The following is a 69,330-nucleotide window of genomic DNA, read 5'->3' on the forward strand; positions in this document are numbered from 1 at the left end:
AAAGCCACCCAGTTTGTGGCACTTCATCACAGGAGCCCCAGGAAATGAATGCACTGATTCAGCACCAAGTGCAGTAGCTGGCACTTAGAAAGTATCCCGTAAATGTACAATGTCTGCCCTCACGGAACTTTCTGGGCACTAACATATATGACATTCACTTTTCCTTACTTCTAGGGTTGTCTGCATACAAACTTTCCATGTCTTTGGGCTTTTATATCTGTAGGGAGGCTATTCGATTTTGGGCTTTTAGAAACCCCACTGTTTCCTGGCTTCATGAAGTGTCCCTGGCATGACCAGGCTTCAGATGACTTCATAGGAGTATTTTTCTTCCTGTGTTGAGGTGTCACCACTGACCAGCCATGGGAAGAACATTCAGTAGGTGCCCAGGGAGACAGCAGCTTCCCTGACAGTGTCAGGCCCCAGGTCAGAGGATGCAGGGACCTAGACTATTGAGGTCCCCTCTTTCTCTTTTCCTGTAAACAGCAAACAGCTCCAGGGCCTGCCTTAGCCTCTGTTCAGAGCTCCCTGGGGCCTTGTCGACGTTCATCTGCTCACTCTAATGTCACTAGCAGGGAACTCATGCGATTTCCACAACCTGGAAGGAAGCAGAGCAAGGTATCATAACATCCACTCCAGAGATGAGGAAACTGAGGGAGTTTGTTCCAAGTCACATAGTTCACAAACGTCAGAATCAGACCTCAAGGGTGCAAGTTACCAGTACAGTTCTCATGTCCTGGACCTCATCCTGCCCCTCCTATGCCAAGAAGGAAGGCTCCCTGGAGGAGGGGGTACTTTGGGAGGGGGAATCTCAACAGGCTGGCTGTGTGTGTGTGTTTCCAGGCTTCTGCCCGGCAGCCAGCTTGCCCTTCACCATGAATCTTAGGGCTGGAGGGCCTGAGATGAGCACCAAAGAGAGGCTGAGGCTGGGCAGTGAGGCCCGGGAGCATGAGGGCAGTTCCTACTCCGGCTCCTTTTCTATCTTCTCATCCTGGCGCTAGCGGCTGTGCTTCCTTCCTCTCAGGGCAGGAACTGCAGCTGTGCCTTGACCCTGTGTTTCAGATCCATCAGGGAAGATAAGATTCCCCATGCTCAGCACCTGACCTTCTCTTAGCCCACCTGACGCTGGTTCCTGGAAAGAAAGCACCTGGCCCCGCACCAGCCCGGATGGGCACATAAAGGGAGCCAGGTGGTACCGGGGTGCCTGAGCTGTCTCACGGTGCTCCAAAATTCGAGTCCTAGATATCTGTGTTTAATCTTTCCTCGGAGAAGAAAAACTGAGCTTCCTCTGCCCCTATTATACACCCTGCCACTTCAGCCAAAGTCCAGTATCAGAGAGCAAGGACAGTGCCTTTGACATATTTGTGCTTTCAGGCTGTGGGCACACAAATGTTTGCTGAATTGAGTCTAAGATTCTCCCTTTGGGTGGGGCTGGCTCTACCAGGGGCGTGTTTTATGTGCAGCTCAGAAAGCAAAGCCCCATTCATCTCAGCCAGGCCTACTGGGGCGGTGGGCCCGGGTGGGTTCTGAAGCCTGGGAGTGGGGAGGGCGTTCTCTGGAAAGGGGCCCAGAAGGCGCGGGCGCTCCGAGATTACAGTACCTGCGCTAACTTTTCCGCTCGGCTTCTTGCTCTTGAGCTTCTCCGGGCTAAGTCGGGTTCCCGGCAGGGGTCCCCGCCCCCCAGCCCAGCTCCCCGGCACCCGGGCCGCGACACAGCGCGGGGAGGCGGCCCAGCGCCAAGCTGGTCGGACTGGTTCTGAGCAGGAAGTCTCCCGCCCTCGCCCCGGGCAGCCGACCAGCCCCACGCCGGCCCCGGGCGTCCGTCGGTCGGTCCCGCGATCCGTCCGACGGTCCACCCAGCGCTTGCGGCCTCGCGGCCCGGCCGGCCTGGGCTGCGATCAATGCGGCTTTGTCTGGGACGCCCACACCCCAGAGGCCGCTCCCGGGTCGGCAAATCGGAGCGCGGCCGGGGCGCGCGGGGGTGAGATAAGCGGCCATGTGACCCCACCTGGGCGGGCGGGGGAGGGGCGCCAGGTGAGGCGGCGGCCGGCGGGGCGCGGGCGGCCACGCGGGGCTCCTGCAGCATGGCTGTCAGCAGGAAGGACTGGTCCGCGCTGTCCAGGTGAGCGCCCGAGGGAGCCGGGAGGGGCGCGGGGTCGGCGGGGAGCTTTTGGGTCTCCTCTCCCCGGGAACCGGCCTCCTCCCCGCCTGGGACCCTGACACCAAGGCTGGACCCTGGTCTTGCGACTCGCGGGAGACAGGATTGGGGCCAAACTCGGGGACCCTGAGGTTACAGGGTAGGTCTTCTCCCATCGGGGCCTGAGGTCCCACACAGGGTACTTGGGGGAAGGCTGGTCCCCAGTCTGGACGCCCCCTGGGGTATGGCCTCCCTGTGGAGGGTGGAAGCAGGAAGGAACGTTTTGGGGGATTGTGGAGGTGTTCAGAGTAACCTCCAAGCCTCATTCCTGAGAGAAGTCTCCCTCATTCCTGAGTGTGTCTCCGGCGGAGAGGACCCCTGGGAGGTGTCCCACAGCCCCTCTTGGGAGGCGGAGGAGCAGGGAAAGCCGTCTTGGAGGGGTCAGTGAAAAGGACTGGAGGGAAGCAGACCCATCTCCCACTAAGGAGGCTCAGAATCTCAGCATGGCATTTTGGGGTGGCATCTGGGCTGAGAACCTTAAGATAGTGTTCATCCTCATCTGTGCTGCTACAATATTTGTACACTGGTCTCCTAAAGGGTCAGGGGATGAGGCATCCTTTCCCTGCCTACTGGACATCCTATCAGGGTCCCAGAGGCCTGGGGAAGGTGGGTGTTCAGAAGGCGGCGCCCCTCATAGAGATTGGTGACCTCTACTGACTTCTCTTGGAGCGACCCTGAACCTCTGCCAAGAAGGCCCCCTGTGAGCATTTTCACCTCATTCCTCCACTGGGCGCCTCCCTCCCCCATCTTGTCCCTAAGGAAACTGAGGCTCCTGCAATAGCTCAGAGCTGGAGCCTGCTCTTTTGATCCCTTTCTAGCCAGGTAGACATTAGCGTCTTGGCCCCTCCCAGGTGGGCATTTGGGTCTTGGCCTTTCCTGAGCCAGGGCTATTTCTGCCAGGTGCAGACCAGCACCCTCCAGCCGTTTGGGTCCTGCAGGCTTTCCCCATCAAGGCATCTTTCACAGGTTTTTCCAGTGCTCTAGTATGTCCTCTACCCCGCTCCCGCCCTCCCTTAAGCGCTCCAGAACTACCTCATTGTCTCAGGCTTAGCCTCTCCATAGCAGCTCATCGCCTGGGACTGGGGGTGGGGGGCCACCTCCCCAGACCCTCAAGACCTCACAGTACTCTGAAGCACTGTGGGCAGCCCATGGGCTCTAGAGAGGGGAAAAGGTAAGCCCCACGAATGGAGGGAACTCAGTGCTCTGGAAAAGAAACCCAGGCTGCTACAGAGGAAGATCTGTGCTGAGGGTGCGGCTGAGGAGTCAAGGTCTTGGACTTTGCATGTGGGTCAGTGTGCCTGGGGGTTGATGTGGGAGTGTCTTTGCTTCTAGATGTGGGCCTACCTGTGCCTATGAATGTATGCTTGTGTGTGTGTGTGTGTGTGGTGTACTTGTGGACAAGTGTGTTTATGGCCTATGAAGAGATGAGACATCTGCGTGTGGAGTTGGTTCTTAATGTTGCTGAGTCTTGAGCTTGTCAGTCTGCATATGTTCAGTTGAACTGTTTATTGAAGACTGTGCATTGGGTTAAAAATACAAACCAGACACTCCTTCTTCAGAAGTTCATAGTCTGGTGGGATATATGTGATTTTGTGTCTGAAAGCATGCCTGGATATGCATGGGGGTGTGTGGGGGGAGGCAGCTGGGGCAGTGGAACTTTGAAAATGGGAGCGAGGTCTGGCCTAAGCTTGTCCACTGCTCAGATGGACATGGACTCATGTGGCTACAGCCAAGTTCCCACAAGATGTCCAGGGTAAGTGCCAGGGAAGCTCTGGGAAACCAGTCCTGCCACAGGGGCCCCTGGCCTGCCCTCCCTGCATGGTCCCAGCCCTCATAGAGCCCCGTGGGCAGATGCAGCTGCTGCCAACAGTCACCCTGATGAAGCACCTGGAACAGAGGACCGCTCCCGCTCCGCTCCCTGGGTGAACAAGCCTCAGCGGGCAGGCAGGAAAGGGCTGTGAGTCACTGTCAACGGAGCCTCCTGGGCTGGGGAGGACCGTGCTAGGGTGTGACAGCATGGCCCCAGGTGGGGAGGTGGATGGAGAGGTGGGTGGGTAGCTGGGGGCCAGCCTGCAGCCCATCCTTGGCATAGAGCAGAAATTCAAGTCCTCCAGCCCTGGGATGGGATGGGGGGCAGTGGTGAGCTGGCTGGCTGGGTGCCCTGGTCAGAGGCCTTGTCCTTTTCTCCCTGGACTGGCCTGGTGACCAGTGAGGCTGGGCCAGGCCTGTCTGCAGGGGGTGAGGGGTTGATCTAAGAGTGCCTGGGACTGAACAGCCAGTGGTTAATCATTTCCCTGCCTGGGCCTTGAGCCGCCCTCCTACTTCCAGTTGCTGCCCTGGGTTCTCCCGACACCTCTCTCTAGACCTTTGGGGCTGGAAGAGACCTGAGTTACCCCCCACAGTGACCATGCAGAAAGGGAGCTTAAGGCCTGCCCTGCTCAGGTTCAGGAGACTGGCCAAGGTCATGGGCATGCCCTCCCATCCCTCCTCTGTCCTCCCTTCCCTATCCCCAGCCCCCAAGATTTGCAAATTATGCTCCTTGAGCCCCAGGGTTCCACAAAATGCATCTGGGGCAGCCTTCTCACCCTCTCCCAGCTTTAAGCAGAGCAGCTGAGCCTTAATCTATTGTATAATGGGCTTCTGTCTGATTCAATTTGGGAAAATGGGTTCTACTGCTAAACATGACTTTTAACCACTTCACTTAAATCCCTGCCATCAGTTGCTGCAGAATAGATGGAAGTTAGACTTCAGGAAGAAAATTCCCAGGTGAGAGGTCAAAACAAGCTCCCTAGTGAGTAACAGGGCAAAATGTCCTTTAGAATTGTTTAAGAGAAAAAGAGGACCCCCATCTCCAAAGGATGGAGTTGAAGTCTGGAGTGGGGAGAAGGATAGCAGCATTACGTGGAGACACCGAGATGGATGTGTGTCCCCAAATGAAGGCCAGGAGGTTGGGGAAAGGGTTGTCGAGAGGAAAGGAGTGGTAGGCAGCTGGCTGGTGCTGTGGCCTCAGCTAGTAGGAGCAGCGGAGCCTCCCCAGCTGTTGGGGCCTGCAGGTTTCACCCTGGGCCTTGCTCTGGGGTTTGAAGGTCAATGTTGCATGGGCCATGGAGTTTCCCCAAACCTCTGCCCTCCCAGGCTTTGCCCTGGGCCCCAACCTGTCCTGGAGTGGGGAATACCACACCTTTAGATGCCCTCTTGGGCCTCTGTTCCCTCCCCTGAGGGTTCAGCTGTTAAGCTCACTCTGGGTTGGGCCGGCCCTCCCTGGACATCCTTTTCTGGCACTTGGTATGGTGGTTAAGGGTAGGTGCTTTTGAGAGGCTGACCTATATTTAAATCTTGGTTTCTTGTTTTTATTAGCTGTGCAATCCTGGGACAGTTGACTCTTTTGAGCCTCAGTTTCTTTATATAGGAGATGGACAGAGTCTCACTCTGTCACCCAGGCTGGGGTGCAGTGGCATGATCTTGGCTCACTACAACCTCTGCCTCCTGGGTTCTAAGTGATTCTCATGCCTCAGTCTTCTGAATGGCTGGGATTACCATACCCAGCTGTTTTTTTTTTTTCTATTTTTAGTAGAGATGGGGTTTCACCATGTTGGCCAGGCTGGTCTTGAACTCCTGGCCTCAAGTGATCTGCCCGCCTTGGCCTCCTGAAGTGCTGGGATTACAGGTGTGAGCCACCACACCCAGTGGCTGTTGTAAAGATGAATGCCAGGGGTATTAGAACAGTGACTGGTGTTAGAGTAAGCACTTCCACGAGTGTGCTCACTTCCCACCTTATTCCTTTAGTTATGGATTTATTCGTATTCACCATGTTCAACAAGTGCCCAACACTGTTTTGAGCCCTCAATTTTTTATTTATTACTGGGGTTTCAACAACTGTACCCACTGAGTCCCCTCCTGGGGACTGGCCTTTGCCCTTCCCTCCCTCCTCATAATTTGTGCTTATCCGAGATAACATTTCTCCCCAGGGTGGGGTGGTGCTGCTGTAGGGACTCCTGTTTTGCCAGATGTCAGGGTTGAAGGCAGCCCCATGATTGCCAAGCAGCAGGGATGGTGGCCATGTCACCTTGGGTGAGCTGTGGGGTCTTAGTGTAAAGCTTGGGGACACTCAAGGATCCCTGGGTTCTGAGTCCTGCAGTTCAGCCCTGGAGACCCCCCAGGAGACCAGGCCCTGAGTGCTCATGCACCATCCAGGGCCCCACAGGAGGATAAACAAATTGGCCACTTCCCCAAGGGCTGAGGGTGGCATGTGGGAGCTGGGTGGCTCAAGACCTAGGAATCCTGGAGGCTCCAGCTCAGCCAGCTGTGGGTGTGGTCGGGGAGAGGCGTTCTGGGCTTTGTGGGTCACTTTCCCCAGTGTTTGGATCCCTCAGCTTTGGAGGGCAAGAGCTGTTTCCAGGCTGTGGACAAGGTGCATCCAGGGGAGGGAGCTGGAGATGTGGCCTCATATGTAAGCCAGCCGAAGTTGGCGTTTCTAAGTCTGAATAAGAAAACCGAGGAGAGGTGGGACTTTGGAACCCGCCTCATAAGAGAGCATCTGTTTGTGTGTAGTGAATGAAGGATGAATGAATGATGAATGTTCAATCTACAAATACCCAGAGCTCACGGGAGTCATGCAGAGGCCCAGGGGAATCTTGTTTAAGTTCCGTGGCCAAGGTCATAGGGGGAAAGTTTGATGTGGGCTCCTCTCCATCTCCCCTGAGGAAGTAGAGGTGTGACTGATGGAGGAGGGATTGAGGTTCTCACCAGGAAGAGCTGCCCTGCTGGCAGAATTGGGAGGGTCTGGAAGGTTCTCCTCCAAAGGCACCTCCTTTCCCCTTGGGGTGATGGGCAGGCACTCACCTTCCCTGGGCAGACAGCCGGGCAGATTGCCTTTGGGGGAGGAGTGGGCTTTGTTTCCCCTTTGTGTGCCTTGGCATCCAGGAAGAGGTTTTGTAATTTCTAGGGAGGAGGAGAGCCCAGCACTCCTGAAATTGACACTTACTTGTTCTTCCACATTTGTCAGCACCTGCTGGGTGCCAGGCGCCGTGCTGGGCACTAGACATGAAAGACACCCTATCCTGCGGTTGTTTCTCTCACTGCAGGACAACTCAGTTGCTCTTTTCTTATATAAAGACGTGGGTCTCGCTTCATTGCCCAAGCTGGTCTCAAACTCCTGGGTTCAAATAATCCTCCCACCTTGGCCTCCTGAAATGCTGGGATTACAGGCATGAGCCACCATGCCCAGCCAGTCACACTCTTTTCAACCCTCTCAGACCTTCTCCACTCCCTCCTTTGTTTGCTCATCAAAAAAAAAAAAAAGAAAAAAGAAAAACTCAAGATCTGTACATTTATGTAAATTATACCTTAAAGCATTCTTTGAGCCCACAACCTCCTCTAGCTACTGTCCACACCCCCCCCTTTTTTTTTTTAGATGGAATCTTGCTCTGTTGTCCAGGCTGGAGTGCAGCAGCATGATCTTAGCTCACTGCAACCTCTATCTCCTGGGTTCTAGCCATTTTCCTGCCTCAGCCTCCTGAGAAGCTGGGATTACAGGTGCCTGCCACCATGCCTGGCTAATTTTTGTATTTTCAGTAGAGACAGGGTTTCGCCGTATTGGCCAGGCAGGTCTCGAACTCCTGACCTCAGGTGATCCACCTGCCTAAGCCTCTCAAAGTGCTAGGATTACAGGCGTGAGCCACTGTGCCCGGCCACTACTGTCCCATGCTATTTGCTTCTCAAAAGAGTTGTTGCTACTCACTAATTCCTTTTTTGGTTTCCATTTACCCCCGCCAGCCTGCTCAGACTCTGGCACAGTCCTGGGATCTGCTTTTCCTGTGGTACCTGGTGCCTCTGTGCTCACAATTCCGTCCTGGTCTCATTCCCCTCGCAGCAGCATCTGACTGAGGCCTTCCCCCGACCGTTCATGCCAATGCCCTCCTCTGGTTTCCTTTGAGCTCCCTGGCTGCAGCGTCTTGATCTTTGCTTTTCACTGGTGTCTTCTCCCTTGGAACAAACCAGAAGCACAGCTCTTCATCTCCTCCTTGTCCCTCCCCACTACCACCCAACAGCCCACCGCACTCCTCCTTCCCCTAGTCTTTCTTATGTTATTAATGGCAGCTCCAGAAATAACTCAGGCCCAAAATCTAGCAGTTCTTGATTTTTCTCTTTTCCTCCCCCTCTTCCCACCCAACATCCAATCCAACAGCCAACCCTGGTGGCTGTATCTTCAGAACATGTCCCAAATCTGTCACTTTTCCCCCATGTTTTCTGTCATCACCCCAGTTCAAGCCACCATAGTTCTAGTTCTCGCCTATGGGATTGCAGGTGCCTTCTGACCCCTGTTTCCTCTCTCGCCTAACCTTTTCAATTTTTTTTTTTCATACAGCAGCCAGAGAGATTAAAAATACAGCGATTCCATCATGTTGTTTCTTTGTGTACCACTCTCCAGGGCTCTCCAGCACACCTGGAATAAAACCCAAGTCCTTTTCCTGTTCTTCAAGGCCCTCTGCTTTGGCCTTGCCTCCCTCTCCAAATTCCCTGAGGGCCACTCTGGCCCTGGCTTCCCATCTTCCCCTGAATACCCAGCTCCTCACATGTGGGCTCTGCACTGGCTGGATCCTCCTTCTGGAACACTGGCTGCCAGATCCAGCTCTGCTGCCTACTTCTCATGAACCAGGCCTCTCCTAGGGGGCTTCCCCATCCAGCCACCTTCTCTCATGTTACTTACTTTGTTCCCTTGTCCTAGTGACACTTAGCTGGTGTCATTTTGTTCATGGGCTCATTTCCTTGTTCATGGTCTGACTCCCCCATGCTGGAAATGTGCTCCGTCAAGGGGAAGACCCTGTTGGTCTCATTCCTGGCTGTTCCCAGCCCCTAGAATCATGCCTGGCACATAGTAGGTCCTCAAAAGTAATTTTTTCATGAGTATTGGCTCAATCCAGGGGATGCTGGACCTAGAAAAAAATCGGAGCAGTCATGTGGTTCATTTTCTCATTTTAGGAGGGAAAACAGAGGAAGAGAAAAGGAAGTGACTTGCCCAAGGGCAGGAGGACTAGAAACCAGATCACCTGACCTTGCCTTACCAAAGTCTCCCTGCAGAGGAGAGAGGCTCAGTGGGAACTAGGGCTGGGCAGCAGGAGAGGCTGGGACAGCAAAAGGTAGAGAGTTTGGCATCTGGCAGTGGCAAGGGGAGGCCTTGCAGTCGTTGCTATAACTCTGGGAGGCAAGACAGAGGCCTTTTCTAGAACCTTTTAACCTGATTTGCAGACAATGCAGGGGGAGCCACAGAGAGGTGCCGGGAAGGGCTCCTCCATCTGACTTTCACAGCCTGGTACTTCCCTGCTCACACCCCGTCCTGTCTCCCAGAGTGAAACTCAGCTTCCCGCCCCCAGCAAACCCTGAATCCTGGTACCTTCCCTCTGCTTGGACTGCCAGCCCCACCCCATCGAAAGCCTGTTTGTTCACTGAGATGCAGCCCAGGTTCATCTCTTCCATGAGTCTTTTCTGATAACCTTGGCCTATAGCATTTGTTCTCTCACTGTGCAGAACAACTTCTGCACTTTGGTTGGGGGAGTTATTGGTGGACACACTTCTCTTTTTCACTGGTTTGTCAATATCTCCAGGGCGGAGACCCTGCCATGTTCTGTGACCCCCACACAGTTCCTCACATGGTGCTGGCCTGTCACAGTCACTCAGTTTTCATTTGCTCTTTGGTTGGATTGGAAGGGGTGGGTTGGATGGAAGATGGGCTGGTGGGAGGTGGTAGGTAGGGCAGGTGGATAAAGATGGTGGAAACAGGTGGGTGGCTGAGTACGTGGGTGTGTGGGCTAGTAGTAGATGGATAGACTGGTGGGGTTGGCTGACTGACTGTAGAATGCCTGCTTGGCCCCATGAATGAAGAATGACTGGGTCAGGAACCAAAAGTAGGGTGTGGGATCCCCTTGCTCCCCAGAGAAGTGAAAGTTGTCTGGATTTTCATCCAACTCTGTGGAGCTCCGTGGCTCAACTTTCCATGAAGCTCTTTCCATCTGATAGGTGAGGGAGGCTCCAGGAGCCCCTGGGAAAGTGAAGGGAAGGCGATATTGGAGTTTTTTCCAGGTGTAAGTGGTTTTGTAAGTCTTCCCTTCCCAAACACTAAGAAATTCCATGGGGAACTGAGTAACTGAGGAAATACCTCCATGACTGTCCACTGATGGGTATTACCTAAGAATCCCAGGACCAAAAAGAGAAAGGCACTTGGCAAGTCCATCTGTTTCCTTCAGGCAGGACCAGGCCCGCCCTTCCACATTCCTGGTCACCCCCAGGGACGGAGGCGCCCCATTCTCATCCTTGGGTCCAGAGTACAGTTCAACCCAGTGGTTCCTATCTGGGGTGACTTTGCCCCCCAGGGGACATTTGGCAATGTCAGGAAAAACTTTGGTTGTCCCAGCTGGGGAATGTACTACTGGCACCCAGCAGGTAGAGGCTAGGGATGCTGCTAAACATCCTGTGATCCAGAACAGCCCCCGACATGGAATTGTCTGGTCAAAGTGTCAACATTGCTGAGCTGGAGAAACCCCGGTCTAATCCAAAGCCCTGCAGCTTTAGTAGGAATTTAATAGATGTATAATTTGAACTACATTTAAAATGTTAAGTTTTTTTTAAGGTGGAGTTTCACTCTTGCCCAGGCTGGAGTGCAATGGCACTATCTTGGCTCACTGCAACCTATACCTCCCAGGTTCAAGTGATTCTCTGGCCTCAGCCTCCTGAGTAGCTGGGATTACAGGCATTCGCCACCACACCCAGCTAATTTTTTTTGTTTTTGTTTTGTATTTTTAGTAGAGACAGGGTTTCACCAAGTCTTGATCTCAGATGACCCACCCTCCTTAGCCTCCCAAAGTGCTGGGATTACAGGTGTGAGCCACTGCGCCTGGCCTAAAATGTTAAGTTTTTGAGTAGTCACTTTAAAAAAAAGTAAAAAGGAGCCCAGCGCAGTGGCTCATGCCTGTAATCCCAGCACTTTGGGAGGCCAAGGTAGGAGGATTGCTTGAGCCCAGGAGTCTAGGACCAGCCTGAGCAACATTGTGAGACCTCATTTCTATAAAAAATTTAAAAATTAGCCAGGTGTAGTAATGCACACCTGTAGTCCCAGCTACTCGGGAGGCTGAGGTGGGAGGATCACTTGAGCCCAGGAGGTTGGGGCTGCAGTGAGCTGTGATCGCGCCGCTGCCCTCCAATCTGAGCAACAGAGCGAGACGCTGTTTCAAAAAAAAAAGGGAAAAACAAAATTAATTTTAATACTATGGCTCATTTACCCCAATATATCCACAATATTGCCATTTCAACACACAATCAATATACACAATTTTTTCTTCCTTTTTTTTCCCCCCCTTTTTCGAGACAGTCTTGTTGTGTCACCCAGGCTGGAGTGCAGTGACACAATCTCAGCTCACTGCAACCTCTGCCTTCTGGGTTCAAGTGATTCTCATGCCTCAGCCTCCTCAGTAGCTAGGACTACAGGTGTGCGCCACCATGCCCGGCTATTTTGTGTGTGTGTGTGTGTGTGTGTTTTTAGTAGAGATGGGTTTTTGCCATGTTTCCCAAGCTGGTCTCGAACTCCTAAGCTTAGGCAGTCCCCCTGTCTCAGCCTCCCAAAGTGCTAGGATCACAGGCATGAGTCACCGCGCCTGGCCAATGTACACAGTTCTTAATGAGACCTTTTTCTGGTCTTCAAGACCCAGCTGCATTTCACACAGCATGCCTCGGTTCACACCAGCCACGTTTCAAGCGCTTCTGAGCCACTTGTAGCCAGTACAGGCCTAGAGGGCATTTGGTCTCTTCTCCCAGCCCTACAGGAGCCTGCCTCAGGAGGGTCCTGGGTTCCCCCAGCTGTGCTGACCCTCTCCTCCCCTCCCCCAGCCTTGCCCGGCAGTGGACTCTGGAGGATGAGGAGGAGCAGGAGCGTGAGCGCAGGCGGCGGCACCGCAACCTGAGCTCCACGACGGATGATGAGGCTCCCAGGCTCAGCCAGAATGGGGACCGGCAGACCTCTGCTTCTGAGAGGTAGGTGCTCAGGTTTCTATCCTGATTGATGGGGATGGACTGGCTGCCTCGGACTAAGTGCAGCATGTTTGGTCTGCTCAGGGAGTTGGGGTCCAGGAAATGAGGCTGAAGGGTGTGATGATGAACTTCAAGTTCCCCACCTTCCCCAGGCTCAGTCCTGCCGGCTTCTGTCCTCTTCATAACAATGCTTGCTACTTTTTGTTGACCATCCATGAGCCAATACTGTGCTGGACATTTTATGGCCATAGCTCATGTAATTCTCACAATATCCCTGGGAGAGAGGTATTGTTATCCCATTTTACAGGTGGAGAAACAGCTGAGATCTTGCTGAGATCATGTACCTTAAGAGTGGCAGGGCCAGAATGTCCATCCAGATTTGTCAAGCTCCCACCTCCTTCCATTATTCAGGCTGCCTCCCTCTAACCCTGACCCTCTATAATTTAATTTACTAATTCTTTTTTTTTTAATTTAATTTTTTTTTTTTTTTGAGAGTAAGTCTTGCTCTGTTGCTAGGCTGGAGTGCAGTGGTGCGATCTCGGCTCACTGCAACCTCCGCCTCCCTGGTTCAAGCAGTTATCCTGCCTCAGCCTCCCCAGTAGCTGGGACTACAGGCGTGCACCACCATGCCCAGCTAATTTTTGTATTTTTAGTAGAAATGGGGTTTCACCATGTTGGCCAGGATGGTCTCGATCTCTTGACCTCATGATCCGCCCGCCTTGGCCTCCCAAAGTGCCGGGATTACAGGCATGAGCCACCACACCTGGCTGCCTTTTTTTTTCTTTTTTGAGATGGAGTCTCGCTCTGTCACCCAGGCTGGAGTGCAGTGGCACAATCTTGGCTCACTGCAACCTCCACCTCTTGGGTTCAAGCGATTCTCCTGCCTCAGCCTCCCAAGTAGCTGGGATTAAAGGTACCTGCCACCATGCCTGGCTAATTTTTGTATTTTTAGTAGAGATGGGGTTTCGACATGTTGACCAGGCTGGTCTTGAACTCCTGACCTCAGGTGATCCACCTGCCTCAGCCTCCCAAAGTGCTGGGATTACAGGTGTGAGCCACTGCTCCTGGCCTATAATTTACTTCTGAGGAGAAGAACCCTGGGGCTAGTTTTGCCATCTAGATTTTGGGATTATGAGGTGGGGAAGAGCCTGGGGTTTACTGAATGCCACCTATATGCCAGGACTGTGCTGGGCACCCTCACGAGTCTCATTTTGCTTCCTAACAAGCCCAATTTGCAGATTTGAAAACTGAGGCCCAGACAGTAAGCTAACTTGCCTGAAAGCACATGGAGAGCAGGGTGGTGAGGAAGGAAAAGAATCTCCTTTTGCTGGAGGCCAGGTGCTAAGGGTTTTGGACAATCCTCTCATGTTGCTTTTGTTTCTTCGGGTCCCCGAGAAGGGAGAACAGGGCTGTGTTGATCTCCCCTCCCCTCCCCTCCCTTCCCTCCCCCATCCCCCTTCCCCTCCCCTCTCCTCTCCCCCTTCCCCTCTCTCCTCCCCTCCCCCCTCCCCTAGCCTTGCCTGGCCCCAGACTTTGGAGGATGTCCAGAGCTGGGCTGCACAAGTACCTGTGGCTGTCACCTAGTCTCGGCTGCACCCACAAAACTGACAGGAGTGTGGAATGGTACATCAGAAGCCTTAGGTTCTGCTCCCAGCTCCCCCACCAATTAGCTGTGTGACCTTGAACAAATCCCTGGACATCTTTAGTCTTGATCTAAGATCTAAGGGGCAGCGACTATGCTTATTCCTTTTGATCCCCAATGCCCCGCACAGGCTCTGGCCCATATTAAATTAGTTATTCAGGGTCTGTTGACTGTGTCTGAACATGGAGTTGTTGGACTTCATAGGAATTTATGAACTTTTCAAAAAGCATAGAGTGCTTTGTTCAGATGATACCTTGGAAGTGCAATATATCGAATGGATAAAGGTGGTAGTGAACCAGGGAGGCCAGGGCCTGACTTCCTCACCTCCTTCTTGGTGGCCCTGGCAGCATCTCCATTGGGTTAGGTATACTTAGGGTGTCTTCCACCTCTATCCTCTGATTCTGTCTCCCATCTTCTGACTCAGACTACCGAGCGTGGAAGAAGCAGAGGTGCCCAAGCCACTGCCCCCAGCCTCCAAAGATGAGGGTGAGGACATCCAGAGCATCCTCAGAACACGGCAGGAGCGGAGGCAGAGGCGGCAGGTGGTGGAGGCTGCACAGGCCCCCATCCGGGAGAGGCTGGAGGCAGAGGAGGGGAGGGACAGCTTGAGCCCTGGGCAGGCCACACAGCAACCCCTAGTCCCCAAGAAGGAACTGGAAATCCCACCTCGCCGGAGACTGAGTCGGGAACAGCGGGGCCCCTGGGCCCTGGAGGAGGAGAGCTTGACGGGCAGGGAGCCAGGAGGGAGGAAGAAAGGGGTTCCAGAGAAGTCCCCAGTCTTGGAGAAATCATCCATGCCAGAGAAGACGGCACCTGAAAAGAGTCTGGTCTCCGAGAAAACCTCCATCTCCGAGAAGGTGCTGGCCTCGGAGAAGACATCCCTATCGGAGAAGATAGTGTCAGAGAAAAGAAACAGCTCAGAGAAAAAGTCTGTTCTAGAAAAATCGAGTGTCTCCGAGAAGTCGCCAGCCCCAGGGATGGCACTGGGCTCAGGAAGAAGGCTGGTGTCTGAGAAAGCATCCATCTTTGAGAAGGCACTGTCCTCAGAGAAGAGCCCAACTGCAGATGCCAAGCCGGCCCCAAAGAGGGCCACAGCCTCAGAGCAGCCCCTGGCGCAGGAGCTGCCAGCCTCTGGAGGAAGCCCAGCCACCACCAAGGAGCAAAGAGGAAGGGCCCTCCCTGGGAAGAACCTGCCCTCCTTGACAGAGCAGGGGGCTTCAGACCCTCCGACTGTGGCCTCCCGCCTTCCACCCGTCACACTCCAGGTTGGCAGTGTCCCACCCCTCCCACCCTCTACTCTGCCACCCGGCTGGCCCTGCCGGCCAGTCTCACCCAGGTAGTCCCTGGTTCCCTGGCTCCCTCCATCCTCCCACCTGCAGGCTGGCCTTGGAAGTCTCTTCTCTCCCTGCCTGTTTCTAACCACGGTCAGAGCAGGGAGGCTGAGATGGGGCAGGCTGCTGGAGCTTAAAGGGGCACCAGCTGTGGGGCAGGGAGCAGCTGGTGCCCTCCACCATATCCTCATCCAGGGCCTGGGCTCCAGGACCCTGGCAGACTAATGGGAAGCCTCAGATCCTTCTAGAAGCTCCCCTAGAAAGCTCTGCCTGGTGCCCTAGCCCCAAGGGACTTTGTCCGTGAGCTACTCCCACAGCAGATGAAGGAGGCAGGAGAGAAGGCACAGGGCTGTCCCACTCTCCCCTCTTCCTGTAGCTCCTGGGGTGAGCCATGGGGTCTATGGCTGCCCTGGCCTGGTGGGCCCTAGACCTCTTGTGTGACACTCCCCCTGCTCCATCCAGGTGAAAATCCCCAGCAAGGAGGAAGAGGCAGATATGTCCTCACCCACACAGCGAACCTACAGCAGCTCCCTCAAACGCTCCAGCCCCAGGACCATCTCCTTTCGGGTGAGAATGCTGGGCACCTTGGTCTGCGAGCCTGTGGAGGGCAAGTGGAGGAAGCCCGCATCCATTACAACATAGAAGCCATAGGTTAGGTAGGAAGCTCCTCTGGATAGAGATGGGCTTTGGATTCCCGTGGGTGGCCCTGAACAGACAAGGCTGTATTCAGCAGAGAAGAGCAGGTTAGTGACCTGGGAGGTAGGTTCCAATAAGCATGAGTAGCCCCACCTAGTGGGTAAGGCCAGGGCTGCATGAAGACCGGACAGGCAGGGCAGGTCCTGGGCTGCAGGGAGGCCCACACCTGCCTTCATCAGTTCCTGGCCTCACCTAGGAGACCTGTCTAGGAGGGGAGGGGAGGGGAGGAACAGAGAGCTGCAAGGGTCTCCTAGTTCTCCCTGCTCTGCCAGTGTCCCAGTAGAACAAACTATGTGGATTGGGGAAATCTCATCTTGTTTTGCCCTGGTGTTTGTTCTTAGTTCTTCTGTTCACTGGGTCATTCACTCAATCATTTTGTATCACACCTCTAATGTGTGCCAGGCCCTGGAGAGGTGGCCCGATAGTGACTGGTGCCCCCACAGAGCTCATGGGCAGTGGGAGGCAGATAGGAAATAGGTGGTTACAGATGCCCTGAGAAGGAAGCCTGAAGAAAGACTTCTGACCCATATTAGTGGGTGGGAACCTGTGTCTTCCAGATACAAACAATGATCTTTAACGAAGGCTTGTCCACATATTTCTTTGGTGGGGGTTGACCCCTGGTAGAAGGGGTGGGAGGTCTGAAGAGGAGGAGGACATGTCTGTCCTCACTCGAGGGGGCCACCAATTTCCCGGGGACTCCCATACACCAATGCCTTTCCTTCTCATTTCAGATGAACCCCAAGAAAGACAACTCAGAAACAACCCTAACTCGCAGGTGGGTGGCCTGGAGGCTCTGGTTCTTTCCTATTTGGCCATATTCAGGCTATTTTCTGAGTACCTGCACCTACCCTCCTTGTGCCAGGCTGTGCAGTAGGGTACATGAGAGGAAGGTGCAGTCCTTGCCCAGGGCTCCAGATCTGGCAGGGGGATGGGATTAACAGGATGGACTCAGTTGGGATGAGATGGAACAAGGAGGGGGAGGGATCAGAGAGAGCTGCTCGGAGGAGGTAGGGCTTGGGTGGGGCCCCAAAAGGGGATTAAGGGTTTAGCCTTGAGGTTAGGAGAGGGAAAGGGGGCCTTCTGGGAGGGAGACCACAGACAGTGTAAGGGAGGGGAAGCCCCTGCTCCAGCAGGCCTGGTTGGGGAGCTGTGGGTCTGCAGGTTTAACAAGGATTTCTGGGCTCAGTGGTGTTGATGCAAGTAGCCTGAGGACTATGCTTTGAAATAAAAAAGCAAAACTGAAATAGGATCTGAGAAGCAGATATGCTTGTGTGTTAGGAATGTCATCCACTCATGCTGTATTCATCTGCCCCATGAACATTTACTGGAGCCTACTACACTAGGCTAGGCTTGGGGTGGAGGAGGAGGAATGCAAAGACAAATGACACAGCTGCTGTCCTCAAGCAACTCATACCCACCCAGCGAACCTATAGCAGTTCTCTCAAACATGATACCATTACATACTGGCCAACCAAGGAGGGACAGGGACACAGGAATATGAACCCAGGGCTAGGAGCTCAGGAGTAGCTGCACCTGCTCAGCCTGTGAGAGCTGGGGAAGGAGTCATGGAGCAATCGATTTTCCATGAACTAGTAGGAAGTTTGCACGTGTAAAACTGGAGGAATAGTGTTTTAAATAGAGGGAATAGCATGTGAAAAGGCAGAGTGAAGAGCATGGTGTCCAGCTGGCCAGCACACAGGCATACTGTTGGGGAGGGAAGGGGAGGGCCCAGATCACTAGAGCCTTGTGTACTGTGCCAAGGCCTGCGGGGTCCGAGCTGGAAGGACAGGATTGGATTTGAGGTAGGAGCAGCCATGTGGAGAGCTCATGGTGGCAGGCCGGGAGAGCAGGTAGGTGGCGATTGCTGTGATGGGGAAGATGGAAAGGAAGGGCCTGCTTCAGGAGGTGTTTTGCAGTGGAAATGACAAGGTATGGAGGAGAAGGCAAGGAGGGACATCTTGGGGATGTCCTGTTGTATGGGACGTTTCTCGGGAGTGGAGGGAAATCCCTGGAGTCTGTAAGTTCCTCACCTTGGCCGAGTCAGCACAGCCTGCTGTGTGATGGAGGGCCACGTTTCTCTTGGCCACAAAGAGAAAGTGTGATGGGGCTGCTTCTCAGGCCATGGGGGCAGGCCTGGTCTGCCTGGGTGTCTCACTTGGCTCGCCTGTTCCATCTTCCATCCCGCAGTGCCAGTATGAAGCTCCCAGCCAACACAGTGAAGTTGGGAGAGAAGCTGGAGAGATACCACACAGCCATACGGGTGGGTGGGGGCTTCTCCCGAGGGGTGGAGGGCAGGATGAGTGGTGGGCATGGCCCTTGCTCCTCCTCGGTGTGGGTCAGCTGTTGGTGTTCTTGGTTCCCAGAGATCAGAATCTGTCAAGTCTCCGGGTTCCCCTCGCACTGAGTTATTCGTGGCTCCTGTGGGTGTAGCCAGCAAGCGTCACCTCTTTGAGAAGGAACTGGTGGGCCAGAGCCGAGCAGAACCAGCCTCCAGCCGGAAGGTGAGGGGCTCAGGCCCCACCAGGGTCCTTAGGGTGATTAGCCGTGACATCTCCAAAACCCAAATCTTGGCTGTGGCAGTGCTGGAAAACTGTGTTTTCATGTGTCAATTAATGTTGGCAGAACCTTCACTTGAGTTCCCATTCACGTTCCTGAGCCCATCTCCTTAGCTGGGCACACAGCTCCCTGGGAGAAGGGGAGGGGGCTGTCCTAGGTATATGTGGCACATGCTGGATGCATATGGGAGTGAGGGAGAGTCCTATCCCATTCCAGGGCCTCTGAACATGCCTCGCTGCTGCCAAGGGCCCCAAACCCTGAGATGGAAGGTTCTCTTTTTAGGAGAACTTGAGGCTCTCAGGGGTTGTGACATCAAGACTCAACCTGTGGATCAGCAGGACCCAAGAGTCTGGAGATCAGGACCCCCAGGTACCCTGGCCCTCTCTGATGTCTCTTACTGTGGGGCCATTGCGGTGGGATGATTGGGGACAGAGGAGGGACAGTGGGAGATGAGGAGTCATTTCAGGAGTGGAAACAGTAGGGGATGGATGGGTATGTGGGTCAGACTCTGGCAGAGAGGAGGGGTGGGTCTGGGTTCCTTTTCTCTTATGGGAAGAGAAAGGACATCCTGGGCTGGGAGCTGGGCCTGGGGGATCCCGAGCCCTTTGGAGCCTGGTCTTAGTCCCTGATCTCCACCCTGATACCCTCAATCAGGAGGCACAGAAAGCGTCGTCTGCTACCAAGAGGACTCAGTGGGGACAGAAATCTGACTCCTCGCTGGACGCTGAGGTGAATGGTGGGGAGGGGCCTGGCCCTACAGCAGAGGGCCATAGTGCACTGTGGGAGACCCCATCGCCCCCGTGTGTACACATTAACTGGCCTGCGATCGCACAGTCTACCCAGAACGCCCCCATCCCTGCTCATGCAGATTGGTCTGAGCCAACCGTGAGAACAAGGTTGAGCCCTCAGCTGGTTTTGCTGCCTGCAGCTCTCAGAGCCTCTGTCCCTTCAGCTGGCAGATTGCAGGGCTCTGACTCATTGTGGGTATGGGGCTTGGGCAAAGAGATGCCTTCCTATCCAGTGGCCCCCTTCCCCTTCCATCCCTGAGCACCCCATTGCCTTGTGCTAACAGCTCTTTGCCCCACAGGTGTGACAAGACCTGCCAAGACAGACCTGCAAGTCTTCATCTCAAGGGGCCTCCCTCATGCCAGGCCTCTGCCTCTCACAGCAGCACCCCTTCCTCTCATTGCCTCTGTTCCCTTTTTGCCTCTGGATCTGTTTGGCCAGGGCCCTGGGGTCAGGAATATTTGCAAGACTCAGCCAGTTCCTTCCCAGCCCAGCCTCTTGGGGCTGGGACCTTCTCACCCTGCAGCAGGCACAACAGATGCTGGGACCCAGCCTCTGCCCAGGGCACAGCACAGGTGCACATCAGCACTATGGGGCCTACGTCCTGCCCAGAGAACTCTGCTCCTTCCTGCTCACATCCAGGGTCAGGGCACGGCATCCCTCAAGAACTCCAGAGTCACCTGTCTCATCTGCTCCCAGCAAGTGCCTCTGTGTCTGTGATGTCCCCCTTCACTGAGGCCTGGACCCACTCATCTTTGTCCCTGGGGCCTGCTCCCAGCCACCGAGGCCCACTCTGGCCAGATGGGGAAGGAGCTGCCATGCATCTTCCCCGTGGCATCTCCCTGCTTGGTTCTCCCCTCCCTTCCCTGGCCTGCTGCCCTGGCCAGGAGTTAAGTGCCTTTTTGTGTGCAACCACTTCCCCTTTCTCTGAAAATCCTATTCTCAGGAAGGATCTGATAAATTCATTCACTCTCAGGTGTAAGTGACTGATGAGACCTGAAAAGCGAATTCCTCTCTAGAGGCCTTGCTTTCTAGCAGAGGTCATCTGAAGTGTGTGAGGAGGATCATCATTTTCCTCATCTCCCCTCTTCTCACATTAAGGTGGTGGCTCGCCACTCAGCAGTCCTAGCTTGGTGACTGGGGAACTGCCACATACAGGGCCAGGCCTACCCTCTTCCCCCACAAGCCCCCTCCAGCCCCCACCCCCATGCTCGGACATCGTGGCCCCTATGAGCTTGGAGAATGAACCATCAGAGAATCTAGAACGGACCAAGCTAGGAACATCAGCCTGGTGCCCTGTTAACCCCTTAAAGCTGTGGTTTACAACTTTTCAAAAGTTTAAATCATTAGAACTCTGTCTTGGTTGACTGCTCTAGTTTTACCCAGAATCAGCTGGGGATGCGGCCAGGTGCAGAGCCCCCTGCCCACTCCCCCTTTGCATGCCTGGGGAAGCTCCAGGTCTTTTTGGAACACCACCCTTAACACGGCTCCTAAGGGTATCATCAGTCCAGTTCTCCAGGTGTGTGGGGTATCAGCCCTACCCCTGCTCTGTGACTCTGGGTGAGGGCTCCGCAGATCTGCCCCAGGGGACAGGCCCTCAAAGTGCCATCTGTGCAGAGGTCCCAGTGCCCCAGGCTGGCCCACCTCTGGCCAGTGAGTCTCCTGTGCCCGAGTAAGGGACATAGGGACCTGGGGGCCCTGTCCCGAGCACCCCCCACCCACTGCTAGTGCTGGGGCTTTGTGAGTGTTCCAACTTCACAGCTAAGAGTTGGAGGACAAGGGTGGACAGGGCCGAGGAATGGAGTGAGTCCTGCCTGGAGCCTCAGGACATCTTCACGGCTCTGGCTCTGCCCAGACCAGACCTCAGGTGTGACCCTTGAGCCATTTCCCTTCTCTGAATCTCAAGCAGATGACCTCAGAGGACTTTCACATGTTCATGCCATGATAGGTGAACTTTTCCAGTAAACAAAACTGTCCCCACCCAGAGTCAGGAGAGCCTCCTGGAAGCCTTCCCCGGGCAGGGCCCCACCCTGGAGTAAGACACTGAGGGGCCTGTTCCTGCAGCTGCAGCCTCAGCAGGGCCCTTCATGCCTGCACCCCCTTCCCCTGGAGTGCCCAGTGAGGGCTGGCTGCTAGGGGAAATGTCAGGGGGTGCCACAGCACAGCCCCCTCCCCTGTGAATCCAATAGGGGAGGGCCCTGCCCTTGTTCCTATTGCAGACGCAGCCAGCAAACAAGGAGACCAGGGTGTGCCCAAGATGACCTCGGCTGGGGATAAATGAGTGGTAGTGACTGGATGTCCAGGCAGGTGGGGAGGCCTCTGGACGGGTGACATTGGGCACCCTCTGGAGACAACGGGGCTCCCACTCACCACTCCTGGCCGTACCCTCCTGCTCTCTTGCCGTAGGGGCCCTGTGACCCCACAAGTGGCCCGTCCTGTTGTGGATCCTCAAATTTACATGCACTGTTTCAGCATAAGCTTCCCATTCCACTCTGGCTTTGTTTTCTCTTTACATCCCTTTGCAAGGACAGGGATATCAAAAAAATGGGCTGAGAGTAACCCTGCTATGCCCAGGAGTGGCTGCTGCATGGGGGCTGGATTTCAGCGCTCTGAACGAAGCTCCTGCCTTAGAACAATTCGAAGCCGTACAGGTGTGGCCTATGACACCAAGGATCTACTGGGCTTTTCCCATGGGGCTCTGTAGTGATCTAGGTGCCCAGACCCCTCTTCTAGGCATCCATGCAAATAAACTGTGGCCTGTTTGAAAGTTTATTGGGCTTACAAGGAACAGTAACCCACCCTCAAGTTAAAAAGGGGTTTGGGAAAAGTAATTCCAAATTCTACGTTATTCCAGGCCAGGACCCGAGGCAAGGCTAGGCCCTGCTTCATGGGCTAGACTGGGATAGAGAGATGATGGGGCTCCTCCCACTTTCTTCTGGATGGCCTGGCTCCTTCCTCACCATCCCTCAGGAATCTCTCCCCTCCATCTGCCTGTCTCTCTACAAAGTCTCCCTGCTTCCCTGTGGTCCTCCTCAGTCCCATGATGCTGGCCAGCAGGCGGTTGGCTTCCGCTTGCCCTGCCGCAGATCTGCTGGCAGTGTGGAGACCCACGTGGCAGGGGATAAGCCTGGAGCTGGGCAATCAAGGCCACCGGACTCAGAGGCCACAGGGAACTATGGAGGGGACAAAGTCAGCTGAGTGATGGGACAAAAGTCTAACAGCAGCATGGATATGGAGCAAATGCAAGTCCCCTGTGCAGAGGACCTTTTCAAGGACATTAGTGGTGGAGGCAGCATAGTAACTCCCAAGATAGAGGGTTTGAGAGAAGAGTTTGAGGACTGGGAAGGTGGGACACATGACTGGGTGATGGGAGAAGAGGGCAGAGAATAGCGAGATTGCTTTCTTCGCCCACAGAGAAACAGAGGAGTGTGGATCATGAATGGGCAAGATCTTTAAGTGCCAGGGGGGTCATGGGGGAGGGGAGGGCCTGGTCCAGAGGAGGACCATTCCTGCTTCAGAGTCAAGCAGGACCTAGGCTGTGAAGATTCAGAGTGAGATGGAGGGGAGAGTCAGCTCAGCTGCCCACTGGCTTGCTTTCCTCCTGTCTCTTTCATTTTCATAATCTACCGAACCCTGCAATGGGCCAGCCCTGAACGTACAAGTGCATGTGCATGGTCAGACACAGGCAAGCAAGCGAAAGCCCGGGGCCTGACACATGCATCTGCAGTCTAGCAGGTTTAGCAGGTCATAGTCCGGCACTGTTTGATTTTAAAGCCGTTAAGGGATGACCTTCGAGAGTCCGCATCACCCCTCTCGCACAACGAGCCGCCTGTTCAAGGTTCTTGACTGGAAGTTCTACCTTGTATCTGGCTGCCCGTAGCAATTTAAGTCCATTCCCTGTGAGGAGGTGTGCCACATGGCTTTGGGGGTCATGGAGAAGACCCACCTTGCAGATGCCCTCACGGAGGCTGGCAGAGCCGGCCACCTGCCCAAGGCTGCTCAGCCCATTAGGAGCTGGTAGCCTGGAAGGTGTCTTCACCCCCAGCATCGGTTCAAGTGGAGCAGCACATAGCTCTTGCCCTCTGCCTTCCAAGATTCTGGTGCTGAGACTTACGGAGTGTCTTGGAGGTTACCTTCTGCCCCCCAACCCTGTTCCCAGCCAGCCCTCCCAGGCCTGGGTTTCTGGCCTCTGCTTTATCAGGATTCTCAAGAGGGACAGCTGGTTTATGTTGCATGACTGTTCCCTGCATATCTGCTCTGGTTTTAAATAGCTTATCTGAGCAGCTGGAGGACCACATGGGCTTATATGGCGTGGGGTACATGTTCCTGTAGCCTTGTCCCTGGCACCTGCCAAAATAGCAGCCAACACCCCCCACCCCCACCGCCATCCCCCTGCCCCACCCATCCCCTGTCGTGCATTCCTCCCTCAGCAGGGCTGGCTCACCAGGCCCCAGCCCACATGCCTGCTTAAAGCCCTCTCCATCCTCTGCCTCACCCAGTCCCTGCCGAGGCTGAGCAGACGCCTCCAGGATCTGTCGGCAGCTGCTGTTCTGAGGTAAGGCTCGGGCAGGGCTCTGGGGAAGAGAAGAACAGAGAATGGACGGGGAGACGTGAGGGTCTTGGGCCCTGGTATCTTTACCCAGAGTCTGCCTGTGTCTGCAGAAGTCCATGGTCCCTCCTGGTGGAAGTCACACTTCAGAGGAGGGGTTGCCAGGACTGGGCTCCAAGATTGGTACAATAGAGCAGAGAGAGAGAATCCCATGTGGCCATTGGAGACCAGGGTTGGAGTCCTGGACCTGCCACTAAAGATGTAGAGTTGTAAACTCTTGGGTGAGGCACTTTCCCTCTCCAGGCCTCAGTTTCCTCATCTGTAGAGTGGGCTAAATATTTGCTAGGCCTCTGCCTGCTCTAAATACAATGAAGCTCTAACCAATAGGGACTCCCCCAAATTGCTTGTTCCAGGCCGAGGGTCACCTATAGCTTTCCACGCAGGTCCTTCTTGAGTCCCAGAGAGCAGAGTGAGACTGCAGCCCTGTCAGTCAGGTGAGTCCCCTGGTCATATTCTCAAGGCCAGGAACTCAGAAACTGTCCTGGAAGCACTGAGAACCACCAGATGTGCAGGGTCCACTGCAGCGCCTCTCCAGGCCGAGGCAGGAATTCCATTTGATGCCACTGACTCAGTGCCATTCCCTCCCAGAGAGGACCCTGAACTGAGCTGCACTTGAGGGGCAGATGGGGAAAGTCCTCACTGGGAGAACCTCTCCTTGGGTGTGAGCCCAGCTGGTTGGCATTAAAGGGTTTAACCTGGGTCCTTGTAAGTGTAACCCTTGTCCCACCCCACCCCAACACCCCATCTTGGGACAGGCCTTGCTCTGTGCCCAGGAGTGGTAGAGAAAGATTCCCTTGGTTTCTAGTTTCTCCTGGGCAGGCTGAAGACTATTCGGGGAGGGGGTTGCCTGGTGTGTAAGGAATTTCAGAGCACATTCCTGGCCTGCTGTAGCCAGGAAGCTACCTGCCCTCCCAAATTCCTTTTCTGACCCATGTCTTAGAGGGCGAATCTTCCTTCTCTCTGCAAAAGTGGAATCTGAGAGGATCAGGTTGCCTGCTGCCTCCTACTTTCTGCCCGCCACTTCCACTCCTCCTGCTCTCTCCCCATCCCCTTACCCCCGCTGTCCTGGTGGGCTAACAGCTGTTGGCTCAGGAAAATCCCAGTCAAATGCTGGGGACAAGGACTGAGGGGTGGGGCCTGTGTTTCTCAGAAACTCGGAGACTGTTTCTACAAGGACAGAACTCAAGGCTCTTCTGTTTTATAGTTGGTTAACTGAAGTCAGAGAGGCTAGGTGACTTAAATAAGGCCACACAGCAAAATCTGTGTTTTAAGCCCAGATTTTTTGACCCCAAGGTCAGTATGCTTTATGCCTTCTATTGTCTTTGCTTCACTCTCCAAGAAAGGTGACCCTGATCTCTTGGCTGTGAATGTGTTAGGCTAGAAAGCTGCCTGTGGAAGGGGGTGGGACTTGGGTGTGAGGACACAGGTGTTTCAAGACATTCTGGGACCCTTGCCCTGCCAGGTTCTTGACCCTCTCCCATTCTGCAGCCTCCAGTCTCAGCCCACCTCTTTCCTCTGCATCAGGTCCTGCCTTTGAGCCACTGGCGTGGTGGTGTCCTCTGGGCTGGCTGAAAGCCCTCCTCCATCCTCCATGTCTGCGTGCTATTTTTGGGAGCTGGATGGTGCTCCCAGGAACAGGGAGAGGAGTCCAAGCACTCTGTCCTCCTGTGAGCCCCCAGCACCATGCCCAGTGGCTCTGAACTGGTGGAAGGGCAGAATAGGAGAGGAGAGGGAAAGCTAGAAGCTATGCACCCAGGCTGGACATGCACGGTTCCTCTGAGAATTTTCTCCCTCCCACTGAGGGACAGGCTCCTTCTGGGGCTCAGGCAGGAGCTCCTCAAGTTCTCAAGTCACTAGTTCTGGCGGCTCCTCTGGGGCTTTGGGTAACAGTTGTCACCCCCACCCATCCTGGGGTTAGGAAGGCTATTCTCTTTGGCCACGCTCATCCTAAGACCCATTTGGAGACTCTCTGGGGTTTGAGTCTTTTTTTCAGCAGAATGAGACTTGATCCCCCATTATAGCAACTCGCACACTTGACGTCTCTTTTGCTCACCCACCCACCCCACCCTGGGGGTTGGGGCAAAAAAGTGGCTCAGAGCTGTGGTCCAGAGCTCCTTGTAAACAAGGCTCCTCCCTCACTGTCCTCATCCTGCTCCAGCAGAGGGAGCAGGGGAGGGACCACTGTGCTGCAGCTGTGCTTGTTTCTAACCCAGCAGGACTGGACATAATGGGAGCAGGGTCTGAAGACAGTCAATCCAGGGCTGCAGTGGGTGCTGAGTCTGGGGAAGTCTCCACCTAGAGGGGCAGCTGGGCAGTGGCAGCTGCCTTGGAATGGCTCAGCCTCAAAGAGGCTGCCTTACGGCGGTCATCACCCCACCCAACCAGAGCCCTGGCTCTTGCTGGATGTCCACAGATGAGTGCCTGGGGTTGGTCTCAGCCACTCTGGGGGGGTGTGCAGGGAGAGGTGGTGAGGGAGTGAGCAGGACCATCTATGTGCCTCTGGCCTCATCCTGAGGCTTGGGTCTGAAATTGGTGCTGCAGCGCTGGCAGGCGTGAGTGGGGCAGGAGGCGGGCAGCAGAGGAGGAGCATTGGAGGGTGGTCCTGCCATCATTCTCATTCTTCTCCCACCTCACTTCAGCCTCACTGTCACATCACCCCGTCCATTCTCTCCCTTGGAAGCCAACATCAGGGAGGCTGTGGGGCTGGCATATTGCACTACAACAGAGGCTGCTGTTCACGTTTCAAACAACGTGATTGTGTCCCTGGAGCAGTGCACTGTCATGGCCCAGGAGGGTTGGGTCATAGCAGTTATTAGCTAAATGCCTACACTTCACACCAGCTCTGTTCCTCACACCTACCCGAGAAGAGCAGCAATTTCACAGCAAAGGGAGCTGAGATGTAGGGAGGTTAAGTGACCTTGCCAAGGTCGCAGGCAAATGCATGCTGGAGCCAGCATTCAAAATGAGATTAGTCTCACACTCAAGCGCTTGCTGTCTGCCCCCTCCCTGTGATTACATGCGCACTGTAACACCTGACATTGCCTAATGCCTTCCCCTTTTGTTAATGTCAACTGGAGCCTCATAAAGACCCTGAGTAGCCAGGATGTGTACACTTTATCTCCATGAGACAGAGAAAGGGCTGAGGTTTGGAGATGTTAAAAAGACTTGCCTAAACACCCTCAGCAAGCTAATGGAAGAGGATCTGAATCTAGATTATCTGTTCCCAGTGCAGTGAGAAGATGATCTCAGAATGAGTTCCCTGGGGGAACATTTTTTTAATCAGAATTTCATTGAGATAATTAAAGACTAATATGCAGTTGTCTTTAATAGCGAGCCCTTACACACTGTGCCCAGTTTCTCCCAAGGGCAACATTTGCAAAACTAGTACAATATCAAAACCAAGATTTGACATCAATACAATCTATGATCTTATTCAGATTTGCCCACAATTGCACCTTGTGTGTGAGAAACTCTAAACAACTTTAACCTGTGTAGGTTCATGTATCCATCACCATAGTCGACATATTGAAAAGATCCCAAACCACAACGATCCCTTCTGTGTGCTTTTATTTATTTATTTAGAGATAGGGTCTCTAAATAAATTTTGTCCAGGCCGGTCTCTTGGGGTGCCCAAATACCTTTTGTCCAGGTCTCACTTTTGTCCAGCACAGATGAAATGGGTGTGGTGGCTCACGCCTGGTGGCCTTGCTGCCATGTGGGTGTCACTATCTCCCCTGGCAGGGGAGGAAAGAGGCTTTTTGTTGCAGGTCGCACAGCTCATAAGGGGTGGAACTAGATTCAGCCCAGGCCTCTCTGATCTCTGTAAAACAGGGGCCAGAGCTCTTCTGAGGAAGGCAGGCTTCCCTTTGCACCTCCACTGACTTTTTTCTCTTTTTGGAGGGAGAGCAGAGACCATGTCTGACACGGAAGAGGTGGTGGAAGAGTACGAGGAGGAGTGAGTATCTGGAGCATCCTGCCTGAGTGGGGTCCCCTCCCGCTGCTGCCCTGACGCCTGGTCCAGGAGCCTCCCAGCTGTCCTAGGATTCTGGGTAGAAGTAGCTATGTGTGTTTTGGGCATCCTGGGGAGAGATATAGCCATTTCCTTTCCACTCCTGTACCCCTGGGTTGTAGATCCCAGGCAGAGCACAGGCCGAGGGACTTTGGGAAGCACAGAGGTTCAGCTCCAGGGTCTTTGGGGTCCTTGGCCAGTCCTGGCTAGGGGACTGGCCATGAACAGAGAAGCTGAGACGTTGGGTCTCCTGAAACTGACTGAGGAAGGTTCAATGACTCTCCAGAGGCCACAGAGCTGATTGTGCTCCCCAAAACCCAGCTCAGAACCCAGTGTTATCACCCCGTCTTGGATCCCTCCTCTCCCTGACAGTGCCCTGCCCACAGTCCTGTCCCAGAGGGAAACCAGGGGGCGGGACACAGCCAATCCAATAACTACAGAGGATAGTGGTCACCAGGGAGGAGACAGAGGTATAGGCACAGCTCCTGCCCTCACAGAACTTACTATCTTGTTGAGATATGAAGACATAAACTGGGGGAAGAAATTAGCAAATGGGACCCGGTGTGGAGGGCGAGCTGTTGGTAGTGCAGGAGTTCTGAGGAGAGGGAGATCAGGGGCTGGAACAGTCAGGGGGCTGTGTGGAGAAGGCAGGTCCTACCTGTGTAGAATTTGGAGAGATAAGAGATTTGGGAGAGGGCAGGACTTTCTAGAAAGGGATACAGCCTGGGAAAAGATGGAAAGAGTAAGTGAGCAGAAAGATGGTGAGACGAAGCTGGCCGGGGCAGAGGCTTGCCAAGGATGGTAGGAGGCAGCCCTGCATGAGAAGGGCAGGCGAGACTATGGGTGTCATCGCAAGGTGGGCAGGGCAGTGTAGACTCCACTAGCCAACAAGGGGAAAAAAAGGGGGGATTATCTTTGGGGAAAGGCCAGTGTGTGCAAGCCTGTGTGTGCATGTGTGTACATGCATGCATGTGTACATATGTGTGCAGGCATGTGTGTTTGCATGTGCATGTGTGCGAGCTACTAACAGTGTTTCCTGTTGCTCTCAGGGAGCAGGAAGGTAAGCGTAAACATGTGTACTCATTTGGATCAAAGACAGCCTGGTTTGAAACTGACCCACCTCTTCTCTCTTCTCTTGCTGCCTGGACTTCTCTTCTGAGCAGAAGCAGCTGTTGAAGGTATGTACCTCAGGCAGATGGAGAGCCAGAAAGGGGCAGGCTCAGGAATGTGGAAATCCTGGGAGCCCTGGGAAAGCAGCTCATCTGTCCCTGCTCCTCACTCTCAGCTCAGCAAGATCCTCCAACAACGGTGCCTTCTAAAATGGGAATCAGTCCTATCTGGGTTGCTCGGGTCTTGAGGCAAACAATTTAAACCTGTCTCTTCTGTCTGTCATTTGCTTCAAACCCAATGACCACTTTTCCCAATTACTTTTGCTTCTTTTCCCTTTTATCATGGGAAATTTTAAATGCATATAAAGGTAGCAATAATAATAATAATGCTCTCCCTGCCCAATGTACCCATTACCAGCTTCAACAATCATCATCTTAGAGCCAATCTTCTTTCCTCTATACTCCGCCTTCCCCCAGTTATTTTAGAGCAGACGTCCAAAACTGTTCCCAGGCACCATGTCATTTCATGCTTCAAGATTTCGCTACACTGTATCTCTAAGAGATAAGTACTACTTAAAAAACATAACCACAATGCCATGATACACCCTGAAAGATTCCATTTAGTAATTTCTCAAATGCGATTGTGAGTATGAAATTGCTCAGTGATCTGAGAAGTCTTATCTCGGCATGAAGCTTTGTTATGACTCTGAGCTTGCAGAGGCCCCTCTTGCTGCTCCTATTCTGATCAGTTAACCCCTTGCCCTCCTCAGCTGTGGGTCCCACATCTCTCTGAAAGAATGCCCTCACTTTTCCTTCTTCCTGAGAGCTTGGTGCATGGAAGTGATTCAGAGGCTTCATGCCAGTCCTCCCCCTACACCCCAGGCAGGTGGACCCTGCCTTTTAGTGGCTCAGGTATCACTTCAGCATGTGGCGTGTAGACATTAGGAGAAGGGTCTCTATGAAGGTCCAAGGGGGGAGCTCAGATGGCCCCTCCTTTGCTCCCCATGGCTCCTAGGGAAAATGGGGACTCTCCTGCACATTTAGGGCTGTTCCAGGGGTGTCTGGCCAAAGAGGAGACAGAAGAGAAAGTCACAGGAGAAACTGAGAGGTCACAGGCATCTTTTTGGTTTTCAAAGAACACCAGATACTTCAGAAGCTATTGGAAATATATTTTTGAATCAAAAATCTAGCTGGTTCCAAATTCTGCTGTGTTACCTGAACAGACTCTTGATATGGTGGCCCTTCCTTTGTTTTGGAGGATTTCCCACTTCCTTGTAACAGGTTTGGGGTGGTGGAGTTAGTGACATAGATCTCTGGATTTGGGACCAATCTGCCTGCCACACACGGTAGAATTTGGCTGTGAGTTAACAGAGTCATTCTCCACTGCACTGGGGTCTGAGCCATGTAGCATCCGCCTTGCTTGCCGTGAATAGATGAGACCCGCCTCCCACACAGCTGAGGATCTGGCTGCAAATGATCAAGAGAGAGCAACCTCTAGATGGGTGTCTGCTAAGCCTGCAGGATAGATAGTGCCAAGTGTCCTTCTTCCAGGAGAGGAATTGTTCCACTTGCTGGAACTGTTTTTTGGGCAGATATTTGTACATAGAACAACTGTTGTAGATGCAGCCTCTTTCCTTAGGGTTATAATGCTGGACCCTTCTCAGATGGGGCAGCCTCCTCCCAAAAGGCCGGGCAAATCTCCCCTGGGGCCAGGCTCTCCAGTGAGCCTTTCTAAAGTGTGGCTTCTGGAAACTGGACATGGTTTGCAGAATACCCAAGAGCCTCATTCAGAGCAGGAACATGGGCATGCTTGTTGAGGGCAGGAAATTTGATGGGAGTGAATTATCCCCCGCTCTCTGCTCTTTAGGGGCCTCTGTCTTCGTAAGAAGGAAGCCGAGGCTCTGTCGTCTAGAGGCAGTGCAGTTACCACAGATAGCGTGCTCCTCCTATGCCAGGCACCTGCTGGGCGCTCTATGCGTGGTAGGTCATTCAGTCCTCACTAGGGCTGAGAAGTGAGTAGAATGATCCCCATTTTACTGATGAGGCACCTGAGGCTCAGGGAAGCAACTGAGAAGAGAGTTGCCCCTGTTGCTGGAAAGTAGTGGCTTGGGAATTGGAACGCTGGCCTAACTCCAAAGCCCACACTCTTAAAACCACTGCGCTGGGTGGCTGCTCCTGCCCTGGGCTCTCTGCTCCTAGACTAACCTGTCTCGCTTTTCCCCTCCGCTGCGGCCACTCCCTGAACCTCAGAAGAGGAAGACTGGAGAGAGGATGAAGACGGTAGTACAGCCTTTCCTTCTGTGGTGCTTTCTGCTGCCTGCTGTCCCGAGTACAGCCTGCTTGTCCGGGGCCCTGCTCTGGGGGCTGGGGGGTGGGAGTTGGGGTCAGGGATGGAGTGGGTCAGTCGTCCCAGGGACCAGGATCACAGTTCCGAGTTGCTCATCATGCCTGACCCTCAGGGCCACTGGCTCCTCTTCCTGGTTCCTGATCCTTTCCCTGGGCTGGGCGGTGGGAGGGACCCAGGTTGGCTGGTCTCCCAAACTGCTCCAAATGTGGCCATAGAGGGGGCCTGGCATCTGGAAGCCAGCAGCGCCACTCTGCCCCCACGCACATCCCAGTGTTCCGTGCTTGGCGCTCCTTAGGAGCTGGACAGCGCCAGGCAGGCTGTCCAGGGTGTTGATTGGGGGGTCTGGGGACAAAGTCCTCTGGAGAACAGCCAGGGAGACTGGAAATAGCCAGAGCAGGAAGGACATGACATCAGCCTTCAGATGTGCCCTGCTGATGGGGAGCACAGGACCAAGACAAGGGAGTGAGACCAGGGCGTAATTTTAGAAAGTGCGTCCTGACAGCGATATCTCAAGATGCAGTCGGTGTGCCGGGGAGACAGTAAGCTCCCCATCCTTGGGATGTGGCATGGCCACTGGGTGGGGTGGGGTATATTGTACAGAGAAGTGACATGCCAGATGAGGTGGCAGAGGTGTGAACAGGATGGCCTAAAGGTGAACCCCACAATGGCCATGTCCTTCCTCGCTAGCCCTCTGCTTTCACACCTAGAAGGATCATTTTGAGGCAAGACTCCTGCAGGGATCAAAGAAAAGGCATCTCCAGGCTTCAGAGAGGACTCAGACCTGGGAAGGGAGGACAGAGAGGATGAAGGCCGACCCTTCTCCCATGATGGTGTCTTCCTCCTGCCTGAGGCTTTTTCTTCTCCCTCTGCCAAGAGGCACCCACTTCTCAGTGCATCAGTGAACAGGCATCACAGAACACTTCCTACAGGCAGAGCCCAGGCCAGGCAGCATCCTGTCTCCCTTATCTGTGTCTGTCTGTCTACTCCAAGTGCCTGATTGAGATGGGGGCCACATCCTGCCAAACAAATGGATGAAAATAGAAAAATCCTGTCCACTTTCTGGATAGTATGAAGATCCAGATGTTGGGCGCACCATCCAGCCACACAGTCATACTCTTTTGATTTCTTTGAGATGTGGATTGAGGGTGTCTAGAGTCACTAAGTTCAGGACAGGAGCTTCCGGACACCTCAGCTTAAGCAGGGCATGTTCTGTGGTGCCAGACACGGGGTGGAACTTCTGGGCTGGAAAGTTGGGGAAGGAGGTGGAGTCCTGTCATCAGAGAGGTCTCTGGGATGAGTGGGGCTAAGCTGGGTGGGAGGAGGCAGCTGACAGTCAAAACCAAGAATGGCAGCCCCCTGGCATTCACGTTGGTTGTCCCCAAATTCGTCTGGACCTGGATGTCTTGACCCCCATCCCCACTCCCCACTGCCTGTTCTCTGCTCTGGGTTCTGCCTGATAGCACGAGTGGGGCCTGCTTCTTCACTCTCTCTGCTTCACTTCTCTAGAGCAGGAGGAGGCAGCAGAAGAGGATGCTGAGGATGGGGCTGAAGCAGAGGCTGAGACCGAGGAGACCAGGGCAGAAGGTAAGTCTCTGGATGAGGGTGCAGGGACCTCAGGGGGTGGTGAGAGCCCCCGGAGCCATTCCTGAAGCAGTAAGAAACCCCAGAACAGGCTTTCCCATGTGCACCTGATTCTCCTATTGGCTAAGATTCAACCGTTGATTGCCCAGTCAACAAACGTTGACTCAGCCCTTCTCTTGTGTCAGGCAGAGTCTTGGGTCCAGGGGAGTGTGCGTGCGAGACACAGCTCTGTGACCCCAAAAACCAACAGCGTGCATCTTGGCTAGGACTTATTTGTCGGGGAGGCTCTTGGTGGGATGGGGGGACTTGAGCTCAGAACAAGGACCTTGATTGATTTCTCGTGTTTCATTTAGAAGATGGAGAAGAAGAGGAAGCAAAGGAAGCTGAAGGTAAGGATATCAGGAGAGAGGTACAAGGGAGGCAAAGGAGCCCCTCACCGCAGCTTTGGAGGAGAATGCCCACCGTGCTCCTTCCAGGGAAGTGGGTGTGCACTGAGAGGGTTTGGGAGAGGAGAGGACAGAACTTGGTGGCACTTCCGAAGTTTTAGATGTTGAGCTTTAAACTTTGCCCCTTCTCCTCCCAGAGAAGCTGCATTGGTGGCACCCAGTGGGAGAGGGGACCATTGTCCAGCCCCCTGGTCTGGACAGAGCAATGGGACCCAGAAGTCATATCTACACATGAGGCTCCTAGAGCTTAGGTGAAGTCACTTGTAGGATGTGGCATCCGTAGGATGAAATCCCAATGCATAGATGGTCATGGTGGGCCATTGCTGCAGTCATCGTCATGCTGCAGCCTTCACCAGGGTTCTAGGTGGTCCCAGTCACTTCTCCAGGGGGGAGGGGACAACCAGCTGGGGCTTGGAATCATGTCATCAGCTTCTGCCCTGTGGCTACCAGGAAGTCCAGGGGGTAACAAAGGAGGCAAAGACCTGGGAAGGGATTCTAGGGCCAGGACCCCTGGGGACCTTTCCAAAGGAATCCTCCCCACTGTGAAGCCCAAAAGAGGCAAAATTGCTTTGCCCAGAACTGATGAGTGAGAGAAGGCTTTGTGTGAAATTCCACACTGTGTGAGTGTGTGCCCTGCAGAACTCTATGGGAGAGGGAGTGTGGCATCTGCAGCCCCTGCTGCCTTTATTCTCTTGGATGCTTCTGGAATCAGGCTCCCCAGTGCCGGGAGGGACTCTCTGTGCAGCTGGGGAAATGCAAATCCACAGGGGTCTAGCTCATCGAGGGTGGAGTTGGGACCACATCTGGGGACCCCTGACCCATGGCTGTGTGCTTCTGTCTCCTCCAGATGGCCCAATGGAGGAGTCCAAACCCAAGCCCAGGTGAGTGGGATGCATCTGGGTAGAGCCAGGAGCAGAGGCTCAGGGAGAGAGGATAATGATGGAACAGGGATGCAATAGGGACAGTGAGCATGGGCTGGGGGTTTGTTGGGCACAGACTACCACATACAGTTGTACAAGTTGTATACTGCACAAGGATCTCTTCCTAAGGGAGTGAGGGCTGAATTCCACCCAACACTCCATCACTGATCGTGCACCCTGGCAGGGATGAGGCTATGTTCTTCTAGATGAAGTGCCCTGAACAGACACTCTCCTCTCCCACAGTATGGCCAGAACACCTTCCTCCATGGCTGAAGTGGGACCTGGGGATAAAGGGAAGCAAATTGTGGGGAGCTAAACAATGAAACTGTGCCAGCCTAGGCATGGCGGCTTCAGAGAGCTGAGAGGGGGCAGGGCAGGGCGGCTTGGTGCCACACATGTGAAACCCACCTGGAGGTGGTGTCTGCTGGGGGGCTGGGCTATAGGGAGCATTTCCCTTTTGATGATGCCAACCCTGCCAGCAGATGGCACCTCTTCCCACTCACAGGCTCTTCCCATTTCTGTGGGGGCTTCTGAAACCAGCCCAAGACATCCCAGATCCGTTCATTTGTCCAGTGCCTTTCCCTTTCCTGGCCTCTTGTGCACTGTGGTATCTCATTTCAGCTCCACACAGCTGGGGGAAGATGGAGATACGAAGAATCAGAGAACCCCCTGGGTCTCAGTATGTGTTGGGACTAGGACCAAACTGCAAGACTCCCGGGTTCATGGCGAGTTTCTGCGGGGTCCACCAGGGGATTTGGAGTCCGACAAGCATGCCATCTTGTCACGGATTCTTGGATTCCAAGTTGTGTAGCTTTGAGCAAGTCACTCTACCTCCCTGAGCCTCAGTTCTCCCAAGTGAGATTAACAATACCTACTTCATGGGCATATCATGAGCATGAAGTGAAATGGCATATGTGAAAGAGCTTTGTGCTTTCCCAGGTGCTGAGCAAGGCTGAGGACTGCCATTGTTGACATCAGTGTTAATATCATTGCTGTGGTTGGTGGGGGCAGTGCTGGAAGATTCTCTAGGAAGGAGTAGGACCCTATCCTGGACACTCTTAGTCCCTGGGTCCAGAATGGGGCTGATGCTCACTGACTATTCTTCTCTCCAACAGGTCGTTCATGCCCAACTTGGTGCCTCCCAAGATCCCCGATGGAGAGAGAGTGGACTTTGATGTGAGTGGTGGCTGTGGGTTGAGCAGGCCTGGGCTGGGGATAGTCCCAAGGGCCCCCAGTGACAGAGATTTTGTGACCTGGGGCTGGGGTAGAGCACAGGTGGGATGGGTGCAGCACCGGCCAGGGTGGGTGCCCGTCCATGGGTGTGGTCCTGGGTTCAGGCCACAGTTGCCCCTTCCCTGGCCAGGCGCCAGACCCTGCCAGAGGTCTTCTGCATTGTGGTGGGGTATGTCTAGCCCACCCATCTCTCCCCTGGCCTCTTTGGAGGGGCAGCCTCTGAGCCACAGTGGTCCTCCCACAGGACATCCACCGGAAGCGCATGGAGAAGGACCTGAATGAGTTGCAGGCGCTGATTGAGGCTCACTTTGAGAACAGGAAGAAGGAGGAGGAGGAGCTCGTTTCTCTGAAGGACAGGATCGTAGGTGTCCAGTCTGCCCACCTAATGTTCTCTGATGGCCCAGTCTGTCCTCCTTCCCTTTCGTGAGGCCCCACCTCCTCCAGACAGCCTTCCCTGGTGCCTCAAACCCAGCTGGGTGTGAGCTCTCCTTCAGGGGCTCTCCAGCACTCTGCACAGCTCCTGCAGCCCTGACTGGTGTCTTGGGTCCCTGCCTGCTCTCCCCAACCCGACTGGATGCTCCTTGACTGCCAGAGCTGAGTCTGATCTGTTTCAGGCCTCCCCAGGGCCTAATTCAGGCCCAGGCTGTGGACTGGTTGGTCACAGGCCTGCTGCCCCACCCCTGCCCTTGCCTCCTTTTCCCCTACAGATGAAGGGAACTTGAGTGTGACCTGCAGAATCCCACATCCTTCTCCTGCAGATCATGGAGGCTGCTTTGATTGCTTTTGTTTCTCCCCATCAAACTTGCCTTCACACAGACATGCTGCTCTGGCTGGAGCAATGACTTGGCCATCTATCCAAGCATATGGCACAGAGCAGCTCCCAGGGCAGGGTGGGATGCAGGTGAGGGCAGAGCTCAGGAGGAGCCTGCCTGATGTTTCCCAATTGTGGAGGGCAGTCTCACCATGAGGAATGTTGGAGATGGGTCACCGCAGGTACCCTGCTGTGCATGTCCGTGGAGCTGGCTGAAAGTGGAGGCCCTTGGAGGCCAGGCACCACTGCTTCAACACTCTGGGAGGAACCTCCCCCCCAGGAATTCCCTTGCCACACCATGCAGGTTTCTGTACCTGCAATGTCACCTTCTCCCTATGCACACCGGGGTGGGCTTTGCCTCTTCGCCTTAGGAGAGACGTCGGGCAGAGCGGGCCGAGCAGCAGCGCATCCGGAATGAGCGGGAGAAGGAGCGGCAGAACCGCCTGGCTGTGAGTGACCCCCAGCCCAGGCCCATGGAGACCCCCATGCTCCCAGCTCCCGCTGGGCCCCCAGACCCCTCTCTATTCATCAGCATGAATGAAATCAGTCAAGAGACAATATTGGCCGGGTGCGGTGGCTCATGCCTGTAATCCCAGCACTTAGGGAGGCCAAGGTGGGCGGATCACCTGAGGTTGGGAGTTCAATGCTGGCCTGACCAAATGGAGAAACCCCGTCTCTACTAAAAATACAAAATCAGCTGATGGTGGTAGCACATGCCTGTACTCCCAGCTACTTGGGAGGCTGAGGCACGAGAATCACTTGAACCCAGGAGGCAGAGGCTGCAGTGAGCCGAGATCACGGCACTGCACTCCAGCCTGGGCAACAAGAGCGAAACTCCATCTCAAAACAAAACAAAACAAAACAAAAAACAATATCAATATCAACCTAGGAAGTGGTGGACATTGTCTTGGTTCTGACAATATATCAGCAAACAAGAGAGAAACGCCTGGGTCCTTATGAACATGTTATTTTATAACACTCTCCAGCCCTCATCCCTTCCCCAGTGCAGACTTCGTGGGAACTGAAGGCCCTGTAGCTTTCTTCCTTGCAGCTGCTGAAGGCATTTCCAGAGCAACAGGTCTTCCAGGGGCACTCCCAGCTTGAGGGGATGACGAGACCTCACATTTGGGAATCAAGACCTCATTCATTCACACAGTCATTTCTCAGTCAGTGGACTCCTGTGGGCCAGCCCTGTGCTGGGAGCTACCCCCTCAGAAAGCTCCTTGCCCAGTGGACAGAGCTGAACTCACCCATAAAGACCATAAGCTTCAGCTCAGAATCGGGGTTTCCCATCCTTTCCCCTAATTTGCTTTCTTCCTCCTTGCTGTAAATCAGGAAGAGAGGGCTCGACGAGAGGAGGAGGAGAACAGGAGGAAGGCTGAGGATGAGGCCCGGAAGAAGAAGGCTTTGTCCAACATGATGCATTTTGGGGGTTACATCCAGAAGGTAGGTGGGGAGCAGCAGGGGTCGCCAGGAGGTGCTGGTATAGCCCTGAGGAATGAGGTGTCCACTGCAGCAGGTAGACTTTAGGTCAGATCCCAGGAAGAGATTCCCAGCTGTTGTGGGTGGGAGACTGAGGTCTCCTCATGCCCAGCCCCTGAGCTGGTTTTCAGCCTGACCGTGGCTTGCACTAGGAGGGGCCTGCTGGGATAGGGGCTACAGGCAGAGCCTGGGGCACCAGTGGTGTTCCCCATGCCTGGCCCCAGCAGTGCTCAGGATCCCTCAAGGAGGCTGGGTGCAGCTGGAAGAGCCTTGTGCCTACAGTCAGAGCTCTAGTTGGAGACCCAACTCTGCTACATACAGTTGTGTGACCTTTTGCAACCTCTGAACCTCAGTTTCCTTAACTGGCACTTGTATTGTCTGCCTTGATGCTTTGAGAAGCCCAGATGAGCTACCATGGAAAGTGTCTATGTGCCGCACAGATGTGAGGTGGTTTGTTCGTGGAAACTGACTCTCAATCCCTAACTTTTGGGCCCCATTCCTCCTAGATCCTCCAGTCTCAAGGGAGGAGGGGTATGTGAAATTTATTTTCTCTGGGTAGGGAAGGAATCAAAACATTTTCTTAGATTTCCAGCTTAGTCCCCAGCTCAGAACTAGGCCACCCCCTGCCTCTGCCCCCATGGTGACCACACCAGCCAAGACTTTGGCATCAAAGTCTATCAAACAGCCCCTGCTGTAACCCCCAGACCCACGTCCTAGTAAACCCGGCTGCCTACAGCGAGTGTCTGAATCTTCTCTTCCGTGTCTCTTTGCCTTTGTCTTCCCGCCTTCTCTCTGTGTCTCTGTTGCCGTCTTGGTCTTTTTCTCTGGGCCTCTCTCTCATGGTTTCCCGGTTTAGCAGGCCCAGGTGGGTACCAAAAACCTCACGCGTTCTTCCTCCCCATAGTTTTGGGGAGCTCCCTGGGAGGGAAAGGCGCCTTGCTGGAGGGGAGGAGTGAAGAGATTGGGCTGGCTAGGGACGGGGGGGAAGCTGGTGAGAAGTGGAAGAGATTAGTTAGGCAAAGAAGGAAGAGGCTGACGTGATCCTCCTTGCCCCGCCTCAGTTTCCCCAGGGAATGCATGTAGTTGGTAGTGTGGGGTGTGGCAGGAAGACGAGCATAAGAACCTGGCCCTCCTACAGGCCTTGCTCCACCCCCACGGGGTTTGGGGAGGGTTAGGGGACAGGGAGGGGGGCAATCTGGTCAGTGTTCTCTGCTTTCCACACTCTTCAGACAGAGCGGAAAAGTGGGAAGAGGCAGACCGAGCGGGAAAAGAAGAAGAAGATTCTGGCTGAGAGGAGGAAGGTGCTGGCCATCGACCACCTGAATGAAGATCAGCTGAGGTGGGGGCTGGGAAGAGGGGTCCTGGGGCACTGCCCACATCTGCTCCGGGAGGGGTCGGGCCGAGGACACTTCTTGTATGAGCCACCAGAGGGCGTGACGGCCTCACATATTTTCCCACGGCAAATTTGGTGGGACCAGAGCTGGGCTCCAGCAGGTGGGGCCAGCTCCTTTCTGGGCTTTGTTGATGGGCAAAGAGAACTGAGCAGGTGCCCCACCTCTGTGAGCTTCATTTTACCCACCTGCACACGGGTGTCAGTACAGGGGATTGAACTAGATGCTCTCCTGCGCCAGAAGGGCTTCTCCCGCTCCCCGTTTGTTCTTGGAACTTTGCCCTGGCAGCCCCTGGTGTCCATTCCTGAGCACTGGGTGCTGCCCTCTGGTCCCCAGGCTGGGTCAGGCCCAGGGGGTGGGCTGGGGTACCCTTGGCAGGCCTGGAGGTGGCAAGGAGGGCTGGAACCCTGGGGGGTGGGCCAGGACCAGGACGGAGGCCCAGGAGGGCCCTTCCTTACTGGCCCTCATCCCATTCCCACCCTTGCCTGCGCAGGGAGAAGGCCAAGGAGCTGTGGCAGAGCATCTATAACTTGGAGGCAGAGAAGTTCGACTTGCAGGAGAAGTTCAAGCAGCAGAAATACGAGGTGGGCTGCCATGCTGTCCCTGCCCAGCGTCTCCATCTCACGCTCCTCCTGGTTCACTGCGTCCCATAATACTGCTGCAGGTCCCTGGGTCCCTGTCCCTATCACCCACCAGCCCCCTTCAGCTCCTGCATCTGCCCCTGCTGCCTGGCCTTCAGCAGTGTTCCATGTCCACCACGTTGACAACTGCTTGCTGGAAGTGTCTGAGAGCTTGCGGGTGCTGAGCAGAGACACTTTCCTGGGGTTCCAAACCTGGGGGTGTCTAACATGTCAAGGCAGCAGCTCAGTGATCTGAGCTGGATACAAGGACCAGGATGCACCAAGCCAGGACCCCCAGTGGAGGGGGAGGGCTGCCCTCAGAGAGGTGCTTCTCCCCATGTACACCCAAGGCCCTGGTGTGGGCACAGTTAGGCTGAGCTTCAAGCCCACAGTCTTTCAGGGTCCTATGTGCACTAATGAGGGTCCTAGGCGAACACACACCAGGCAAGGAAATGGCTTAGAGGACATGGATGCTACATCCCTGAGCTCAGACCTGGGTACCAGCCCTTCCCTACGCAGCCCCCCAACCCCGGCCCTGGGGCGCCTTTGCTGACTAAGGGAAGAATTCAGCTTCCCCTGGAGGGTCTCCTCTGCTGCTCCTGCCAAACCACTCCTCCCTGGGCAAGAAGCCCTTCCCTGGGCAGGCTCAGGCCCCAATGGCTACAGGGCACTCCCACCTCCCAATATGGAGAGAGGCTGTATTGCCTGGTGACAATGGCATGGACTTTGGAGCCATAATGCCTGATAATGCACAGGCCCCTCACTGGCTGTGTGACGTTGGGTGAGTTAGTCTACTGTTCCTTGCCTCCATTTCCACAGGTAACACTACAATCTACTTCACAGGGTGATTGTGAGGGTTACAGAGATAATACTAATTATTATTATTACTGTAGTGTTCCAACCACTGTTCCCAGCATATCCCATGTATTAACTTATTACGCCCTCATAGCAGTCCTATGGGTTCATATCTGGGAAAGTGCTCAGGACAGAGCCTGGCACCCACTAAATGCTCAGCAGGTGTCAGCCATTGTTATGGCCTCTCTAGGCCTGCGTCTTCCACTTTTTTCTTTTTTTTTTTTGGTTCCACACTGAACTCTGTACTGGCCAACAGGACACAGATTTGCCAAACTTTGGGGCAGCGCCCTGCAGGGGTGGTGCATGGGGATGCTACCCCTCAAAGGGCACAGCTTCTGGGATGGTGGACAGCTGGGTCGGGGAGCCCCAGAGGGGTCTTGGGCTGGGCTGCTAGGAGGGTTCCATGACACAGCCTCCAGCTTTGTGCCCAGCTCTCAGAGGCCCTCCTTATGGGACTCTCATCCTGAACCTACTATGGCCCTGGAACCCCACAGTGAGAGGCCCATGAGGCATCCTGGAAGCTGCTCCTTGGCTTCTGCCTGTGGCACACGGGCCCCTCCTGACCCTTGACTATCCTAACCCCTCCTACTCTTCGATGCTTCTCCTTCTACTGCACCACTGCACTCAGCCCCCTTCTCCCCATTCCCAGGCCATCTGGGACCTGAGCCAATCAGCTTCAGTGTTGCTCTTTGTCTTTCCCACTTTTCTTGCAGATCAATGTTCTCCGAAACAGGATCAACGATAACCAGAAAGTGTAAGTGTCTGAGGTCATCCTCGCTTAGCCCACCGCCTGTCCCCTCCTTCCCTACGTTCCAGCCATCCCATTCCTCCTTGGAGCGCACCAGGCTCCCAGGCTTTCCTCCTCTGCTTCAGCCCACAGGTTTCCTTCTCCGGGTCCTCCGGGGCCTCGTGCTTCTCTCCCTGTGGCCTCTGATTGCTGGTGGGTGTGGGATATGGGGCAGAGAAGCCTCCCTCCAGCTTCAGGCTGCTGCCCTATTCTGCCCCTGGAGGCAGCTCCAGCCTGCTCCTCTCACCTTTGGCACCCCCATCCTACCCAAGCCCCATGGTGACCTGCTACCCTGCCTGTGTCTCCATGTCACTGGGTCCTGCTTCCCCTGCAGCTCCAAGACCCGCGGGAAGGCCAAAGTCACCGGGCGCTGGAAGTAGGGCCCAGCCTCCTTCACCAAAGATCTGCTCCTCGATCACACCTGTCTCCGGCCTGCACTCCCCCAGTTCCTGGGTCCTCCTGGGCTCCCCGGACAGCTCCTGTTTGGAAATGGGGAGCTGGTCTAGGTGGGAGCCACCCCTCCTGCCTGCCCCCACACCCACTTCACGCCCGTAATAAAAAGCCACCACACACTGACTGGCATTTCTGTCACTTCCCCTTCAGAGAGAGAGAAACTGAGGTGAGACCTTGGTCTCACAGGCCCCCGGCATCTGCCAGGCTCGGAGGAGCTTTCCCCTGTCTGGTCCCCCTGCTTGCCTCCAGCTGGGGAGAGGGTGGAGGGCCCAGGTACAGCCCAGGAAGCAAGAGCAGTGGAAAGGACTTCTGATCATAGCTCCTGGGAGTCACCAAAACAGCACATGGGAAAAATGCTGTTGAGGGGGACAGAGCATTCCCTGTGTGAGTCACTCACTGGAGAACAATGCAGGCCTCTTTGGATGGTTCCCATTCTCTTTCTCCTCCTAGCCAGGGCCCTAGGAACCAGGTGTCTGAGGGACAGGGAGCTCTTGAGGAAGGAAGGAAGGCCAGTTTTATTGGGCAGCCATTCAGGTCTGAGTTGTTAAGAGGTGTGGGTTAATCTGGGTGCCTCAGTTTCCCCCTCCCATGATCTGCACATCCTCGAGGGCTTAAACCACAGGGTCATAAGCTGAAGAGGACAGCTTGGTGGCATGGATTTTAGTTGGCAGAAAGACAAGGAAATGATGAGAGGGCACCATCCTCCTCTCCAGAGGAAAGCCTGAGAGGACACATTCTCTTGATCCTTCATCCCTTTGCTAGGCATGGAATTTCTCCCAATTCCTGATTCCTTCCCTTGGCTCCCACTTGCCACCCATCAGCAAGTGCCTGATGAGCTGTGTCTGGAAAGGCTTCCTGTGGTCTCCCAGCCAGAGCGAATCCACTTCTGCTTGCTAGAGCATGTGCTGTCACAGCTATGCCACCCAATGCCACACTCTGTTAGACTCGTCTCTTCCTGCAGGCGTGGCTCTCATGCTCCCAGGAGAAAATGCAGACCTGTTATCCAGTGCTGTATGCCAAGCACTGGGATCTATGTGGTGAGAGATGAAGAGGAAATGGTCCTTGGGCCACAAGGAGGGTCTTAGCCTGGGGTCTCGGCCTCATTTCTTATTCATTCATTCATTCAATCATTCAAATACCTCCTGAGCACCAACTATACGCTAGACACTGTGCTGGGTGTGGGGTGCTGTGATTTAAGCCAGCACATTCCTCATGGAGCTCACAGAGCTCACATCCAGCAGCAGGGGAACAGCAAGCAGAGGGTGACAGAGCCTTGGGTGACAGAGGAGGGTGGGGGGTGCGATGCTGGGGAGATGCATAGCCCTGGCAGGTGGGAAGGCTTTCTGAAGGAAAGAGTGTCTAGGCCAAGTGCCAGAGGGTGAGGAGGGGAAAGTCAAAGGGAAGAGGTCGGGGATGAGGCTGGGAACGGCACATAGAAAGTTTGAGAAGCAAGAGCCAGCGTAGTGTGTTTGAAGAGATACAGTTATTAACAGAATCCAAGCGTCTTCTGGTGGGGACAAGAAAGCTCCATCATAAGTGCCCCCACAATGGACAGGGAGGCGGGATATAGGCCTCAGGCCCAAGGAGGGCTCTCACCATGGGCTCTGGGGGACCCACTGGTAGCTCCTGGCATGTGCCAGCCCTACTCTCCCAGTTTGCCAGATAGGACAGCTGGGGCAGTGTCCTAGCCCCTCTCCCCATAAAGAGGCATTGCACCCCACCCCCACCTGCCGCCTTGGCTCTACCTCCTATGCCTCAGTGTCTCCTTGGAGCAACAAGAGGTCATGATGGGTCCTGTGTCTGGGGCCCTGTCTCCCGCTCCCCCTCTCCCAGCAGGGTCCTTGTGATAATTTCTCTAGTACAGCGGTCCCCAACCTTTTTGGCACCAAGGACCATTTTCTTGGAAGACTATTTTTCCATGGACAGGGGTGGGGTGGGGAGGAAGAGTAGGGGTGGGTGGGTGGGGGTGGTTTCAGGATGAAACTGTTTCACTTCGGATCGTCAGGTAATAGATTCTCCTAAGGAGCCTGCACCCTAGATCCCTCGCACGCACAGTTCACAGTAGGATTCGCACTCCTATGAGAATCTAATGCTGCTGCTGAACTGACAGGAGGCGGAGCTCAGGCGGTCATGCTCGCCCACCCACAGCTCACCTCCTGCTCTGCAGCCTGGTTCTTAATAGGCCAAAGACTGATACAGTCCGGTCCGCAGTGCAGAAGTTTGGGACCCCTGCTCTAGTAGATGTGGTCTCTCTTTTAAAAATTGTGCCCAGGCCGGGCGCGGTGGCTCATACCTGTAATCCCAGCACTTTGGAAGGCCGAGGCAGGTGGATCATGAGATCAGGAGATCGACACCATCCTGGGCAATATGGTGAAACCCCTTCTCTACTAAAAAAAAAAACAAAAAAACAAAAAAAAAAAAACCGGGCATGGTGGTGCGCGCCTGTAGTAGGGCTCAAGAGGCGGAGGCAGGGGAATTGCTTGAACCCGGGAGGTGGAGGTTGCAGTGAGCAGAGATTGTGCCACTGCACTCCAGCCTGGCGACAGAACGAGACTCTGTCTCGAAAAAAAAACATTGTGCCCAGAGGTGGGCACAGAAGACACCTTGTCCTCTGACTCTGAACAGCCCCTAAGACCAGGTCCCACTTAATTGCTTTTCTCCTAAGGTCACCTGGTGTTCAGGAAAGAACTTTGGAGTGCCCCAGACACTGCCCCCATGGGAGCCTCGCTCAATTGAGGTCACCATCCCGTCATCTTAAGAGGAACACCACAGGTTAACCCAAGTGCTGCCTCTAGGCAGGAGATCTGCAGACACCTGGTCTGCATGGAACCTGGAGCACTAGTCCATAAGTGGAGCCTGGGAAGGGGACCTTGTCCTATCCCAGGACAGAGGAGAGACCAAGTGAGTGCTGGGGTGCAGGGGCACACCTGGTCCATCAGCCCAGTGCAGGGAGTCCTGCCAATTTCAAAAGGCAAGGGTGGGGGCTTCAGGCCAAGTGGTCCTGTGCTCTCCCTATGGTGTTCCTAGGGAACAGGAAGATCATGGATGTGTGCACAGAACACACTGAGATAGCTTCATAGATAGGGTCTCCACACGCCCTCCTCAGTTCACCTGCCACTTCCATCACTCTTGTGCTTATGATGGTCCTGAACCAAACACTGAAGGTGCAGCAGTGGCCAAGAGCTGGCCTGGGACTCCTGACCACTGAGGAGCTGGATGTAGCGGAGTGAGTTGACGCCCACCCAGACACCCTGACCCCCAGTGTGCCCACTGTCCCCTGCAGGGACCTCCCTCTATGCCCCTCAGATTCCATCTCACTCTACTTTCAATCCATGACCCATTGCCTTGCGGGCCTCTCAGCATCCTGTGTACACCAAACGCTCAGGTAAAATTACTTGCAGGCTCTTCTCAGCCCTGAGTCAGAGGTGAAGACTCTTCTGCTGTCCTGTCATCAGATTCGTTCTCCAAACAAGCTCTCATCCCGGGCAGAGCTCGTTCATGTGATGCCCACTTTAGAGGTAGAGCTGGGAGAGAACAAGGTGTTCCCCCAGGGCTCCCTCACCTGGGAATACAGCTCCTCCAGCTGGAGCCCCCATGCTCTGAAGCTAGAGCCTCACTTTCTCCCATCAAACTCTGGCTCTGCCCCTTCTCAGCTCTGGGATTTTGGTCAAATTCCTTACCTTCTCTGTGCTCAAGTTCCCCTATCTAGACAATGGGGATTGTTATGAAGGCTAAATGAAATAAACATGCAGTAACTAGCACAGTGTTTAGTGCATAGTGTGTAATCAGCACGAGCCACTGCTACTGCCTTCTGGAAGAGAACACGTTGTCAGCCTTTCTCAAGGGCTCAAAGTCTGCAGAAGAGTTCATCCATGCTGGGTCTGGTCTGGCCCCTCCTTGCCTGTGTGGTTTTAGGGAACTCTTCAATGGCTCCTCTTTCCTCCTGGATTCCACAGCCTGGCCTTCTCCCTGACCAGATAGACCACCAGGGGTTGGGGGTGGGCGGGAGTTGCTGCTACGGCTGTCCCTCCTGGCAGGTGGTTCAGCCTGTGCCACTATCTGGATGGAGGTGCCAGAACTTGTTCCCAAGTCAGGCTCCACTCCCCACTCTGCAGCTTGATTTCTGGGAAAGGTGGGGCAGGGCCTGAGCTTCCAGGGAACCCGCCCTGGTTGAGGGGAACAGCTGGGCTCGGGGATATGTCCCAGGGCCAGGCTCTTCAATAGGCTCCTCTTGGGTATGGGGCAGGCTGGGGTTCAGGGGAGACTAGGCTGGACCCCATGTTCCCACAGTGTAGCCGCGGATGCTCACTTGCCTCTCTGGGCTTGGCTTCTCCTCTGAAAGCCCAGTCTGCCCTGTCATCCCTACCAGGAGGAAGACTAAGTGTGAATTTGGGGAAAATGCTGCTGATCTGGGTCAGCTCATCTTCTCCCCCTGCACACATACCCTTCATGTGTTTCTCGCTCTGCCACCCATGCAGGCACTGGGCCAGCTACCTTACACCTGTTCTCTCCAGCCAACCATCCACAGTCCCCAGATCACACCACATGTTGCAGATGAGGAAACCGAGGTACAGGGAGTTTAGGCAACATGCCAAGGGCCATTCAGTTAGTAAGTGGCAAAGCTGGGATTTGAACCCAGGTCTATGTGACACCAGAGCCAGGATTCTTCCCAACATGTGGATCTTGTAGATTGAGGAGCACCCCAAATCTCCCCAGACTGCAGTGCTTGGGCCAGAATCAGAGCCTCCCGTGAGCTGGCTGGGGGTGAGGGCACAGGGCATGAGTCCAGGAGCTCGACTCTCTCTGCTCCCCTCCAGCTGCCCACCTGGGACCTGACAGGAGGAGATGTGCTATGTCCAGCACGTGGAGGCGGCCTCTGGAGGGAACAGTAGAGGTGGGGTTGAGTGGGGCTTTACCCAGGGTGCGAGAGAATTGTCAGCCATCCTCCTCCTTCTTGGGAGTAATTACACCCTGTACCTGTGTCCCAGAGTAGTTGGGGGGATCTGTGTGTGATGGAAGCACTTGTCATTACCTTGTCTGTGGGTTACCCCTCAACTCTGCAAAGACAGTGAGTAAACCTCACGGTGGGTAGAGTCCTGGGTCTAGATGCCAGCAGGGCCTATCTGGCTGTTGTTGGAGATGGCAGAGGTGCTTTAGGGACCCTCTGCAGTCTACCTCCAGCCTTACTGCAGTCTACTTTTCAGCCAAATGGAGCCAGCTACTTTTGTTTCTCCAACATGTCCTATGGTCTCCCACCTCTGCATGGCTTTTTCTTGCCCTTCTTTCTCTCTCTGCCTATCCAATTGCCCTTCCCCTTCCTCAGGGCCTTGGTGAAGTCCCTGTTTCTCTAAGAAGCCTTTGGGACTCCCTCTTGAGCACCTGTGGCTTCCTGAGCACCAGCGATGCCTCTGGTGCTGCCTTGAGAGCTGCACATTGAAGGCCCATTCACTCTGGGCCTCCTGTGACTCACAGAAACCAGGACTGGGTGCCCAGCCCAGGCCTCCCTGCCTGGCACTGATCCCAGGGCTTCAGCCCCACCCACCTGCTCATCCCAGGTTCTCAGCTCCCACCTCAGCATCTACAGGAATTTAAATTGTTCTCAAATGAAGACTCAGGAGAAAAATGTTTCCACACTTGTGCAGAGCGCCCTGACCTGGGGCGGGGGTTGGGGGCAGTAGCCCCAGCTCCGCCCTGTGGCCCTGCCCTCAGTGCTGGCCTGGGCCACACTGGCCACACCTGCAGCACACCCCAATCCCAAAGCAGTTTTCCCTGTCAAGTCAGGCCTGAGCAATGCAAAACTGAAGAAGCCTGGGGCTAGGCTGGGGCTGCTCTTCAGGAAAGCGGTGGGCGGAGTGGGAGAGGTAGTGTGATTCCCAGGCTGAGAGGTACTGAGATTGTGCTGGGCTTGCTAAATGTAGGACAGGGAGACCTGTTTAGGATGAGCTGCCTCACCCCGTCCTCTCCCCACCCATCTGTACCCTGCCAATTCCCAGAAGATGATGCCAGCTAGGAATGCAGGCTGGTGAAGATAAAGGGAGAAGGTCACTTCACTTCTACTTGGGGCAATGGACAAAGCAGTTTTTCCCTCTGAACTTCACACAGAGACCCCTCTGGCCCCACATCTCCCACCTGTTCAGGCCCAGGTGATGTGGTGAGCAGTGGTTTCTGCTGGGAGACGCTTGGCATAATTTATAAGCCAGCTACATGATAATACTAACAAATGATTTTTGCCTCCATATATGAGGCACCTATCATGTGCCATATACTATGTTATGTAATTCATGTGCACTCTCTAATTACAGTAACATGCAAAAATAGGACCTATATAATAACTCCATTTTATACACAAGGAAACTGAGGCTCAGAGAAGTTGGGTGACTCATCCAAGGTCATACAGGGCAGGATCCTGATTACTGTATTTTTATTACAATGTTAAAATTATGTGAATGGTACACTTTCTACCAAATTAAGTCAGGCATCTGATAGAAACAAAGAAAAGCATAATTTCAAGAAGTCCCTTCTGTATTTTAGCCAACAAATATTTGAATAATTTCTGATTATATAATGCAAAGTACGTGTGCATCAATCCTTATCATAGAAAAACTTGTGTGAAATAATGTTCAAATTTGTCTATTGCAAAAATTTGATCACTCACCTGGGAAATCCAGAATTAGGAATGTAAGATCTTACTACGGGCCCTTGTTCATATAAAGTGGCTTGTGAATTCACATAGCCCTCGTCCCACTCAGTTGCGGTTGTTGGTCTCCTAATCTCTCCCCTACATCTAGCTTGGGCACTTCTTGGGACCTGCGGCCCTGGGTTGTTCATTCATAGATCCCAGTGGCCTCTGTGCATGGGAATGAATACGTGAGAAAAATCGTTCTTAAATTAGATGATCTTGTATAAGGTCTGATCTTTTAAATATCAAATATTGTCAGAGAGGGAAAACAGGACAAACTAATCACATTAGAGTTGCATTGTCTCACAGCTGTCAAAGCACTGTAACAAGTCCATAGGATGATAACTTTAGAAACAGAATAATTTTGATCTTGGAAGGGTCATATGTTTACCTCGCTCACATCATATTGATGCAAGCTTAAATCTGCTTGATTATCAATGTTTCTATTAGAAAATAGGGATCACTGACACATTGGTTCAGTCATTGTGTAAATTCAACACGTATTTATTGAGCACATACTTTATTCCAGGTACTAGCTGGTTATCGAGGTTATAACTGAGGACAGACCAAGACTTTTCCTACCTTCATAAACAAGAGGAGAAAAGTATTAAACAGACATTAGATCATTGGATAGATAGATGATTGATGATAGATAGATAGATAGATAGATAGGAGACAGAGATAGATGACAGATGGATAGATGGATAGATAGATAGCAGATAGGTAGACAGAAAAGAGATAGGTGGATGGGAGATAGGAAGATAGATAGAGATAGGTGGATATGTGCATAGACATAGACACATGTATATACAGATATAGATATACATATGCAGAGCCTGAGTCTCAAATTGTAAAAGGAGAAACCCAGTGGAAAACAGCAGTGTGGTGTGAGAGAGAACAGGATGGATGTAACTTAAACGGAGGTGTTGGATGAGGGAAAGCTTCCTTTTGGAAGCTATCACTGAGTTGAAAACTAAAGGATTCATAGGCATTGGCCAGAGGAAGCGAGTGAGAAGATGCTGGGAGCAGAAGGAACAGCAGGTGCAAAAACCTTGGTGTGATGAGAGGACTGAAAGGAGGTGGGAGGGCTGTATCATGGCTTTGGGGGTCGTGTTAAGGGGACTGGATTTTACTCTGAGTGTGAGGGGAAGTGTTTGATAATTTTAAGCAAGGGGAGGATGCACTGACTTATGTTTTTAGAAGATCACTCTGGCTGTGGAGTGACCTGTTGGTTGGAGGAGGACAGGCGGGGAAACAGGGAGACTAGGTAGGAGGCTGTTCTCATGGGGATGGTGGGGTCCTGCTGGCGACCTGGGCTGGTAGTGTTGGAGAAGGAGAGGGGGGACTGAAGATCTGAGGTGATGCCAGCAGAAGGCAGTTTTGGAAAGTAGGGGTAGAATGTGGGGGCTTGTAGAGAGTGCACTGTAGGTGGTGTTTGTTTACATGAGTCCCCTCCCGCCCCCAGGTTCTGAACCACTCCCAGCCCCCATCACATGCATTCTCTCCAGCACCAGCCTTAGACCCTGGCAACTGGGAGTCAGGCATTGGGCCCTACACTTTAAAAGGCCCCACTGTGGCTCTCCTCTGGCTGCCCTCCTTCCTACGGGACAAGGAGTCTGCAGGTCCCAGGGACCATCTAGACGCAGCCTTTGCTAAACCAGAGTCACTCAGGAAGACAAGCCACATGAGATCTGGAGTTTGCACCAGAATAGAGGTCAATTCACTGCTTCCTTCATTAGGAAAGTCTTGCAACCAATGACATAATAAAATAAAATAAAATAAAAATAAAAATAAAAAAAAATCAGTTGGAGGAGCAGGGACACCTACCTAAGGCAGACAGCAGGACAGCCCTGGGTACTGAGGAAGGAGTCAGCTCCTTCCCTGGCCCCGTGCCCACCCCAGCAGGAGATGGGCCCATGGAGCAGGGACCCATGAGATGGCAGAGCACAGCCCTGCTCCCTGTTTGTCCCCAAGTCTAGTCTGTGCTGAGTAGGAGGAGGGGAGGGGGAGCTTTGAGTTGAATAGGAGATTGGAGTTTGAAATGGATGAGGGCAGAGACTTAATAACCAGAATATGACCTTGTAGGAATCAGCAGTGGCCGTAGAGTTCTGAAACCTTTGATAGCACTCACTGTCCAGCATGGCAGGGGCTTCCCCTGTTGGTAGCAGTAATTGAGAAAAAATTAAAGCTCTTTGTAGCCAAACCTCACTTAAGGTGATACACTCCTCACTTAAGGTTTGACTCCTTGGGTGAGGTTTGACTACAAAACCTCCTTTTGGGCCGAGTGCAGTGGCTCACCCCTGTAAGCCCAGCACTTTGGGAGGCCGAGGCGGGTAGATCAAGAGGTCAGGAGATCGAGACCATCCTGGCTAACACAGTGAAATGCTGTCTCTACTAAAAATACAAAAAATTAACTGGGTATGGTGGCAGGCGCCTGTAGTCCCAGCTACTTGGGAGGCTGAGGCAGGAGAATCGCTTGAACCCGGGAGGCGGAGCTTGCAGTGAGCTGAGATCACGTCACTGCACTCCAGCCTGGGCGACAGAGCAAGACTCTGTCTCAAAAAACAAACAAACAAACAAACAAACAAACAAACAAACCTCCTTGCAGTCCCCACTCAGCCTTCCCTGGGAGGCCAGCCCCAGCCACAGTAGCTCACTTTGTAGCAACCCATCCTTCCACACTGCGCTCCCCATCTCCTCTCCTGTCTGAATTTTCTCTCCGTGCTTTTTGTCTTTTACATACATTTTCACTTTTATCTTGTTTTTTTTTTTTTTTTTTTTTTGTCTGTCTCTCTCTACTTGATTGTAAGATCCAAGAGTTCAGGGTTGTCTGTTCTGCTCACTGGGCACACGGTGGCCCTCAGTAACTACTTGCTGAATGAATGAACGATGTTTGCCCAGGGAGTTGAGGACTCTTACTGAATAGATTGCATATACACAGTGTTCCACAAAGGGCAGAGGGAGAATCTTGCCAAACAGAAGATTTGGGGGCTCCAGAACAGGAGTAGTTGGGTATTTGACAATCTGAAGAGTTCAGGAAACACCACTTTTGGCTAGTGGAGCTATCAAGGCTGGGATTGCTGCACTCTGAATGAATAAGTGGGGGACCAGTCAGAAAGGAGATTTTCATGAGAAAGAGACTGGGCTGCTTTGCCACATGGGGCAGAAGGATACTATTGTCCTCGCCAGCAGCAACCCATTTTGCATCCTGCTCAGGCAGGGGTTGAGAGTGGCAGGGAGTGGGAGGAAGTCACATGTGCCCCAGAATCTGCTTGGATTCTAGAAAGTGTTGAAGGACATGGATTCTGAAGCCAGACTCCCTGGGTCCAATCCCAGCTCCACTATGTATTTATTGAGTGACCTCGGTCAAGTTGCTGTGCCTCAGTTTCTTCATCTGTAAAACAGGCATGATATTAGCAGCTACCTCACTGAGTTACGGTGAGGATTAAATAAGCTCCTATAGGGCTGGGCACAGTGGCTCACGCCTGTAATCCCAGCAATTTGGGAGGCCGAGGCAGGCGGATCACCTGAGGTCAGGAGTTTAAGACCAGCCTGACCAACATGACGAAACCCCATCTCTACTTAAAATACAAAAATTAGCCAGGTATGGTGGTGGGCACCTCCCAGCTACTTGGGAGGCCGAGGCACGAGAATCACTTGAACCTGGGAGGCGGAGGTTGCAATGAGCCGAGATCACACCATTGCACTCCAACCTGGGCCACAACAGTGAAACTCCATCTCAAAAAAAAAAAAAAAACAAAAACAAAAAAACCCCAAAAAGCTTCTATAAATATAAGTGCTTGGAACAGTGCCTGGCACATGGAACAAGCAGATGAGCGTCTGCTGCTATCTTTGGGATATTGTGGAGATAGGAAGGGTCCCCGGCTCCCTGTCCTTTTCCCTTAATTGTGATGCCCAACCCCTCCTTCCTGCCTGCCCTTAGTTTCCCCCAACTTAGGTTCCCCTTTCCTCCCATGCCCCAGGCCTAGGGTGGGCCTTGGCTGGCTTTCTCCTTCCCACCCTCTCCTTTCTCAGAAGGAGTCAGCCCAGCCGGCCTCGCCCTGCTGTGTGCAGCCAGACAGTGATAGGAGGTGAGTCTTCAGTGCTGGTGACATCCCCACCTCCTGCCCGCCTCCCACCAGGACAGCAGAGGTCTATTCCAAGGAGTGGGTGGACAAGGAGCCACGTCTTCATCCCTCTCTCTTGAGGGATTAGAGCTCCCTCTGGGCGAGGTTTGGAAGCCCTGCGCCTGAATTATTGTTGCCCTGCTGGTGTGGATTGGAGATAGCCCTGCCAACCTTCCAGCATCCACCTCCCAGCCCCCATCTGTGTCTCCCACCCGGTTCCTAACTGTGAAATCTGTGCCCCTAGACTACCCTGGCCTCCTTGTTCTCCCTATGTCTCTGAACAATCCTTGCTTCCACACTCTCTCCCCACTTCCACGTTATTCTGCAGCCTCAGCTCTGCTTCCTTGTGTTTTTTCCCTCCAAGTTGCCCTTCTCTTACAGGTCTGCCCTTCCAGGAAGTCTTCCTGGATTGGCCAGAATCTTGCTGCTCAAAGTGTGACCCGCAGACTGGTATCCATGGTACCACCTGGGATCTTGTAGAGATACAGAATCTCAGAATTTGCATTTTAATAAGATCCCCAGGGATCCACGTGCACATTCCAGTTTGAGAATTATTGAACTAGGTTACTCTGAGGTCCCAAAGGTCCTCCATGCCTTGAAAAGACAGAGATTCTGGGAGCCTGTCTCAAATGGTGACAGGAGGGAGACAGGAGAGAGCATTTCAAAGAAAGCAGCAAGCCCTGCTCCTGTCTTATATCTTGATTCCTACTTTCATGGCAGCCTGTCCAGCAGCCTGCCCAGCAGCCTGTCCACCAGCCTGTTCACCAGCCTGTCCAGCAGCCTGTCCACCAGCCTGTCCACCAGCCTGTCCAGCGGCCTGCCCAGCAGCCTGTCCACCAGCCTGTCCAGCAGCCTGCCCAGCAGCCTGTCCATCAGCCTGTCCACCAGCCTGTCCAGCAGCCTGTCCAGCAGCCTGTCCACCAGCCTGTCCACCAGCCTGTCCAGCAGCCTGTTCACCAGCCTGTCCAGCAGCCTGTCCACCAGCCTGTTCACCAGCCTGTCCAGCAGCCTGCCCAGCAGACTGTCCACCAGCCTGTTCACCAACCTGTCCAGCAGCCTGTCCAGCAGCCTGTCCAGGTTTTGAGGCTGAGCATGCTGGAATTCCCTCTGCAGGAATCAGTAGCACTTGGTCCGCAGACACACAGGTCTCTCTCAGTCCATGACCGTCTGGTTTGCCATTTGACCTGTTCCAGGAGAGCCTTTGCCTGGGATTCCAGAATTTCCCTTTGGAAGTAAGCTTAAACAATCTCAGTGTGGCTGCCCAAACTGGCTGTCTGAAACTGGTGTTCTGTTAAGTTTTCTGCACTGAAGTAAGTTGGAAGGGGCTTCATGCCACCTCTTCGTCTTTTTCTCTTTCTTTCTTTGCTATGATACACATGAGCAAATTAAAGCTTCTGAGAATCATGAGTAAAGAAAACTGATTCACTCATTTAGCCCAGAGTTTTCAAAACTTAGACCTCCTTTGTCACTCAGCATTGTGAACATCCTCTGGAACTCATTTTGGGAAATGCTAACCTAATTCCCTAACACACACACACACACACACACACAGAGTAACTACTAAGATTTTGTGCAAGGCTCTTTGGATGCTACAGGACCCCTTGAGCTCATTTTCTAAGTGAGAAGCTGAGTCTCATGGTGCTGGAGAGGGTCTGCTGGGACTTCTCTTCCAAATCCTTTCTGGGCGGGGCAGGGCTGGTACAGGCATTGTCAACTCACCAGGGTCTATGGGGAGGCTGTCCTTACCAACCTTGATTTCTCTTATATACTGGGTGGCTTGACTTTTGTTTTGAGTCTCAAATGCTATTTGTTCTCTCAAATCTGCCAATCTAGTCCTGTAGTTGAAGTTCCTGCCAGTTTCCATGGGCCTGACGGCCATTGTAAAAAGTGTCTTCCCCAGCCGAGGGAAGGTGGGAAGGACTTCTACGAATCCAGTGCTTGGGCTCAGTTTATGCAGGGAAGTTCTATTGGCCTTGCCCACCTGGAGAGTGGTGGCAGCAGGGTTTTCTAGCCAAACCTCGACTCGCCTTTTGCTGACACTGTGGTTAGATGGAAGGTGGAACCGGCAGGGCCAGTTCTGACAGCCTTACTCACGGCTTCTCTAGCTCCCCGCCATTGGTACAGGGAGGTTGAGGCCGGGTGGGGGAGGGTGTGGGAATCTGTGCAAGAATGCCGAACTGGAGGCTTCCCAGGTCTAGCCAGGGAGCTGGGGCAGGCTGGGGGTAGTGTGTGGGGCTCACTGAGAACCTGGGGAAGCTGGTGGGCATGGGAGAAGGAGACCTTGAAAGCGCCAATGCTCTGAGAATCACAGAGTGAAGGCAGAGATTTCCGTTCCACAAAACTCACATGAAGATCTGATTTGGGCCCCCAGATAACCCCTCATTTCAGCAGGAAGGAAGTTGGTGAGGAGGTTTTTCCAAGGCCACACATTGACTCTGTGGCAGATCTGGGATCTCCTGATAGTTCCATTGAGGCATCACTTTTTTTTTTTTTTTTTTTTTAGACGGAGTCTCGCTCTGTCACCCACGCTGGAGTGCAGTGGCCGGATCTCAGCTCACTGCAAGCTCTGCCTCCCAGGTTTACGCCATTCTCCTGCCTCAGCCTCCTGAGTAGCTGGGACTGCAGGCGCCCGCCACCTCGCCCGGCTAGTTTTTTTGTATTTTTTAGTAGAGACGGGGTTTCACCGTGTTAGCCAGGATGGTCTTGATCTCCTGACCTTGTGATCCGCCCGTCTCGGCCTCCCAAAGTGCTGGGATTACAGGCTTGAGCCACCGCGCCCGGCCGAGGCATCACTTTTTGTGGCATCTGGGCTGCTTCCCCAACTGGAGCTGTCACATTCAGACTTACCTGAGACTAAATTTATCCCGAAGCTGATCTATCAGCTCTGGGGAATCCCATTTCCCAATACCAACATAGGCCACGCCCAGTTGCCTTGCTCCTCCTTGAGGAGGTGGCAGAGTAAGATCCACCATGGGCTGAAGGTGCTGGATGATCTGGGGTGCCATGCAGTCAAAAGAGACCTTTGCATGAGTTTCCAAGGAATTGGAGTTTGGAGGCCCCACAACCTGGCAATTTCCAGGCCTAGATGATAGTTTTGGGACATCCAAAATCTGAGCGAGTCCAGCCCTGCTATACTCAGTGCAACTCAGACCGCATCTGATGTCCCTCGACCTATTCAGAGCTCCAGTTCTTAAGAGGGACAGTGACAATCTGAGACATGTTCAGAGAAGGGTGACCAAGAGGGACACTAAATCGTGCCCTTGGGGAATGGTTGAAGCAGCTGAGGAGGTTTAGCTTGGATATGAGAAAGCTCAGAGGCACCAGAGGGCTGTGTTCAGATACTGGAAGGATTGTCATGGGGAAGAGAGGCTGGACCGATTCTCCATGGCCCCAGTGAGTAAGACAAGACCAGTGAGTGGAAGTAAGTTGTAGGAACCCAGAAGCCAGAGCAATACCAGAGACCTGACTAATGGCCAGCACAGTTTTGAGTTCTCCTCCCCTGGAGGTGCTTGGAGGGTGCTGCTTGGCCAATGTGGAAGACAATTTACGGACCTTCAAGGGTCAGCTGCGGGAGGGAGGCCTGGGAGACTTTTCAGGTCATTTCAATATGCAATTCTATGCATCTATACCCAAACTACTGTTCTATTCAGCGCATGTTGAGTTTGTGCTCTGTGCTGGACACTGTGCCAGGTATGAGGAAAGGGCAAAAAACGGAGCAAGTCACTATCACAGAGGGGAAAGCAGATGCACGCACAAGCCGGGGCATGACTGGGGCCTCCACACAGGTGCACGAAGGCCCCACAGAGGGGATGACACGCCGGCTGGGCCTCAGAGGATGAATAGGATTTTGACAGGTGGAGGCAGGAGAAGGGCACACCAGGCAGAAGAAGCAATGCAAAGACAGTGGGATTAACCTGGTACATCGTGTTGGGGAGATGCCAGTCATGGGTGGAGTAGAGGGAGTGAATGGGAAGCAGCAGGAGGCAGGAGAGGTGGGCTGGGGCCGCCCTGGGAGAGCCTTGGGTGACAGCCTAAGAATTCCGGCTACAGAAAAGTGGGAGCTGGCGATGCAATTAGGCAGAGGAAGGACACAGTCAGCATTATTTAGAAAGATGACTCTAGTGGAGGCACTCTGGGGGCAAAGGGGCGGGAAACAAGAGGCAGAGGGCCCAGCCAGGAGGCCCAGTCTGTTGCCGTGGAAGGGGCAGGCCTCATGGAGGCCCAGGGTAGACAGTGGTAGTGGGCGTGGAGATGAGGTAATACTTTAGAGTTGTCAGGACTTGGTGCCTCAGTGGGAAAGGAAGAATGAAAGATGAGGCCAGAATTACTTGCTGAGGTGACTGGGTGGGTGGTGATTTAATTAACCTTTGTCTTTTGTTTTTCAAAAACAAATGAACCAAAACACATGTAGCTCAGGCTGATTCAGAACTTTGTGGAGCCCTGAGCGAGGAAGGGAAGACCCAGGGAGGTGTTGGGAAGCTGGGTAGGAGCTCTGAGGGGCAGCCACGAGGGGCTGGAGGGTTGCTGTGTGAGTGCTCCCCTCTTGGTGCCTCAGCTTCCCCTGAATGAGCAGCAGGGGCATACACAGTGTCCTGGCTCTCTAGTGAAGAGCCAGACCCTCTCCTCTGCTTCCCTCTTTCACACCTGAGTCTTTCACTCCATCTCAACCTCTCTACCAACCTCTGCAACTCTTCTCTCAAGATAAGCTGGTAGGTTGATGATATGGCAAGTTGTCAGTGCCCCCTGCACCAGCTCTCAGCCATCCTCCTAGCCAGCATTGCTAGGAGTTTGGGTAACCACCAGCCAGGATCTTTGGTCCACAGGGCTCAGACCTACCAGACCACCAGACGTGAAGTATGGAGCCCTTCTCTATCTAATCTCAAACCAGGGTTTGTTCCGGGTTATCTCTGAGTATTTGGAGAAGAGCTCATTTTCATCCCCAGATGGTTTGTGTATTGACTGGTAACTATCATAGGTGGAGTGTGGGATAGTGGAATGCCTGGCGCTGCCATGGAGCCGTACTTCAGTTTAGTTAAACAGGTGTCTCATGTCCTCACACTATCCCACTGCTGTCCCGTCTGTTACAGTGACTGGTAGACCCCTGGGGCCTCTCACTTCTCTGAAGATTTTTGCTGCAGTCTACCATCCCTTTTTCACTGTTAGTTCTATTATAATTCTTGGTGATTTCAAAATCTTTGAGAACAATCCTTCCGATACCCTGGCCTCTTGGTTTCTTGATCTCTTCTCCAGAGATTTTTGTCCTCTATTCCACTATAGCCATTTACTTTCATGGTTGGTCAACCTTGTTGTGACCAATAATGGCAATTCCTTCATATTCTCAATTCCAAGCAACACACTCTTTGACCACGACTTTCCAAATTACACCTCACTGCCTCAAGTACCCAGGCCCTAATCTCTCTTTGGATCCTGCAATCCGTTCATACTATCATGTTAATTTTAATGATCTCTCAACCAACCCCCTCGTGTTTTCTCTTCCTTACCCAGGTTAAAGTTCATGGCCCATCTATAGCCATTCCCTTGCCCACATCCTTAACTCCCTTCCTCCTCTCTTGCCTCACTAACCTGCCTGCAAACCCCCCTGGTTAAGTCCTCTTCACTTATCCTGCACCTGCCCCTGTGTGGTAGCAACATGTGGGTAGAGTAAGCACATGACTGTGCTGACTAGTCTTCCTTTAAATTCATTACTACCAACCTTAAGCGCTGCCCAGCATTCCTACTATATTTCACTAGTTCTTCAGTTTTCCTACACTTCTCAACTATTTAGTGCCTTCTACCCTCTTCCACCATCTAGCACGTCCTCCTCTATCCTCACTCTCAGATCTCACTGAGATCATGGACATATCACGAAGAGAACTCCAATAATCTCCCAATACCACATCTACCCCCACCTGCCTCAGGAACCATAGTTGAGCTGTCCATAGCCCAGCCAGGGCTAACACTTCCACTTATGGATCAGGTCCTATGCCCGTTCACCTACCCAAGGACATCACACCAGCAATTTTTTCCTCTCTCTCGGGTCATCGATTTCTCCTTCCCTGTCATATTATTCCCATCAGCATATAAAACATGATTTTATTTTACAAAAAAATCTATGTTTATGCCACATTCACTCCCTAAAAGCACCTCATTTATCTCTTCTACTTTACAAATACCTTCTCAGAAAGCCGTCAGTCCTCACTCTCTAAAATTCTTTTTCTTCCTCTTTCTCTTAAACCCACTCCAGTCAAGTTTCTGCCCCTACCACTCAACCAAAATTGCTCTGGTCAAGGCATCAATGACTTCCATATCACTAAATTTGATGATCAGAAGGTTCTAGCAAATCATAGTCATCTTTCCTATAGACAACAGCTATAAACTCTGGGCAAAATATAAAAAGTAGCAACTACCTGCAAATGCTGGAGAGTGATCAAAAGCAAGAGGAAACTGAAGGGAAGCTGGCACTCAGATAAGTAAAATTTCATTGTGTGAGTTTTCCATTTTGTAGCTTTTCATCAAAGGGCAGACTGCAATTGGCTTCATGCAGACTGTCTTAAAGCTCAAGTAGAAGTTTGTAGTCTTACTGGCTTAGAGAACCAGAGGAGAAAGTTTAGGGCAGCTGGAAAATGGAGGAGGGACGTATTATTAGAAAGGAGAGAATCGCAGAGATAGTGCCCCAAATTCTGAATATAAACTTAGCCTAAATCTCTGACTTACTTTAACTATGCAAACATAGGGGAGAATCCAAGAAGCCCAACTGAACGAACAGAGCTGAACAGCGATTGCAGCTAATGCTCACCATAAGGGAAACGGTTTGAAGTTTGAGTTCAGCCAGTTAATTGTTTCCTAAAACAAAACATCAACACCCTTCAGAGGAGTGAAGAACAGAATCCAGACGTGATACAATGTATCATTCATGAAGTCCAGGATGCAATCCAAAATTACCAACATAGTACCTGACTCATAATTGAGAGAAAAGACAATACATGAGGACTGATCATAAAATGGTTTTGATACTGGAATTAACTGACAAGTATTTTAAAGGAGAAATTATACTTTTGCTCAAAGATATAAAGAAAAATATTCTTTTAATAAATAAATAAGAACTGTTATCAAAGAAATTGAGATTGTCAAATAAAACCTAATAGAAATTTTAAAACTGAAAAATATGATAAAGAAGTAAAATTTAAAAATTCACTGGATGGGCTCAACAGCACATTTACAATGACAGAAGAAAGAGTCAGGGAACCTGAATACAGATCAATCGACATGTACTAATCTGAAGAAGAGAGAACAAAAATAAACAGGCACTCAGAGATCAGCGGGACAATGTCAAAAGGTCTAACATACATGTAATTGGAGTCTCAGAACGAGAGAAGCAAAAAAATGAGACATAAAAATAATTGAAGACATAGTGGCCCAAATTTCCCCAACATGATGAAAGACATAATGTACAAATCCAAAAAGCTCAGCAAACCCTAAGCAAGCTATATCTAAAGAAAACCACACTTGGGTACATTGTAGTCATACTGTTATAAATCAAAGATGTAAAGAAAAGCAGGTGGGGAAAAAAAATGACAGACAGGGAACCAACAATAGAAATGACTGCTAAGTTTTTATCAGGAATAATGGAGACCAGAGGGCAGTGGAAGAGCATCTTTAAAGTAACGACAGAAAAAAAGACACCATCAATCAGAATTCTGTGTCTAGGGAAATTGGCCTTGAAGTATAAAGGTAAAATAAAGACGTTTAAAGATAAATGTAAACTGAGAGAATCCATCACCATTAGATCTGCACAACAAGAAATGATGAAGAAAGTGCTTCAGACTGAAAGGAAATAATACCAAACGGAAATTTGAAACTTTAGGAAGAAACGAGAAGCATTGCAAATGATAAATACTAGAGGCTACTTTTCTGTTAATTTCTTTCAAATGGATATGACATTTTAAGGCAAACATGATAACATTTTATTGTGGCATTGACAATATATGTAAATATAACACAAATGACAGCTCCAACATAAGGGAAGATGGCTGGTAACTAGATGTATGTGACCCCAAACTCTTATATTTTATTTAAAGTTGCACAATATCAGTTGTAAGCAGATTAAAAATTTAAAGGTATATATTTTAATCTCTAGATCAATCACAAAAAACCCCCAAAATATAAAAATACAAAAAGCCCACTGATGAATTAAAATGGAATTCTAAAAATAACCCCAAAGAAAGAAGAAGAAGAAGAAGTAGAAAAAAATCCAAAAAACAGAGGGCCAGAAAGAGAGTCGACTAATCAGAAAACAAATAGTAAAATGGTAGACAAATTTAACTGTACCAATAATTATTCCACCTCTAAATTGATTAAACACTTGTTTAAAATGCATTGATCATCAGAATGGGGAAAAATAAGAGGAAGTCTCAACTATTTGCTATCTACAAGAGATGCATGCTTGATATAAGGACACAGATACATTGAAAGTCAAACAAAAAGGCAAAAGATACAGGACACAAACAGTAACCAGAAGACTGGAGAACAGATTAATACCAGATACAACAGATTTCCAAACAAAGAGTATCCACAGAAACAGAGAGATATTTTATGAGGATATTCATTGGGAAGACAAAGCAAATAAATGTATGTGCATACTTAACAACTGTAGAATACACATGATTTTTGAGAGCATATGGTTCATTCACTAAGAAAATATATTTGGCTCTGAAACAAGTTTCAATAAGTTTAAAAGGACTGAAATTATACAGAAAATGTTCTTTGAGTATAATGGAATTAAATTAGAGAAAAATAAAAAGTATCTAGAAACTCCCAAATATTTGAAATTAAATAACACTCTTCTAAATAATCCATGAGTCAAAAAAAAATCAGAAGGGAATTAGGAAAATATTCTTCCTGAAATGATAATGAAAGTACATGTCAAAAGGTATGAGATGCTGCTGAAGCAGTGTTGAGAGAGGATGTTAAATACCGGAAAGGGTAAAATCGATGGCCTAAGTTTCTACTTTAAGAATCTAGAAAAATAAAAACAAAATAAGCCCAAAGTAAGTAGAATAAAGAAAATCATAAAGAGCAGAAACTGATGAAATGGAAAAAAAAATAGAGAAAATTAACAAAGCCAAAAGTTGGTTTTCTGAAAAAATAAACTCCTAGTTATACTATTCAAGAAAAAGTATGTGTGTGTGTGAGAGAGAGGGAGAGAGAGAGAACACAAATTACCAACATCAGAAATAAAACAGGGCATACACTATAGATCCTGCAGATATTACCTTTTTTTTTTTCTTTTGAGATGGAGTTTTGCTCTTGTTGCCCCAGCTGGAGTGCAATGGGGCGATCTTGGCTCACTATACCCCCTGCCTCCCAGGTTCAAGTGATTCTCCTGCCTCAGCCTCCTCTGTAGCTGGGACTATAGGCGTGCACCACCACGCCTGGTTAATTTTTTTTGTTGTTGTAGTTTTGGTAGAGACAGGGTTTTACCATGTTGGTCTGGCTGGTCTCGAACTCCTGACCTCAGGTGATCCACTTGCCTTGGCCTCCTAAAGTGCTGGGATTACAGGAGTGAGTCACTGTGCCTAACCCCGGCATTACTTTTTGTTTTGTTTTGTTTTGAGATGGAGTCTCATTCTGTCTCCAGGCTGGAGTGCAGTGGTATGATCTTGGCTCACTGCAACCTCCACCTCCTGGATTCAAGTGATTCCCCTGCCTCAGCCTCCTGAGTAGCTGGGACTACAGGCACACACCACCATGCCCGGCTAATTTTTTGTATTTTAGTAGAGACAGGGTTTCACTATGTTGGCCAGGGTGGTCTTGATCTCCTGACCTCGTGATCCACCCGCCTCAGCCTTCCAAAGATTACGTTTTTTAAAATCAGGCAAAATTAATCTGTCATGAAAAAAGCAGAAGAGTGGTGGCCTCTTAGTGGGAAGGGGGATTGTCGACTGGGAAATTGCATGAGGGGACTTTCTGAGGTGATGACATGTTCTATATTTTGATAGAACTTTGGATTGCAGAGAAGTCTGCATTTGTCTAAATCTATTGAATGGTACACTTAAGATTTGTGCATTTCACTGTATCTAAATTTTACCTAAAAGAGCAGAAAGGATGGAAGAGGAAATAAAAGAATCATGAATCCGTTGTCAGCTCTGCCTTCATCCCGTGTGCTCATCAGCACCATCCCACACAGCCAGGCCCTCCCTCCACCTAGGCACACTTTCTTCCCTTGGCTTCCAGATGCCACACTCTCTTGGTCGTCCTTTCACGTCACTGGCTGTTCCTCCTCATTGTCTTTGGTTGGTTGTCCGCCGCCTTTGAAGCTCTTCTCTATTCTATCTATCCCCATGACCTTGGTCATCTCATCCAGTCTGATGGTGTTTTGTTTTGTTTTGTTTTGTTTTGTTTTGGAGATGGGATCTCACTATGTTGCCTAGGCTGGTCTCGAACTCCTGGGCTCAAGCAACCTCCTGCCTTGGCCTTCCAAAATGCTGGGATTAGATGTGAACCACCATGCCTGGCCTAGTCTCATCATTCAAAAGTCCTTGGGTTTTTTCTTTTCTTTTTTTTTTTTTGAGAAAGAGTTGCTCTTGTTGCCCAGGCTAGAGTGCAAGGGCGCAATCTCAGCTCACTGCAACCTCTGCCTTCCGAGTTCAAGCAATTATCTTGCCTCAGTCTCCCGAGTAGCTGGGATTACAGGCATGCACCTCCATGCTCGGCTGATTTTCTATTTTTAGTACAGATGAGGTTTCTCCATGTTGGTCAGGCTGGTCTCAAACTCTCGACCTCAGGTGATCCGCCTGCCTCGGCCTCTCAAAGTGCTGGGATTAGACATAAACCACCATGCCTGGCCTAGTCTCATCTTTCAAAAGCCCTTGGATCTTTAATCAAAGGTGTGCGGCCCCAATTAATCTAGACTCTTTTTAGAATGTGGAAGTATTTGGCCTCAATCTCTCCCCTGCGGAGTCCTGGTCACCAAAGCTAGGGCTTCAAGAAGAGCCCTACTCATCATGTAGGGACACTGGTCCTTGCCAAGCCTCTGCTCTGTGCGCACAGTGCCAGGTGATGCCAGATCCCTCCAGCAGCCTTGTGGGTTGTGTGTGTGTAAGTGTAGGGCTGTGTGTGTGTGTGTGTGTGTGTGAATTCCCCCTGTGTTTTAGAGAGTCCCACGTTTCTTGGAAACTGGTTAAAATAGTATACCAGACAAGAAAATATTTCTGTTCTTTTATTTACCAGTTCCCCCCCTCCCTCCTTTCCTTCCTTGTTCATGTAAAAGAATAAATATCCACTTCCTTCCCTGTGCCAGACACTGCTTGGGTCCCCGCCCTCAGGGAGCTCACAGTCCAGTGCAGAAAGTGGCTGTACCAACCACCCAGGTGCTGGGTGTTAGTTACATCAGGACTCCGGCAGGCACTGTGGAGCATCCAGAGGTGCAGTTAGTCCAGTGGGGAGAGGACGGGGGACTTGCAAGGAATAGCGGAGAGTGGTGTAGGAGAAGGGGCCTGACCTTGCTCCTAGTGCTGCTTTGTGACAGCAGCAAGTCACTTTCCCTCTCCGGGCCCCAGTTCCTCACCTGCAAAGTGAGGGAGTCAGGCTAGACCAGAGGTTTCTACACAGCTCCTCGGAGCCTGGGGTTCTGAGGGTCCCACTCCTGGGCAGAAAGGGAGTGGGCAGGTGGAGCTCCTGCCCCAAGTCTCTTCCACCTGGGCTGCCTCTGTCTCCCCATGTCAGTGTAGCTTACTTGAAAGATTCTGTGGTTGGAAAATGGGTGGATATCGCCTGCTGAGGAGTGCTCCCTGGCCATTCCACTCTGACAGTCTGTCACCCTGACGCAGGCCAGCTACAGACAGCAGATCCCAGATGCTGGATGGTGGGTTCAGCATGCCACCGAGCCAGCCTATTCCCCGCCAGCCTGACTCGCAGCCCCCAGCATCTGTGGCTACAGCCCCACACTCTGCAGTCCTGTCAGTGGTCCAGCCATCAAGGAGATCTGGTTGATTGGGGCCAAGAATAAAAGCTCTGCTCCCAGGAGTACTCAAAACCAGACAGCCAAGGGGACTAGGCAGGACCAGCTCTGAGCTGGCAAGAGAAAAAGGAATAGAGAGATTGGGCAAGAAGTGACTCCTTTCAGATTCAAGAGTGGCCAGTAGATGGGCTGTCTGGAAAATGACTTTCTCAGTTCAGAGGAGGAGGTGAGAGTAGGGTGTTTTTGCCTTGACCTCTCAACTTTAGGAAGAGGACAACAATTGTTTTTCCCAGATGTTTCTCGAATTAAAAAGAAAAGATGAGGAGTATGTATCTGGGGCAAAGGTGCTTGTTCTGTTTTCGAACACTGGTTACAGAAGGCTCAGAGGGGCACCATGGTCTCAAGTTGGAGTCATTAGAGGGCAGTTTTGGAGCCAACTTCATTGTTGGCAGCTGCTCTCTGGATGGCAGCTATAGAGAAGGGAGAGGAGCACCAAACTTGGCCTCAGACCTGGTTCAAAATCCGAATCCATCACCTACTAGTTGTATGACCTTGAAAAAGTTGCTCCACCTCTGAATCATAGTTTCCCTGTCTGTGAAATGGGAAGGATCCCACCTACTCTGCAGCATCTGGATGGAGATAGAAGGTCATTCATGCATGTCAGTGCCCACCCCCGCGGGGGTCACAGAATAGGTGGTCATTCTTCCGTGTTGTCCCCCACAGCCTTGCTATCCTCCAGGAAAACTCTGGGCCCAGAATGCAGCCAGGTGAGCCTAAAGGGATCCAGAACAACACGCATGGGCCCAGCGTGGGCCCCACTGGCCCTGGAGACCTGGTTGACATTTCCTTTCCGAGAGACGTGTAGAGAGCAGGACTTTAATGGCCTTGTGTGCAGAGGGTGACATTTATACCCCAGAGATTTAGAACCGCTTGGTAAATGCTGAAACGCTTTTTAGAAATTTTAAAAATTAATTCAGCAGCCATAAAACTTCTTAATGGGCCAATTAGAGGGTTTAGGAATGCCAGAAGCCTGAAATCCTCTCTGTGTTTGGGATGTGTCTGCTGATCCACCATCAGTGGGGCTTGTCAGCTCTGACATGCTTCCCAAAGAGACTGGCTTGTCACTTGGTGACATTCATACTCTGCTGAGGTCTGCAGGATGATGGGTTAGGGTGGAGGATACTGGCAGGAGTCCTTGAGGTATTTTTCACTCTGTGGCCCTGGCCTCATTACCTCCATATTCTAATCAACCAAACCACCATCCCCAGACGAGATGATCCACACTGTAGTTTCTGGCATCTGGTATTCCATCTATCAGAACTCTTCATTTGTTGGCATGTCTGCACAGCAACCACAGCTCATAAGATGTGTAATCTTACGATGCCTCGAGGTGCTGTGCGCTTCTGATTCATTAAAGATTTGGTTATGCACAGTATCGCCTTTGTGTCAGGCCTCTCCGAACATGTTTTAACACTTTGACGACTGGGCAGTCTCACGTGAGTTGACCAGAGCGGACTTGGGCTGGGACACAGGAGGCCTGAGTCTCAGGCTTGGTTCTGCCACAAACTGGCTATGTGACTCTCAGCAAGTCACTTTTTCTCTCTGGTTCTAAGTGTCCTCATCTATAAATTGAAATGTGATACTCTGGGCTCTGCCTGTCTCACTAGAATGAAGCAAAGATCAAAACAGCAAACCAACACCCTAAGGCTTTGAAAGTGAAAGGGGTTAACGTGTGGCCCCCTTCAAGTAAAAAGACTATTGTCATTATTAACGACTTCCGTTCACTCTTTTCTCCAACTGTGTTGGACAACAGAATGCACTGCATTCCAAAAATGATGCACAATGAATGCTTTCTCTCTCGTGGAGAGGATTGGGTTCCAGGCCAGAATACTTCCAAAGGCAACGGGAAGAAATGGCTTTGGGGCTCAGGGTAGAGAGATCTGGAGGCAGCCTGGACATGGAGTCTGGGAGACTCAGCCTCCAGCACCATGAGACCTTTCCCTTGCCACAGCTTAGGCTGCCAGCTGCTCCTGGTGCCTCCCAGTTTGGTCTTGCCCATCTGTTCCTGGACCCTGTCACTCTCACTGGACAGTCCTCTGAAGGGGCCAGAGGGCCTGCCACCCGCTTGGCCAGGGACAGCTGAATTAATACTTCTGTAGCTTTTTGGCACCCCTACACGTTAAGTGCACCCACATCCCACATAAAATCTAATTTATTTACTGTTAGTTGTAATTTCCCAGTAATTATATCGCATGTGGGAATTTTTAGGAAGTGAGACAAGTAATCCGTAAATTGTTTCCAGTTGTTTATAAATAATAGATGTAACAATGGTGGTGATGTAATATTGCATTTTACATTGTAGCATAGTTACACATAGATTACTATACAGCAGTGGTAGGAACATGCAGTAGGAATGAATGAATCTTGCAAACATATTGTTGAGATAAAATAGCCAGACATAAAAGCGGACTTACTGTTGACTGTTGACTCCCTTTACATAAAGTGCAAAAATAGGCGATATTAACCTATGGTGTTACAAGTCAGGACAGAGGTTACCCTTGGGGAGGAGGATAGTGACCTGAAGGGGTCTGAGCAGGGTTTTGGGTGCTGGTAATGTTCAATTTCTCAGTCTGGGTGCTATTCATTTGTGAAGCTTCATTGAGCTGCATGTATTTGCAGTTGTACATGTTTCTGCATGCATGCTGTATTTCAATGAAAGCTTAGCAATCTAAACATTTGTTGATAGTAAATTTGTAACTTGATCTCACGTTTTGGAGCCAATACATATTTTTCAGGTCTCAAAACACTTTTCAGATGTCCCAGGCCTCGTGTATTTAACAGTCTGGGCCACAGATGGGCCATCTTCTTCTTGTCTGTGGTACAGCTCCTTCTCCCCGACCTCTCTGGACATCACTGAACTGTGGGATGCTCCAGCAGGTCAGGGCCATGGGCTGTAGGGGAGGCCTTGCCAGTCACCACCCTTTCAAATTGGGAAAAGCTCACATTCAGCCCTTCCCCAAGCATCCTGACTTTCTCTACCCAGGTGGCCCTGACTGGCACTGATGGCCCACGGTGGTTATGTCCACACCATTACTTGGAATTTACTACACATGCCTCAGTTTCCTTATGCTTGTCTTGTCCCTTATGAGACTTTTGAGGCTGGGGCCCATCACATCCTTTGTTTTTGTGACCCTCCAGCACCCAATACAGAACCCCGGTAGAATAGGCATTCAATAAACATCAGCTCCAGCTGGGCACAGTGGCTCATGCCTGTAATCCCAGTGCTTTGAGAGGCAAAGACAGACGGATCACTTGAGTCCAGGAGTTCGAGACCCGCCTGGGCAACATAGTGAGACCCATAGTGGGAGGCTACGCTGGGAGGATTGCTTGAGTCCTCCAGCCTGGGCAACAGAGTAAAACCCTGTCTCAAAAAGTAAATAAATAAAACTAAATAAACAACAACTCCTTGACCTTCATCTTTGGATTTCTCTTTCCCACAGATACCCTGACCCAGACGGGTTCAGGCTTGGGGACATTTACAAGCTGTGTGACCCTGGGGGTATTTGTTCCTTCCCTAAGTCTTGCTTTACTTATTTTATAAATCAGGACAGCAATCCTAGTGTCACGGAGCTGCGGTGAGGCTCAGATGTGTTGCTGTAGAGCAGGTGTCCATGGATAGCGCTGTCCCTGTGCCCTCGGGTGGCATTCTCAGTCCTTGCCTGGTACAGGGTAAGAGGAGATCACGGAAGGAAATGAATAGCCCCTTCATCCCTCAACAGCACCCCAAAGAATCCACTCCTCGAAAAAGTTCAAAGAAACACTAGCAATTTATTGACTTCTATATTTCCAAAAAAGCAAATACATTAGTGTGTCACACAAGGAAACTGGGCCTGGCCAGCACAAGGTTCCTCTACAAATATGAAGCAAGGGGAGGGTGGGCTACAGGGAAGCTCCAAGATCCCTCACAGCAGCCCTCGGCTTCCCTTCCCTGCCCACCCCAGCCACAGTCTTGGTCCTCCCAGCCAGCTCAGCCACGTTCTGAGGTGGACACTCAGAGAGCAACGGTGCCTCTTGGATCCCCAAGAGGAGTGTGGAGTCAGGGCTGCTAGTGTGGTCCCCACTGCAGAGGTGGCTGGTGGTCAATGACTGGATTTGTCATTGGTCACCAGCACAGGAGATCCCAGGGTCAGGGTAGGGGCAGAGTCTGTGTCCTTCCTCATTTGGCCCCAAATTGGAACTTCTTATTTTGGGCATTGGCCCTGGTAGTGTGAAGTCAATGTGGACTTAAAATTCTGAGACATGGGCCAGGCGTGGTGGCTCACGCCGATAATCCCAGCACTTTGGGAGGCCGAGATGGGTGGATCACGAGGTCAGGAGATCGAGACCATCCTGGCTAACATGGTGAAACCCCGTCTCTACTAAAAATACAAAAAAATTAGCTGGGCGCGGTGGCGGGCGCCTGTAGTCCCAGCTACTCGGGAGGCTGAGGCAGGAGAATGGCGTGAACCTGGGAGGCGGAGCTTGCAGTGAGCTGAGATTGGGCCACTGCACTCCAGCCTGGGCGACAGAGCGAGACTCCGTCTCAAAAAAAAAAAAAAAAAATTCTGAGACATGTGTCGGCTACATGAAGCCTGGCAAACTCCTTGCTCTCTTTCTCTAAGAAAAGCCCCTCTCAGTTTTGCCCCTC

The 69,330-nt window shown here is 52.2% G+C and overlaps 2 protein-coding genes across 30 annotated transcripts; both read left to right on the plus strand.

The window, feature by feature from the left end:
* The first annotated feature begins 1,784 nt into the window (after positions 1-1,784).
* LAD1 (ladinin 1) lies at positions 1,785-20,228 on the plus strand. The gene is made up of 10 exons (XM_003893316.3): positions 1,785-2,119; positions 12,074-12,217; positions 14,281-15,121; positions 15,650-15,754; positions 16,615-16,658; positions 18,071-18,143; positions 18,247-18,384; positions 18,722-18,808; positions 19,094-19,168; positions 19,527-20,228. The coding sequence occupies exons 1-10, from the start codon at positions 2,082-2,084 to the stop codon at positions 19,530-19,532; spliced, it is 1,551 nt and encodes a 516-aa protein (XP_003893365.1). The 5' UTR covers positions 1,785-2,081; the 3' UTR covers positions 19,533-20,228.
* Positions 20,229-23,666: 3,438 nt separating this feature from the next.
* On the plus strand, positions 23,667-42,001 carry TNNT2 (troponin T2, cardiac type). 29 transcript variants are annotated; one of them, XM_017950722.3, is made up of 19 exons: positions 23,671-23,780; positions 24,218-24,268; positions 27,735-27,789; positions 28,893-28,903; positions 29,007-29,021; positions 30,820-30,932; positions 31,203-31,281; positions 32,806-32,883; positions 33,234-33,269; positions 34,174-34,207; positions 35,362-35,422; positions 35,724-35,840; positions 36,662-36,739; positions 37,626-37,736; positions 38,629-38,637; positions 39,002-39,111; positions 39,657-39,747; positions 41,352-41,392; positions 41,760-42,001. In XM_017950722.3, exons 3-19 carry the CDS (start codon positions 27,749-27,751, stop codon positions 41,803-41,805), a joined length of 1,071 nt encoding a protein of 356 aa, XP_017806211.1. In that variant the 5' UTR covers positions 23,671-23,780; positions 24,218-24,268; positions 27,735-27,748; the 3' UTR covers positions 41,806-42,001. The 29 variants fall into 29 exon arrangements, with proteins under 29 accessions (XP_017806231.1, XP_017806230.1, XP_017806227.1 ...); XM_017950729.3 differs by having other exon boundaries at positions 27,739-27,789; XM_017950725.3 differs by having other exon boundaries at positions 27,744-27,789.
* Positions 42,002-69,330: the final 27,329 nt, after the last annotated feature.

The sequence above is a fragment of the Papio anubis genome, chromosome 1, assembly GCF_008728515.1.
Source record: "Papio anubis isolate 15944 chromosome 1, Panubis1.0, whole genome shotgun sequence".
Lineage (NCBI taxonomy): Eukaryota > Metazoa > Chordata > Mammalia > Primates > Cercopithecidae > Papio > Papio anubis.

Bases quoted from the DNA above. Each gene is read 5' to 3' on its own strand.
- TNNT2 (XM_017950722.3), top strand. From the start codon at position 27,749: ATGTCTGACACGGAAGAGGTGGTGGAAGAGTACGAGGAGGA. The intron at 30,933-31,202 runs GTAGGTCATTCA...CCTGAACCTCAG, and splicing joins TGCTGGGCGCTCTATGCGTG to AAGAGGAAGACTGGAGAGAG. The intron at 34,208-35,361 runs GTGAGTGGGATG...TCTCTCCAACAG, and splicing joins GAGTCCAAACCCAAGCCCAG to GTCGTTCATGCCCAACTTGG.
- LAD1 (XM_003893316.3), top strand. From the start codon at position 2,082: ATGGCTGTCAGCAGGAAGGACTGGTCCGCGCTGTCCAG. The intron at 15,122-15,649 runs GTTGGCAGTGTC...TGCTCCATCCAG, and splicing joins TTCCACCCGTCACACTCCAG to GTGAAAATCCCCAGCAAGGA. The intron at 18,385-18,721 runs GTGAGGGGCTCA...TTCTCTTTTTAG, and splicing joins AACCAGCCTCCAGCCGGAAG to GAGAACTTGAGGCTCTCAGG.